Below are 72,089 nucleotides of genomic sequence, written 5' to 3'. Positions count from 1 at the left end.
CACGGAGAAGCTGCAGCACAGCAGCCTGCTGGCAGCAGCACAGGCTGGGCATCTCTCACCTGAGGAGTTCAAACTGCACTGCCAAGGTGTCATTACACTCTAGTCCAGCTGACCTGACGGGCTGGGAGAACACAGCCTGAGTTCCTCTGTGCCAAAGCCCAATGCCCAGCACCCTGCACGTCCATGGGACCTGCTGAGAGCTACTCCTCCACTTCCTGTCCACCAGCCAACAGAGCTCACCTCTGCTACCACTGCCGCGGTGGGAGGCAGCCTCCAGGGACATGACACTCCATCAGGGTAGGAATGACAAAGGCCTCACAAACAATAAAAACAGGGAAGTAGAACAACAACTATCTAATGAAGCAAGGGATTGTTTTAAAAATAAACCACCCCTCCCCCAACAAAACCCCTCCCAAACTGCAGTGTCTGCCTCATCTCCTGCTCACTTTTCCAAAGCTCTTTTTCACCTCAGAGCTCCTGTGTTCTCATTCTGAGGACTGACAGCAGCAGTCTGTGGTGCATCTTGGTGCTACCACCTGGCTTCGCTAGATAATAATTTTCAAACCTATGTGTCTGCTTAGGCTACAATGCCTTGAGGGTTCAATTATTCTCCTAACTCTACCAAAAGTAACATTTTTAAATTAATATAAACTTACCAAAATGCAATTTTATAACTGATTCATGTTGGGTCTGTGCTTCCTCCAAACGTAGTTTGAATAATGTTTTCTAATCTACTAACACATAAAACAAACTGAGGAACTCTGATATTATTTCCATGCGCCTGTGGCCTCAAATGTAGCCATCTGTGCAACTTCAGGCTCTACTTGTGTGCCAAGAATTGTTATTTACTTAGCTTTGTCCTTGGTCCTCCCTGGAGGAACATTATTTGTGCACATGCTTGTAAGCACCTTGCGGTGTCTGTGAGAGTCTCTCCACCTGTGCGCCCGCTTATCGCAGGTATCGGCGGGACGGCTTTGAAGGAGGACCCTTGGGAACACCTGCTTTGTACTTATACCAGCAAGTAAATTTACACCCACGTGGAGTTTTTTCCCCCCTCATTAATACTGCAGAAATCCACAACTGGCTTGAGGTCTCTCTACTTCGTTTCACAGCTTTAACATGAATCTTCCTCTTTCACCTCCTGTGACTGAGCTCTAATTCCAGTAATTCCCCTTTTCCTTGGGGAGTATCTCACACACAGGTCAGCAACAAAACTACTGTTTTTTCGTATCCAGGAAACTAAAGCAATTTCTGATTGCTTCTTCTGATGCATTGTGTTCAGCTTCATCAAATTTAAAAGGTTAATTTTATCAATATGTCAGGATTTCCATGTCTGCCCTAACAAATTACCGTTCACAATTGCTGGACCATCTTGCACATTTCAGTTTCTTGCTTTTGGGCCCTTCAGCTCTTTCTGTGGGGTGAAGTGAGATGTGATGACCTGTTAGGAGCAGCCCATGGGAGACACTGAAAATTAGGGGAGACAGAGATATGTTTTCTGTATTTCACTTTCCATAATACGTTGCAAGGAAGGAGTGACAGCACATACATCTGTATTGTTAAGGAGGGTGAAGGTTTGGGCAGCAAAGCAAGAGGAGATGAAAATTTTTCACACCCCGTGATGCAGGAGGCCACTCAGTACATAGATTGCATCTGTGTTGCAGAGGAAATTAGCCTAAAATGCAGATATTTAAAGTCTTTTGGCATGGATGAGGTGGTTTACACCTGCAGCAGAAATGTTCAGAAAGGAATAGCTCTATCTTGCAAGAAATGGTGTAAATAAAGGTGCACAGCACCTGAGGTGCTGAGGATTGTCTGGAAGCCTTGTACACATTACCTAGCTCTACTTCAAACTCAGTCCAGGTCAGTGCCATGTAACCCTGCTTGTTCCCAAACAGCAGCTCTGCAAAAAATCTTGGGCTCACATCTACGGATTCTATGGCAAGTGTAAACTACTACATCCATAAAGCACAACTCCCCTTTTCTCTGAGTATCCAAGAAGAAATTGTGTATTTGTTTTCAAGTGGTTGTCCACATTAGTCACAAATACATCTGCCCACAATCCTAGTCTGGGCATGTCCACCAGGACTCAGTTCTGAGCCCAAACACCCCTCTGTGGTGAGGGTGGGGCTTGGAAGCCCACAGAAGCTGACAGTCCATTGGACCAGTCAAAGCTCAGGCTTCATTTATTATTTTCCATGTAATTTCAACCAGGCAGAATAGGTTTAGTGCTGTATAATTTACAAGGAAACGTTTCTTTCACTTTTCTAATGAACTTCTAGCTCTGCCTGCAAGCTGAGATTCCTGCATCTCTCCACTCAAAAGCTCAGCTGATTGATTACCAGACTGACTTAGGAGCCTTACCAAGCAGAAACCCAGCACATCACTGGCATATTCCTTATCCCACAATTGCCAGAGCAGGGGTTTTCCAGGCAGCAGCTAAAGTGAGAGTTCTTCAGGAGCTTTCCTACTAAACTACCCAATAGAAAACTTTTTGATGGAGATAAGCCAGAGTTAATTTTTTTTTTTTTTTGGGGGGGGAGGGGGGGAGGCAGGAAGAGAGCTCTTTATCACTCGAGAGAAATTCTGATTTATGGTGAGAATCAGATTTTAGTTCTTTCTCCCTCAGAAAGGGATTTAAACCTCACTTTGCTCCTCCATTCCAGGACTCACTAAATGGTTAAAATGGAAGACAGACTTTACAGCCTCTTTGGTCTGATTCTTTATCAATGCCTATAAACTATTCTTTATTGAAAAACACAAGGAAAACATAAATCTCTAGAGATAGTTCAGTGAGATGCACCCCAACTTTGCATCCAAAGTATCTTGACCAGACTTTTTTCTTTACCCTTTTCCCTTTTTTTAGACATTATTTTTAGACTTGCTCCCTCTGACCCTGGCCAAACACATCAGATTGGTTAAGATTAGGTAAATTCAAGATGATTTCAACTTGGATCGGGCACATGTCTGAGTTTTTTTGGTAGATACCTTGTACATGAGTTGATATTTTATATCTGAGTCCTTGACAGTTTACAAAGGACAATGAATCACAAGAGAATAATAATTTTTAACTTGGTTCTGATACAGTCCAGCAGTACATGAATTGTAATTATCATTTACCTGTTATTTAATTTGTCCCATTTTACATCACCAGGTTTTAGAACAAAATGATTCCTAAGTTCTGGCCATCATGGCTACATCTGGTACTCAACAGAGGGGTTTCATGTGTGGTTTTTTAACAGCCCATCCTCTTGTCTTATATGGCTCACTCTATACATGTCTATACAATTGGAAAGTTTTCAGTCACATATACTGAATCAACTGAAAAACAAGGTAAATATCAACATTGTTAGTGTCCACTCTAATATGACCAACTGCAAAGAATGTTAAAACAAGTAAATGCAAGAAGGTGAGAGAAAGAAGTTAGATTGGAATATAGTATGTATAATGTGCAACTGATTAATAGAGGTTTTTCAGATTCCAGCAGAAGAATGGCAAAATTCTATCTTATTTCATACCTGTATCCCTCAAGGTGGCTGAAAAAAACACGCTGCAGAGATCTTCATATAATTTTTGAAAGCTATGGCTTCATGACATATTTCAATTTTCTCCTTGATGTGAAGACAAAATCATGCAGGTAGCAAGCCTAGTTTACTACTTCACCATCCTAAAATCCAGTGAGAGAAGATGAAATTCTTTGTTTTCTTATTTAACACATTTATCTTGGCAGCCAGTGTCTATTTTCTACAAGTTTACCTGTGAGCTGACAGTAGCAAAAGTTTTGCAAAAATAGAATTTTATAAAAATTTATTATTTCAAGCTCTAGCTTTTGAAGATGTCCAGGATATAAAGACACCCAGATCATAAATTTTCAGATGAAACACACTTGGCTCACGATAACTCAAGAGCCAAGGTATCTGAAGGTAGAAATATAGAACAACAATAAAAATCAGATTAGGGGTTTTTTTTCTTTGCATAAGTAGCACAAATTTATTATTAACCTGAAAAATGAACCACTTGGTCAAAAGCAGAGTTATATTTGAAAGTCTAAACACTCACCAATTGAATTTATCCAACCAAAATAAGGAATTTTCCTTATCAACATTATTTATAGATTAAATGAAGAATAAACCTTTTTTTCAGACCACAGTTTGATTTGCATGTCTATAAAATCTCCAAGGTAAAACTGTTTACCAATAAATTGATTTAGAAGTCCAAAGCTTTCTAAATATGTGAAACTGGGAAGATGATGTAACGTCAGTCTCACGCCTGAGGTTGCCACATCAAGAACAGCCAGCCCAAAAACCAGAGGCTCCTTAAGCCCTGGAATGCTGTAAAAAGCATTATGGAGCAGCAGCAGGACTGTCAAGGCAGATACACAGGCCCAAACAAAGATGAATCCACGTCAGATCCTTCAAGAATAGTTCCATTTTCTTGGATCACTCGTCTGAAATTTGTAGTAACTGGTGAGTGATCACCACAGTACAGCCACAAGATATTTTCATGTGGAACAAAAATAGACCAAACTCCTCCTTTGTTGAGAATGTTGTGTTAGATGTCTATTTGGTCAATACAAGTTTTAAAACCTTTTCTTTTTATGGTTTCATAAGGCATCCTGCTTTGCATTCCTGCAGACTGCCAGCCTGTGCCACCTTAGCAAGAACACCTCACCACAATGCTGGAAATGACCAGGCTGCAGCTCCTGTAAAAGCAGAGCCAGGGTGAAGGAACAATGGGACCACTCACTGCCTCTCCTACGAGCAGCAGGTGCTGTGTTACAAAGTGCACTGACATCAAGATGCAACTCTGCAGCTGCTCTGTCTGTACACGGAAGTGCTTGTTTTCTGAATCTGGCAAACAAGGGACTGCACAGAACTACGCTAAACAGTGCAAGAACTTAAAAATTCTTTCTTTCAAAGGCAAAGCATAGAAACACTTTGCCTTAGGACTAAGATGAGGACAGTAAAAATCAGATATGCTACTTCCTAACCTAATGATTTCTTTCATGTTAAAATCTAAGTCTCTCACATTTTTGGAGAATTTCCAATTACATTTTTAAGGCAGTAAATTCAATCATTGCAAATCCTCCACTGCCTTTCCCAATCTCCACAAAGTAAACCTGTTGGAAGTGAAAGAACTAAAATGGAATTTGAAGCACACCTAACAGAGAACAAACCGCATGTTTATGCACACCATGTAGACTTTAGTTCAGGGCTAACTAGAAATACTTTTTTATCTGCATAAGCATATCTTATGCAGCAGATCGCATACAATTTTATTAGAATTATCAAAATGAAGAAGAAATACTAGAACAAACTCTCATTTAAAAAGAAAAGTCCCCTAAACTCACTTGGAGATTTTAAAAACTAAGTTCATATTTGTCACCAGCTGGCTATTAAAACAGAATTTCAAGACAGAAAACACAGTATGCATAAATCTGGGCTTCTACCTTTTATATAACAAACAGAATTATGAAGGTCTTGGAAGGATTCTGATGGTATGGTGTGCAAGGCTCTGGCTTCTGAATCAAAATCCTTCCTTCTCTAAAGGACGGCCAACAGATGGTAATTTAATTAAATGCTGTAATATACTGATACAGCAGTGAACAGATGACTGCAGTTGCTACTAGATGTAAATGCCAAAGGCTTCAAAGTCAAGTCACTCAGGAGAAGCTAAAGCAGAAAGATGAGATGGAGGTAGGGCACAGAAGCAGCTCCAACAGCACAAGGCCCCATCTTGCCTGTGAACGCACCCACTGGGATTCACAGAGGTGGAAATAAACAACTTTTCCCAGTGAACAAATCAGCAAATAGAACAACAGAGAAGACTGAAAGTTTAAATTAAGATAGATGAGGGGGCAACACGACAGAGCATATAATTAAAAGATAAATAAAACACAGAGTTTCTAAACTCAAAGAATTTAAAACTTTACATGGTTCTAAATTGTGCTCCTCTCAACTAAAAACCTGTAGATCCTTAGGGCCAGGTCTGTAGAACCTTCCACTACATGTATTTACAAGCAGCTTAAAAAACAATAGACTAATATTTCCTTCTCCCCACCCCAGAGTCCAGCAGTAGAAACAGCACCAAGAGATGGTAGCATAAAGTCTCAAAAGTTGGAGTTTAACTTATTTAAAACCAACTCCTCTCCTAAATTATGCAGCAAAATCAACACATTCCGAGAAAAACTGAAATGTAATTAAGGATCTGGAAAAGTACACATGAAAAATAAGGGAACTGAGACTAGAAAACACAGGCAATAGCACGCAGAACAGACAACAGCCAACTTGTAACCATCCCTTTCCATAGTAGAAGGAGATGCAGAACCTGAAAGATGCCAAATTCAAAAGGTTTTACCAGATCTTTCTCAAAGAGTAGTTAACTTGCAAGTTTGCTTCTACAAAGAATCAAGACTTTCTCAACTTCTTTCACTCTAGCACACATCATTAAAGTCTACATTCAATACAAAGTATTTTTAAGTAATATGGGCTATAATAACTCCTCATGCTTTTGATCTAACACCAAGCTTGTGCTAGTGGATATCAGAAATAAAAAGCCTTTACAAAGACACTAACTGAGCACTCAGTTTTTTTCTACTCTGCTCAGGAGCATGCAACTCCAATCTAAACAGGGCATTGTGAAAGGCCAACTACTTGATTGAGTTCAGTAGTTCTGACCATTCTGAAATGGTACCTATTACATGTAAACATGAAATTAGGCCTTTCCTCAACCCAAATTATTTCACACCACTCTCCTTTTAATCTTTTTTGGATTCTACTAGGATTTCTTATTGAGACCACCTATATAGCTATTTTCAAGGCTAAGATGAAGGGTTGGGGTTTTTTATTCATAGCTCTTCATGTAAGACCAGCACGATCCCATGCAGTTTCTTCCAATGGCACCAAGAATAAAGTTGAGCAAGTGACCATTCTCTTTGCAAAAACCTCAGATCTAATTTCTACTCTATTCCACAACAATCAATTTATCATTTCAGAAAATGACTGAAGAGTCTCGGAAAAAATTTTGAGACATAATGTCCATACTGTCCCTGTTTCAAAAAACAGTTTTGCAACTGTTAGTTTCTGACTATTTCCCACACCTTAATGGCAAACACCTTGCAGATGTTTCAATAAAAAATCTGTAATCCTTCTTTAAAGCCAGGGACTTTTTTTGTTGTTGTTTTGCCTCCCCTACTTAAGAACCACTTTTAGCCCCTTCACAGTCTTACAGGTAAACTTGTAGTTCTTCAGTCAGTTTAATTAACATTAATTAGTACTGGCAGGCTTCTGCCATTCTGTATTCTCTCTCTGCCATGTCCACTTCCCATCTCAAAAACTTTCTTGAAGTTATTGTATCACTTGTGCTTGCAAATTGAGAGTGCATCGTTTCTAGCCGTTCCTTACAGCCCTACTATTCCATCAAAACAAGAAATAAGCTCATTTGCTGAATTTCTGGCTCTAGTTATCAACCCATTGAATGCAATGTTACACATTCTGCAACTAAGAATAAGATTAAAAGGAGTCAGATGCACTAGTTGCAAAAATGAAGTTGCTAAAGTTAAACAATTAAACACAGTTCATTTTTTCTTATTTAATAAATTATATAAAAAAGTGAAACTTTTTTTTTTACACATTATTAAAAAACAGTTTCTTATCTAACTTCAGCAATAATACAAGCAAGAATGAAACCGATTTAGATTTCTGGGTGGACATTCCATATCCCATTTAAGTGGAGTCCAGTGCGCACAGCCTCACAAGTACTGATGACTTTTCACTCCCAGGGCTGGTCTTCTTTTGTGTTGTTCTGGTTCCATGGATGACCTCACTGTTCATTTGGGGGGGGAAAAAAAAACACACAGGAAATGAAACAAACAAAAACAAACTCATATTCCTAGGTCAACATGGAAAAAACCAACAAAATGCGGCAAGTTTCAAAACCTATTCAAGAACAACAAGTACTTTTGTATCATCATACAGATGTTCAATTATGTTTGTCACAGCAACAGTAACATGGCATTTTAACTTTAGCCTTGTAGAATAAAAGGAAACCCGATAGTTTATGCACATACACACACAGAGTACACTTGACAAGAACACTTTTATGTGGTTTACATTTCACTTTTATTTAATCCTCAAAACTGCCCATATTGCAGGGATTTTCTTGATGAAATATGGAACTGAGCAATTAATTCTACAAAATTATGGTAAAAACTTGCTCGTTTTTCTACCTTTATTGCTAAGAAACTTTACAGGTGCACAGTTTGTAAAAATAACCCTTTTAAGACTGAATATACACATGCTACAGGATTTTAAAAAATGACATTAGCATAGCACCTCCAGATGGGGCAAATGCAGTGCTGAACACAGACAGAATGGTTACGAAGTTAGAACTGCTCATTTATTTTACAGCTTCTAAAGGGAAGAAATTGTTCAGTCCTAAAAGGGTTAAGTAGAAACCCTAATATACTTCTTCTAACAAAGCTGCCACTCAATCCCACAGTACAGTGCTTGAAAACAAAGTCAAAAGTCTGGCACAGGAAAGTATACACATTTGTTCAGTACTCATAAACACAGCTGCTTTTGAAAGAAAGTAAATAGTATGGTTAATAATTGAAGAGCATCTTAGTTTCAAAATGGACATCTCTATGGAGTAATTTAATTCACAAGTGGGTAGCTTACTTCCAATTGATAATCTGATTCGCTAGGCATTAATATTTTCTATATGGGGAATTCATTAATTTATGTCTTGAGTTAATGTCTTTTCAGGTAACCATTCTGATTTTGTAAGTCTGTGCAATGAAAACAAGTACAGAATACCATTATTAACACAGTTGTGGGATGCCCTCAGGGCAAATAATTAGGAAAAACATCAGCAGCAGATTATTAAAGACTACGCTAGTGTTGACTTCTGAAACGCAGTTCCAAACAACAGAAAATGAGAAAAGGCATAGCTAAATTAGAGCACTCAGTTTGCTTCTTCTTCCTATAGTTGGAACTATAACAACATTCTGAACACAGACTCAATTTCTATGTATACAGAATTAACAGCAGACTTAACAGCTAGACTTGAACAGTTATAAGAGTTTCATACTGAAACATTCTATAAGTAGTTTTATCAAAATCTTGAGATATTGTTAGTATCATGAAAATTGATAACAGCTCACAAGGCCAATATATGTAACAATATCACCCTACAGAAAAAAGTTCAGGAAGATAATATATCTGAACAACTGGACGTATTAACAACAGTAAGGACCTGGAAGACCATTTCTGTACTACAGAGTAACTACTGGCAACAAGAGAACCACAAGCCAAATGAAAAGATGTGGTTTAAAATGGTCTTGTAAGCAGAATAGGCTCTTTTTTCACCCACTTGGCTGTAGTGTGTAGAACAGCAGATATTAGGCTAAATCTTTACAAGTCAAGGGATATTGTATCTATTGGGCAAAATTACCGCACGTAAAGAAACTGAATATAAAAAGTATTGCATTTATATGTAAAAAATTCAAAATAATGAGTATAAAAGCACGTGTCAAGTTCTGAAAAGCTATTTTAAATAGTCTTTGAAGTTTAAAAGGCTTGTTATGGTTTGCCTGCTGTGTGCCTATCATGGTTTCTTGAATACCCTCTAAATCTGATATATGTATCTTACTTATTTTAATTCTCAGTCTAATTAGTGATGAAAATCTGTGGCTCTTGAACTAAGCTGTACTGTAAGATATTTATGTGCTTCTAACAAAAACACTGTGAAATGATTCCTGCCACAACACAATAAACCAAAATGTTACAGCACGTAACAAAGGTAAACAGATTTGCAAGTAAATGCCAGTAAACAGTTTAAAACAGAGATAAGGCCACAATGAATCCTGCCCTTGGTCACTGAAATGGAGATGAGGTGAGGCAGCATTCACTAGTGCTAGGAACCAGCATCGCGACTACGTCACGGGAACACGTTTCGTAATACAGAATAACGAGTATGAAGGCCTGTGGCAGAATACAAGCACAGTTCAGGAGGATAGTGGCACTGATTTTACTATTTGCTAAATATGCTTTATAACCAATTTCTTCCTTTAAACACATTGCTTCCACACATACAACGGAGGAGCACTAAAGCAAACAAGTAGAATGGAGGGTCAAAGTACACAAATATGGTGCAGAGACGATGCCTTAAAATGGTGGTGGGTGTTGAAACTGGAATAAGTGGTCAGAAATAACCCTATGAAAATGGTCAACAGGTAGGCTTGTAAGCAATGCACTGTAGGAAACCACAGGTTCACATTTACACAGCAGTTGTGACTTTTGCTTCAGGGTATAGAAAAGGCTGAACACACCATGAAATTCTGGCTTTTAAAGAGGAAGATCACACTGTCAGAACTTGTCCTACAAGTCTATGCCTAGCTCTGTGACTACAAATGAACTACTGGGGTATACTTTCAAATACAGATGAAGCAGGCAGGTCTACAAGGAGGGACAAAATATGGTAAAGTCAAAATGAAAAACAAATGCAACAACCAACAAAGTCAAAGTGCAAATGAGCCTTGAATTTATGCTGGAGAGAAGACTTGAATGTTGCACAAGCTGTTGGCAGGGAAAGGGAAACCCAGAGGAAACAAGGATGGGAGGAGTTGACATCTTCATAGTGCTTTTATGATTTTCTATTTGCCCATTTCTAAGTAATAAAATTTACTTCTAGTTATTACTGTATGATCACTTCACAATGAAAGCACGTTCTCAATACAAGTGTTACACAAAAGCCTGGCCTAATTTACTGAACAGTATGAAGAAAAACATGCTCGTTGTGATTCTCAAGTGATGAAGGGCATCACCTACCAATCCCATTTGTAGCACATACTTCTCATGGTACTTTAGTTACATGCCAACAAGACAGAAGACATGCTGCCAAATCAAGTTATTGGGAACATTCCACTTTTGAAATAAAACATTTAACTTACACTTAATACAAATTATGTACAAGATTAGAAAAACCTGAACAGATCCTGAAACATTTTCAGATGTAATATGACTGAGCAAGGAAGAGGGGGAGTAACCCAGTAACAACCCTTCAAAAACACCAACATATGCCTGTGACATGAACAATCATTAACATGACTGCTTGAGATGCCACCTTTAGGAAAAAACTCATGTAATGTTAGAACCTCATGAATTATCACTATAAATACATATTTAAAAAAGAAAAACAGAAATAACTATTAACAATGACTGAAAACAGAGCGCTAAAGTTAACATACATTGCATGTATTGCAGGCAAGGCAGAGGCATTTTTTAAAGCTTTTGCACAGACTTCATATAATCTTAAAAAAAATATGCTGGCCTTTACAAGGTTCTACTTGCTGAAATAAAAACAATTTCAGTTCATAAAAAGTCACAAGACTTCAGTTTAAAAAAAGGAACAGTTCCAGCCACAGACCAAAAATATATATATTTTTTTTTAAAACTGGAAGAGTATGGTAATTAGATTATACAAGCATGGTCAGGCTTGGAACCTGAATATACTTCAGAGCAAAGCTCAGAGGAAAAAAAAATATAAACTATTTGGTAACAAAAGTGTACTATATGTTGTGATACAAAAAAGGTATGGTGAAAATGTACCTTTTATACTAAAGCTTATACAAGTTCCTTGGTCCATAAAAACTATGTTGTGTTCATGTTTTTTAGTTTGCTCAACATGTATCCCAGCCACATTTTTGTTTCTTGCCCACTAAAAAAAAACACAGCTGAAAAATAGATTTTCAATAAAGTTCTTATGTTTCGGATGTTGGTTTTTTTCTTTTTTTTTATTGTGGCTTCTGTTTTTAAGATCAGCACTTGCAGATAACAAGGTTCAAATCATATCACCTAAAATGGAAAAGTGTTTTCCCATGAAACCACAAAAATTGTTCAGTTCTCTTGAATGTAGCACGAAAAGTCAATTAAAGTCCAGACAAACAACAGTAGTTAGGAAACTACGGTTGCTGTAGATGATGTGACATTGGTGGGGTTTGTGCTGACGCTTGTGTAACTTCCCTCACTGTTTGTGTTTGTTTCACTGGAAGCCATGAGGCTTGAGTTGGCTCTGAGGATTGCTCCAGCAGCGCTGCAGTGTGGCCGTGGCCCTGGTTCCGGTGTGTATGTAAAGGTAAGGCTGGTGGAATAAATGATGCCATCGTTACGGACCAAAGTTACTGGAACCTGGACTGGCTGTCGGACCCACCTCCAACCCTCTCGAAATGCAGAAATGTCTGGAACAACACAAAGCATGCTCTCTGCACACCTGAAAAACAGGAGAGGCAACTCAGTACAATAGACTTAAGTTGAAAGAATTCAATAGAACAGAACAGTTCTGTTGGAAGGAACCTGCAATATTCAACTAGTGCACACTGACCACTTCAGGGCTGATCAAGAGTTACAATCATATTATTAAGGCCCAATGCCCTTTACTTTCTTAAACACAGAGAGGCCTGGGGCATCAACCACCTTTCTAGGAAGCCTGATCTAGTGTCTGGCCACCTTCCCAGTAAAGAAATGCTGCCCAATGTCCAGTCTAAATCTTCCCTGGTGCAGCTTTGAACCATTGCCGTGTGTCCTGGCACATGATAGCAGGAAGCAGAGCTCAGCACCTCCCTCTCTACTTCCCCTCCCCAGGAAGCTGCAGAGAGCAAGGTCACCTCTCAGTCTCCTTCTCTCTAACCAGACAAGCCCAAAGCTCTCAGCTGCAACTCCTAGGGCTCTCCAGCCCTTCAGCATCTTTGCTGCCTTTCTCTGGACCTGTTCTGGTACCTGAACATCCCTCCTAACCTGGGGCACCCAGAACTGCACGCAGTGCTCGTGGTGAGGCTGCCCCAGTGCTGACTGCAGTGAGACGGACACTTCCTTTGACCAGCTGCCAGGGCACATTGCTAACTCATCCTCTGGCAACCAGCACTCCCAGACCTCCTTCTGCAGTGAACAAAGGTGTACACTTGAATGTGTACACAAGTATACACTCTTCAAAGCACCCAGTAAAACATAAACATCATAAAAGTAATAGAGAATATTGTACCTGTACATGGTTTCAGCTTCCACATCCCCAAACCAGACACGTAAATTTGGAGTGAAGTTCTGTCCTGTAAGTTCCAACATTGCTACATCCCCACCACCATTCAACTGGAAATGGAACAAATAGAAAAAGAAGAAAATCCCCCCCCAAACATGTATTATTAAGAATAAACACTCTCTCCTCAGAAAAAAACAACCAAACAAAAAACCCCAACACACAAACAAAAAAACACACCAACCAAAAAAAGTCACAAACAAAACCTTTACATGCAGATTAAGAACTTTGAACAGTTTGAGGGCTGTTTTTATTAGCTGGACAAAACCAAAACACAAACACATTCTACAGAACTGAAGTAAAATGAAGTAACATCTAAAAGACATTGTCAATTACTTTGATACTATGAAGGAATTTCCAAGTTTTGATAATGGCCACTTAGAGTAGATGTCAACAAGATTTTGAAAACAGAGAACAAAATCTTTCGGAGGTGTAAGGGGAGCTTTAAGTTTTTCCTCTGCCAGATGCTGGGTTTTTTTTTTAGTAAGGCTATCTTTGATCTATAATTGGCAAGAGTCAAAACCAATTTCTCAATAATCAAAGACGTCCTAAGGATATCACTACCATGATACTTTCAGAAATAAAATTCTAATTGTATACAACAATATTAGTTGATGGATAGGCTCATGTATTCTGAAACATAAGAAAAATTATTACAACAAAGTAATTTTATTTTTTATAAAGCTATTAAGATTGTTTTCCTATAGTATTTCACAAAGGTACCATGAAGGTTAAATGAGTATGACAAAAATAATTTCATATAAAAACAAGTTTATTAAAACAAACAACCAACTTACTTGAAGACTTTCTACAACAGGCACAGGTGTCACTGGAGCATGGACCGGACCCATCCCCTCATAAAATGTGTATTCTGCTTTGTCTGTGCTAATGATTGTCCAAGAAGCTCCATCATTAATCATTTCTTTATTTGGTTCTTTTGGGCATGGAGTGGCCTTAGAAAGAAAGGAAAGTTTAAAATCTGATCTGTAAACATATTTGTCAAGTCACAGATCTAAAAACCAACTGAACCAGTAATAATGCCTGTTATTTCAAAAACATTTCCTTATGTTTTCCTCTAAAAAAATGACCTACAGAAACAGTCGACACATTTTAGAAGAACTACTTAGAAAACTAGTACTTGTGAGAACATAACTCTCCCCTAGAACACTGTCACCTCTTCAACCTTATGTCTGAGGTTTATTTTAGCTCAACTTTCAAAGTTTTAATGTTATTCAATAGGCATTAACAAAAAAACTACAGCAACTAGAAGGAGGTGCTTTAAAACAGATCTTTTATTAAGGCAAAATGTCTAAACCAGCTATAAACTGAAGTGGAATACTTTTCATTAGTTATGGTTTTGTCTGCTCAAGATTTTTTTTTCTTATTTTCTTAGATTTTTTAGAGTTCTTCACCCTTCACAAAACGATGGAAAACATAAGCTTACATTTCAGTGTTTGTGCAAGGACATAGGAGAAAAGCTGAAATGACAGCCTTACAAATAAGAATAATGGAATCACAGAATGGCTTGCACTGGAAGGGACCTCAAAGGTCACCCAGTGTCTCCCTCTAAATAAATTAGCATACATATATAGATAGATACATAGAAAATACACAGCCAAAATTTTCTAATGGGAACAGAAGCTTCTGAACAATTTCACCACCTAGCAATGCCTAAGAAAATTTGGTATAGGCTAAACACAGAAAAAAAAAGAAGGGACAAAAAATTCTAATAACTAGATTCTCTTTCCCTCCATTGAGCTTTAAGGATATATTGGTACATAACCATAACCTCCACTCTTCAAAGGCACAGGTAAACTTCAATCAGCATGAACTGTCCATGTCAGATGTTAAAAAACAAAGCTGCATTTTCACATGGTTTCCTCATTCGGGTATGATCATGTAAAAAGCACTGAAAACAGCTGGCTAGGGAAGTGTATGACACGGACAGTAACTACAGATCTTTCCAAACTCAACATGCCCAAATGGAGCTTCCATCAGAAACATATGCAGCTTCTGAATTACTAGCCCAACTTCAAAAGAAGAACTGTTGTATACTATTTTGAAGCATGACACCTTTCCTATAGGCTGAATGCAATTCTTGTTGGCATGGAATGATATACTTTGAGACATGACAAATAAAACCACGGATATGAAAAAAAATTAATTACCCTATAAAAGATCCTTGACTGACTTTTTTCACATTTCCTAAGTCAATGATATAGAAGGCAAATGCCACAGAATTTGCTCTCAAAATCTTGTTACATCAAGAATCATTTCAGTAACACATTACTCCGTCTGTAGGTTTTAATTCCTCTTCTAGAGAAGCATTCTTCTCCTTGTCACTTCCAAATAGAGCTCCAGGGACATTTCTCACCCTTTCTTTCCTTCAACTAAATTTTCTCAACAGGTGGCACTGGAAGATTAAAATGCCTTGAGATCATGCTTAGTACTCAGGTACTGTCTAGCTTCAACTGGAAACAGAAGTTACAACTTGGGGTCCTAGGGTTGCCACTGACAGTTTTCTGAAACCACCACATTGATGTGCAGTGGCAGCTGTGTGTGACAACATAATGTTGGACACCACCAGAAAGAAGTGCTGAGAACAAGCTATCTGGTATTATTTTGCCAGTGTAAATCCCTTGTTCACCTAATTCTGTAATATGGGGTGCAGTGGTGGTCTCCCTATCTAAAAAAAGTTGTGGAGAAAAAAACAAGAGAAGGGACAGAAAGGGCAACTAAAATCACCAAGGAGCGATGAACTTAGGAGAAGAAACTGAGAAGATTGTGCTTTTCCAGTTAAGAGAGAAGAAATTAAGATGTTGATGGCTAAGTGAATGCAGAACTGTGGCTCACTAAATACTGCAAAACTGGAAGCAGGAATCACTCACAGAAATTGTTACATCATTCAAAACAAATACAGGAAACATTTACTACACAGGGAACAGGAAACCTCTTGAACTTTCTGCCACAGCTTATTGAAAAAAAGGAACATCTGAACATTCTAAGGTAACCAAACCAATGTACGCATCTACAAAATGACGTTAAAAGACAAGAATCAGGAATGCAGCCTTTAACAACACTTGGTACAAGAAGTGTGGATGCTGGCAGAGTACAACCACACTGGACTGTAAAACACAACCAGATCCACCTGCTTCCTGTAAGCACCAACCCCTGCTGCTGCTGGTACACTAGACACAGACATGGACTATGCTCTGATCCAGTAAGGCAGAATTTATATCCTCTCTCCATGTTCCACAACACATGCATGTCTTGAAAGAGAGACCTGGCTGGTGCTTCAGCAACTGAATTTCAAGGTTTATGCTCACCTGCAGACTTTTTACAGCCTCTTTGCTTTAAGCCTCTATGGTCTCCATATAAGACTATTTCCACTCACCCAAGAGAGACCTGTCATCCTAAAATTTCAGGATCTTGGGGAGTTGTTGTTGTTGTTATTGTTTTTTTTTGGTTACTTTAGGGGTTTTGGGGTTGGATTTTTTTTTCTCTACAGTGACCACAGTTTGTCTAGATTCCTGCTACAGGAACAGTATACACATGCTGTTTCCCTGGTCTTTGTCTTCTGATCCAAAATAAAAAACCCAGATAAAAGAGGATTTCTCTCCTGACATTTGCAGAAAGATTTTATCTTCCATTGTGATTTCACCTACCAAAGCATGGTAACAGTTTGATGTGCAAGTTACCAGATTTTATTCAACAAGTATAAGCAGCAGGTACCTACTCCACCAAGAGAATTCAGGATAGGGAGTGTCCTTTTATCTAACTCCTACCCATGTAGAAAGCTCAGAGGTCTTACCACACTGGGCTCCATGAGTGCTACTGAAACTGAAGAGTTGGAAGTGGCCCACAAGGGACATACATTCCAACTCAAAGACTGAGCATGTTCAGGGACTGAATCCACCACCTTGCTGTTTTCAGCACCATGCTCTGACCAGCTGAGCCAATCTCAGGGTCCTTGTTGGTCTGGTAGGAATTACCATGTGAAAATGCTACAAGCATGCTAACATATAACAGATTAAAACCCAATGTTTTTCTCCACCTACTGGAGAAAAATATTTCTGAAACAGTTATATTCTTTTCAGACAAATAAATTTGTGGCTTTTCAAGTTAGTGCAGGCAACTTCCACAGCTGTCTATGTCCACCTTCTTAGCCAAGAGCAACACATGGCAGCTCTGCTGAGTTCATCATGAAACAAAACTATTATCAACTGTATCATTTCTTATTTGCTGCAACCTAGAGAGGGACACACAAATAAGTGGTGCAGCTCCACGGGCGAATGTCATCATGTTAAGCCACAGTATCATGATCATATGCACAAGTTTCTAGAGCTTTCCTTTTTCTCCACTGGAGAAACCAGAATTCGTTTTCCAGACAGACATGGAAGAAGATTATGGGGAAAGAAAAACAGATTTTGAAAGGCACAGATAACAATTTGTTGCTTTCCATCTTCTCTTTTCAAAACAAAGTATTAGACTCATATTCAAAACCTACAGCAAAAATGGCATTCATACATATTTTGGAGATATTTGGGAAGGCTTTGCAACTATGCTTCTCATCTATTGAAATAGTCTTAAACAACTTACTTGAAATTGGATTATTCTCTCCTGGGAAAGGCACAAATACATTCTCTCAGTGTCTTTAAGGTAAAATGCACATTTATGGAGCTGTGATACTGGATCATCTGCATCCAGTAATGCCGTTTGTTTATCTACTTTTCGAATTATCTGCAAATGAAAATTGTACATATATATTTAGAATAATTTCTATACTTTATTACATATATACAGTCAGTAAAGGAAGTGAAAAGTAATTTTTATAACATTTCCATGCCTCTCATTTCGATATCAACGTTACATTCATAATTATTAATGCTTTTGAAGCAAGAACACAACACTGAAGTGATACTCAGTATTACTTCAACGTGCTGCATGCATATATATTCCATCTACTTTGCTGAAGGATGGGGAAAAAAATTGAAGCTTCATCACAATCTACTTTTGTTTAATTTGCTGGTGTAAAAGAGCAGTTATGAATTATATTGTTATCCTCAATTACTATTAATTACTATTCTTAGTAATTAATATGCTTCTACAGTAATTAATAAGCTTTCACCACTGATAGGATATCAATAACATTCTGTGGCAAGCTGGTTGCTGAAGGAGAATAATTAAAATAAGGATTAACTAAAGGTATTGAGGTGTCCTTAAGTACAGTTTTGGAAATAACAATCACAACATATCAGTAGTTGGTCATTAAATGTTACTTAAAGACAACTGGAAAGAATAATTGTTCCTAACATTTCATAGTTCAGTGAAGAAATATCTGCTGACGTAATTCAGACCTGGTTTACCTATTTATTTCTGAAAATCAAAAGCTATTCCCTTAGACAGTGAAAATCTGTAGCTCATAATTTTAACTCAACTCCTAGAAAGAAGTTTAATGCTTTATGCAACACTACTAGATGCAATAGCCAAAACGCCTGAATATTTCTAAGCTGACAATCCAAACCCCAACTATGTCCTCTGCAATATCTAATTATTATAAAGAGTATTATTAGCAATATAAATTTAACGGTTAACTTTTTTCTTCTAAATTCTTTGCATTAGTTTATAAAATATCTGCAAGTTATCTTTTAATTGCATCACCTTCCATCACTCCTGTAAGGCAGTATGACAGATGTTCCCCATGGAAAAAAAACCCAGGAACCTTTAGCCTTATTTGTTTATACTTACAAATAAGGTTTCTGGAATAATAAATGATGCCATCTCCTTTCAGCAATAAAAAAGTATTAACATGAAGCCTTTTTAATAAAAAAGTGACATGCTCTTACTGAATTTCCTGTGCTTGAACCGTATCTGTAGTGTAACCGGTGTAACTGATTTTACTGTCAAACAAAATTTTCATTTTGTACCACTTATGCTGAGCAGGCCATTATCTTTTTCTTTTAGCTAGGTTTGGTACTGGGAGAGAATTTCTCATTACAGTCATAGCAAAATTAGTCTGGAAAGGGGAACAAAAGCCTGACTGCAGAAGTCTGTTTTTATATTGGTGCATTCTAAAGATGGCTTCTACCTAAACTGGACTTAGCAGAGCCTTGTATGAAACTCCTAATGGGCTGACAAGCCACAATTTCACAGAAGATCCCATATGAAGCACTACTGATTATTAATCACATACAATTCCACTTAGGCTGGCATTCAGTGCATAAAACAGGAAAAGAAATCTGTAATTATACTTAATGTTATTTACAAAACTCAGTACTGTGTATCCAGAAGTAATTTTTATTTTTTTAGTTCACAAACCTTAACTGGTTATTCCAAAGGCAATTCCCGTGTTTCAGATTTAAAATAGATAGTATTAATAAATATGGAAAAAATACTTTTTGCAAGCTGCTACTGGTATAATGTATCCTCACGAGTACACAGAAGTGCTTTTAGATTCAAATAGGTTTAATATTTTTAAAGCCGTGCTGGAACTCAACACATGGAAGAGTCTTCCTACTGGCTGCAAATATTTTACTTATCTATTCAATACCAGTATTTGAAGCATTTTGGAACAGAGAAGTCTACAATACTGTTTTTAAAATAGACAGATTAACCTATTTTGGCAGGCTTCAATTCAGAAAAATTCCCTATCTTATTTTACACATAGTTCTTTGTTCTTTGTTTACAGAAATAATCTGCAGATAAAAAAAAAAAAGCTTTAATTAAAATAAATGCCATTTTCCATATAAAACACATATTACCTGAAGGCAACACACAAGGTCAAGAACTGTAAACACTGCAAACCCAACTATGGAACTACATTAAGTTGTCATCTATAAATTAATTACAGCATTGGAGAAATGAAACTGTACCAGTCTCGGGAGTGCCATGCCAGTAACTGAGCATACGAGTTTGACAGTCTGCCCATAATGAATGTAGCCATCTCTCACTGTGAATTCTTCTCCTTCTGATTCATCATCATCCACTGCATGAAACAGGAATTTTCAGAATTACTTGTTTTAATCACTGTTTTTCTTGATAGGAGAAACATTTAACATCACACTATCACATCAAATATACACTCAGTAACAAGACAAGTCTGCATATGGGCAATTAATATGGAGGAAAAAATGCAGGATGTTTTTTGTGAGGATGAAGGAAATGAAAGTGGAAAAAAAAAATGCAGATTTGCTTTTACTTACAGAGGTGAATGTAAAACGCTCCCCACTGCTGTGAACTGGCATGGAAATTACCACCTTCTACGTGCAAATATCTGGTGCTAACTGTTTGTGATCGAAGTCTATTAAATAGTGCCACTTTTGTCCCTGATGCAATGCATACTGCAAGGAACACATACAGACTTGAGATTATAAAATTACTTCATTATTACATAAAAGGCATCAAAAAGTCACAAATAACATTAAATAAACTGAAGAACACTTGAAATCAAGACATAATTATCAAATATCAGTTAATTTAGAAAATATTTCTAGTTGTGACAGACCAAAAACAGTCATAAAATGATGAGTGCAATAACATACATAGTGGCTGTTCTCCAAAGGCATGCTAGCTCACAGAATTTTGCCACTTAGCCAAATGGGCCAGTGCTTGCCAGCTGAAAACTTCTTCTGTTCATAGTTCTCCAGCAATTGATTATTTAAGCAGAAGCTTTAGCTTGCCCTTGTGAAGTACTTAAGACAACTTTCAGCAGAAAAATATTTGAAGAATATTTGAAATATAAAGACAAAGTATTCTTACAAATCACAAGCAATTGAAAGGAAGACAGATGTAACTATGTCAAATTTTAACCATGCAACTTGTAATGTTCTCAGATCTGAACTTACTTATCATTCAAAAGAGAGACATGTAAAGTTTGCTGCCCTAAAAAAACCAGCAACTAAAATTTTGCCATCAGAATGGGCATGTTGTTCTACTTGGTTCACATTTATCATTGAAGAATGCCTGGTTCATATTCACTGTCCATCAAAACTATCTGTCTGAATACAAATTCAACAGTGCATACTCTGAGCCCACGGGTGTGAATTGCACAGCAACAGATTGCCTTTAGTCATGTGCCAAGCTAGCGGCCCCGAGATCCACATTCCATAGGTGAATGGGTTCCAGCCCAACACAGATGGAAGAGCCTTTTAAAGCACTAGTGAAGAGAGAGAGAAAAACAAACAAAAAAAAAAGGGTATCTCTTGAGGTGCTCCAGTGGTATGCAGGCAAAAAACGTTGGAGGAAAAGCAAAAACGTCCCCAATTATACATTAGCACCAGAGATATCGTTAGTTGAAAAACACGGTAAGTAAATAAATCTGGGTGAAATATCACCATACAGATTTCTTAAATTACTACTTAAAAGGAACCATGCAAAACAAAAATAAGAACAACATGAAAATGGCATGAGACAGTAAGAAGGTGGCTGTGATGTGACGAAGTGTGGTTTGGATAACATGATGCTTCTCATTTATCACAATCTGAAAGCAATCTCTTTGATACTGATCAAAACATTCTAGGCACCAGATCATGGCAGTTAAAGAGATCCAAAAGCTTAGAACCTGAGGTAGAACTTCCCTTATACACTTGTCTCAGTCCTCAGAAAACACAAGGGTTTGGGTGGACCTTTTATATTTACTAGATAATTAACCATGACTGCATAAAACTCAACAGGGTAACCTATCTATATTGGAATATTTTAAAATACACTGATGTGTACAGTTCTGAAATACAGCAAAAAACCAGAAGTTGAAAATTTCACCGCATTTCCCTTGTAGTCAGACCTTAAAATACATAACAAAAAATTAATATGAAATTAATTGCTAAATAAAGAAAAAACTGTGAAATACTTACAGTCTGCATTTTTCAGTGACTGCTTCTTTTTAGAAGGTTTGGAGATGACTTTGATCCTTTTACTGAGGAACACACCGATGTCATCACTATTGCCATAGAACATTTTTACTGATAACATGAAGTGCTTTCTCTTGTCTGAGTCTGATATGTATAATGTTTTGGCAGTGCAATAATTCTGTAGGTGAAAACATAGTGAGGCTTATTCTTTGAAGTCAATCCAGTTCAAGAAACTATGCATATTTAATTATGAATAAAATAGGAAAACTGATGCAATAGTTTCTAAAATACATGAGAACCTGTTTTTTTCCATCTCTTCTGTATGCATTTCTTTAATGACTACTGTTTAGCTTTGTAAAGTGTTGCACCCAACCTCTTTACTCTATGATCATTCCAAAGACCTTTACCAGGACTAAAAGACATGACTGGAGACCATAACTGTGTCAAAGCCACCTGTGAGAGGTCAAGAGCACTCCTAAAAATGACCCTACACTAGGCATGCACAAGGGACCACCTGTGCAGAAAATGTGCTGAGCTAAACTTGTCTTGAAAGGATGGGAAGTGATTTGGTTTTGAAATAAAAGGAAGTTACTTTTGGCTAAATGTTTATGCTAGGTGACAACAGAATTTAAAGAAAAATCTCATCAAGAACTTCAATTATTGTTTTCCTATTTAGCATATATGAAGCATTTCTGGTAGACTGTGCTGGAAATACTAGGTAGCTATAAAATACTGTAAAATAAAACAATCAGGTAAAATGAACACTTTTGCTGCTAGTTCCATTCCAACTATTTAAGTCATCACAAAAACCTTTAAAAAATCTCATAAGCTATTTACACCACTGTAAAAATAATCTATTAAATTTTTAAGATGCTACTTCAATTGCATTTTTAGGCAAAGGGACTTAAAAACTACTGCTAGCAGCAGATGTTTTGATACTTCCTTGATAACATTACTCACTCATGCAAGCCAAGGAGCAGGACAGAGAGTCTGGGCCAGAAATCATATTTTAGTTAGCCACTGATGCCTACCAAATAACCTAACAGTTTACTAAGTCTGTGTCAACAATCTACAAACTAAAGGTCAGTATCTTGCTATGAGCCAAAACCAACCATTCAGCTGTCCTAAATATTTGAAGGGATTTTTTTTTTTCAACCATTATTATGTAATACCTAGAGTTAAGAAAGCGATCCAAATACAAGAAATGTATACAAGGCATTCCTTGAAAGATGTACCATGTAGCTATAATATCCTTTGCAGTTAGTTACTTCGTGGTTCATTACAGTTTTTCTACCTTTCCTTCCAAGTTAAGCTGCTGCATTTCTTGGTCACTGTTTCCTATCCCAATAAAGGCGCAAGGTTGTGACTCCTGCTCAGTGCAACCATCCCGCTCCATTTGCTCTTTTTTTTTCTTCCATCCACTGCCCATGAGATACACACACGGAGGAGGACAAAAGAACCTGAGAATGAAGAACATATTATGGAATTACACTCAGTTTTCCAGATAAAACAAACTGATATGTACCCAATGCTTTCACATTCACACTTTGCACTTGAGTTTATATAGGCATGCCCTTCATTTGTCTTGAAGATTTTCTAAAATGCAAATTAAAAAAAAAAAAAAAAAAAAAAAGGAAAAAGCAAGGAAAATCAGCAGTAGATGCACTGCCACTGAGAAGCATTCCAGTTCACTATATGTCAGGTAACAATCTGGATCTCTACAAAACACCTTACAAAGAGATTCTGAAAGAAAGGAAAAAAGTCCTCACAAGTTATTATAGTCTTTTGCGGGTGATTAATATGATGGAGCAATTAATACACACAGAACAGTTTCACAAACTAATTTAAAGGACAACTGCTGACTACAATTCCTAAACATTTATAGAGTTTTGTCATAAGCAAGGAGGGAGCTGGCTGCATCCACACATAAATCTCTTCCCAGTTTTTAAATAGATTAGATAATTTTATATCTTCATCAGTATGTGTAAAAACTAAGGCCTAGTTTTCAGCAGCACTGACTGAAGTCTAGTCTATTGCTACTTACACCAATACATTCAAAATTAAATTCAGCATTATAATACAATGCATTGGTCTTGAAGTTTCTGCAAATTGTTAAAGCCCAAATCCTGGAAAGGTTTGGTTTTAGTTAGCAAACAAGCTGCTGTGTTTTTATCATCATTTTACTATGATCAAAGATAAAGTAGAGTGAGTACATCCCGCTGTGAGGTAGCTAAGGAGGCATGTAAGGGAGGGGAACATGAAAAAGTTTCTAATTATTTTATTTACTTCAATTTGGAGAGTAGTGTTATGACTTGGCACTTCTGCAACCCTTACAGGTGAGGATTTTCTGGCTTTGCTCCCCCCCCCCACCTTTAATTTTTGGGTTTTTTAATTGGGCTTGGGACAACTGAACTCCGGGCAGGGGGAGCAGGCTCTAGGCTGAGCCAAGAGCCAGTTGTGCTGCCGCAGTGGTGGGCAGGAGCTGTCAGGGCAGAGGGGTGAACTGAGCTGTGGGCTCCGAGTCATGGAAAATGATCAGAGAACAAAATTATTCTGCTTCTGAAGTGTCTGTGGGAGTCCTGGGCAGGAGAGGTCAGTGCCAGGTAACCAGCTGGACTTGATGATTTTAATCCTAAATGATTCTTATTTCTATTAAACACCATTAATGGTAGCTTTAGTATGAAAACACAGTCTAAAACTCCTATTTATCTCACCTATTCAACATTATTATTTCAGCATGATCACATTTATTTAACAGATATAAATATTTTTTCTAAGTTATTACAGAATTATTATTATTAATTATATTCTGTAATTATTATTAGAGAATTCTTAACAGGTGAAACAAAAGTGCTGTTAATAATACCATAATTAAATACACATATATTAAGAATACATATAAATAAATGCAACCATTTGTAGTATTTTTGGTTAATGGACACAAATAATGTATATTCTCTGTCAGAGAAACAAATCACCACATTTTAAGTCTTCGTGCTATTTAAGATGTCTTAATGGTTATGAAAATGAAAAAAAATTTACTGTCTTCAGGCAAAAAACTCCTAAAACTTTCTGTCTTGATTATAAATCTGCAGTCAAAAATTTTCACTTACATTTGTTATATTTACAACACAGCAAAGCAGGTATTATACCAATATGTATACAGCTGAAATATTTATGAACCTCTTTCAGAAGTATCATGGTCATCAGCTATAAGATATTCCTGATGAAGAAGTTATACGTAGATTGAAAATAAGTGTCAACCTTTATTAACAGAGCAATACTTTGCTAAAAGAAAACCATGACCAAACAAAACCAAGACTAAAATCCAACAAATCGCTTGTATTTCAAATAATATTACACCATAATGCACATGACACATTTACCTTCTTTCCTCATGTACTCTTTTGTATTTATCTTACTGGTTAGAACACAAGAAAAAAAAAAATCCCTACTTTTTTTCATATCCTTTCTCATTTCAGCTTTCTTCTAAATGAAGTCCTTTGAATAACTACGGCCACTAGATGGCAATGAAGACCTGTAAGAAACAAGGTGTAACCCACTGATGAAGACAAAACAAACTACAACAATTAAAGCACTCTTAAAATTAGAATGCGGAGAAAAACCCCTTGAAAACTTACTGAACAAAGAAAGAAACTTTTAAACCTGATTAAATTTTAAGTTTGGTTAAAACTACAGACATGAAGAACAAGTCTAGACACTCAATTTGAATGGGTTTTCGTTCGTGTGTTATCTACCTCTTTCTCAGCCTTCAGTCCTGGGTCTTTCTAACTTCGTATTTACAGTTTGCAAAGGCATGTACAGAAGAAATTAGCTATGAATATTCTATCCAATACAGAAAAATGAACCAGGTTTGAACTTTGGAAACACTGTATTAAATCAGATAATCATCAACGGAGAGAAAAACATTCCTTCAGTTAGTTCAAGCCAATCTATACAGAGAAAATGTGGTACTTCAGTAGAGAAGCTACTTTAACTGAACTTGCTAGGAAGCAAGGGCTAAAAGGGAAATAAGATCTACTCGTGTAATTTCTACCTAGTTCTGATGCACTCAACTCAGTGTTCTCAAACCCCAGGTTTCTGTCACAAAGGTTTGTTTCTTCAAATCATCCAAGTCATCCCTGTGTTCATCTTACAGAAGTCTTTGCCTTCAGAAGAATTCAGGTGCTTCTAATAGCTCGTTATTTTATATCCACAGTGACTTTAGAAGGGAAGTTTCTCCTTTGTATATGTTGGTCAAGTCCAAGTGTTTGTCAATTACCCACATCATTCTGAGAATGAAATTACTCAGCAATCTTTCTTCGTAGGAGATCAAAGAACTAACAACATCCACTAAAGAACTCAATGTGACAACAAGCAAATGAAAAATCATTAGGTACTACAGTGTTAAGGACAAAGCACTGGAGCCACAGGGTAAGCCCTGGAAAAAGCTATGCTCTCAATAACAATTTATCCAGAGGACAGGCAGACTCAGTTCAGTGAAAGAACTATTTGATCAGCAGTCATAGGAGCTCTTTCAGTAACAGCTGTAAAACAAGATGCAGCTACAGCATCCTCATGCTAATGAGCAGTGATCATGTTTAACTTTGGACAGCACAATCAAAATACCAATCTGGCTCGAAGTCTTTAGGTGAACTAAGCCTCCGAATCCAAAATACTTCAGTCCTTTAAACTACTGAATGTTCACACTGTTCAGAAGAGAGAAAAACCAGTGAATAGTAAATATGGAAAACAAGACAAAGAGTGTAAATCAAATACCCACACTCATCAGGATTAAACAGTACCTGAGTCTCTATCAAACATTAGGCAAAGTCTTAAATTCAACTAAAGCCCAACCTGAGCTTCTTACCTCCTGGCTTCTTTACTAAGCTAAAACCCATTAACTCTGAAGTGCAAGCCTCGTATGAAGGGTCAACTCAAAAAACTCAGTTCATTCCTGTTACTTAAAAGGATGGAAAACTCAAATTAACCTAGAAAGTCTGCATCCATGCACCTGGAATAATGTTACTGTGATGCCTATTTGAAGCAGGCCACACTACATGAGATCTGCACCAATCTACACCATCTACAGTGTACTTCACCATCTAGCAGCCCTCATCAAAAGTCTGAAAGGTAGTTACTGTGCTAACCTTTTAATTATGATGTGCAAAATTTGCTAATGGCAAGTATTTTCCATGATCTCATAACAAGTAAGACTTAAATAAAGACAAGAACAAGTGGTGGAATTTTGTCTAGGTTTAAGTTCCATAATTACTTGAAAGAGATGTCAAACCTAAGAAATAATTCCTTTTGTAACTTGAATTCCTCATTACAAAAGTAATGCAAATTAAGTTATTCTTTAAGGTCCAAAAATTAACCAGATGATATCTATGCCACAATGAAATCCCATGGAAAACAAGAAATTTGTCTATAAAAATGGGTGTGAAATATGCCTCTTTCTATAAAGACATATGCAAGCCAACTCACTTCAGAAATGGTAGTGAATGTAAAAATGATGAAAACTTGACTGTCCAGTTGCATAAATCAGCATTAAAACTTTAATAATTTTGCTTACTCCAGAAATATGAAGAAACAAAGGCCATAGACTGCTATAAATAAAGCAGAAACAATTTAAAAACTCAAGAATAAAAGGAAAAAGAAAAAGGAATATAATAATTCATCATTCAATTTTACTAAGTACCTTAGGGCACACATGGATCCAACAACTTAATAACTGGCACTTTCCTTTATGTTGATAATAACAGAACATCATTACTGATGCTGATAGTCTGGGAACTAGCAGAAAAATATTAGAGACAGTCTACACGGTGTGTTAAAGCTTAAGAAAAAATAAAATATTTAAACTGAAAAAATGAAACCTTAGTATGTATAGGACAAGGGGGAACAGGCAGAAACTGATGCACAGAAGTTCCACTTGAACATGAGGAAGAATTTTTTTACTGTGGAGATGACCGCACATGGAACAGGTTGACCAGAGTTTGTGGAGTCTCCACACTGCAGATGTTCAAGAACCATCTGGATGCAAACCTGTGCCTTGTGCTCTAGGCTGGACCAGATGTTCCCCCCACCCCCTGTGGTCCCTTCCAACCTGATTGATTTGGTGAATTGACTCCACACTTTCATTTCATACCCATACCATAACAGCAATCATTTCAGCACCAACTATTTGACGACCAACAAACAACTATTTTCATTCCTGATCACCTCTTATAAAGCTCTGAAGTTTTCTACACTCATTTGACATGCTTCCATTCTTAGGTAGATGAACCTCAGATAACCTGCATGAACAAATGCAGCTGTGCTAAGACACTGAACTGCACCTCAAGCAGTGTGGTAAAAGAATGCCAGTTTGCAATTGTTTCAAGCAGTTTATCCAACACCACCACTGCTTAGGTAAGGTATGTGCCACGGTAAAGCTCCAGGGAAGTATACACACTTTATTGTGAGGGGGGTTGATCCCCGCCACCCCAGTCCCGGTTTGGTTGGGTTGCACGTGGCTAATAAACGAGACGGGTATGATGGACAGCCCAGAGATAGAATTTAACACATCAGACCGCAAGCAGTGTCCAAAGAGCCGGGGCGTGGTTAGCCTGGCGTTTCGAAGGGTTTTACCTGGGAGAGGTGTCCAATCGCAGCTACATGGCAGGGGCTTGACTTTTCAAGTCTAAGGTCTTGAACCAACAGGGCTTATTTTGGGTGACTCAATGAGCATCCTCCTAACATCCCACCTCCCAAGGTCTCAGGTTTATTCCCTCCGTGTAGGGAACCTGGGCTAAGCTTTGATCTGTCCCAGGTAATTCGGCTCCCACATACACATCAAGTCAACAGGATTTTACGGCAATACTATGAAACACACACAGGAGCTTTCAGAGACCATTACCAAATAACAATTTCAAGCTTTGCCCTGGACTCCTGAGAACACTTCTGTAAATCTTCCAAACAGTAATGGAACTTTTAATAATCAAAATTACATACTTTATCTTTTTATATTCTCCTTTGTTTTGATGCTATTTGTCCTCCAGAATTAATGATACACTGGACAGCTTTGCAAAATGTTCCTTATGAACTGCTCTGGTCTCAGGAGGACGAAGTTACAGATACACTGAGAAAGTCACTTTGTTATCTGCAGGCACACCCCTCATTTTTGGGGTGTAATATATACTTTACTCATCTGCAGTGATGAGTTAACTGTGCAACTCTTGAATGACATTACAATCTGACAAGTTAACAGTTAGCGGTTTCTATAGTGTCATGATAAATCTTTTTGGCTTTTGAGTTAGTTGCAAAGTGTTACAATTATCCTTTACTGCTAGAACAGCCCGGCATTGCAAACCTTTTGCATTTAAACGTTGTAAAAACCAAGAGGGCTGCACAATTATCAGCAAATACACTTGTCTGCTTTTCTGCCCTTCCTCCTTCACTAACTTCCCACTTGATTCATATCAAGAATTTCAGAAACACCTAAAAAGCACTTTGATTAAACAATTCCATGGAAGTGCAGAACCTGGACACTGCCCAAAAGAAAGGACCAGAGAAAGACAAATATTTAGGCACAGAACATTGAAAAACAGTTCAAAATATAGTCTGTATCTCTGATTCACATACATCAGAAAGTGTGACTGAGACAGGTAACAACAAACTGAGAAATCTTTGGGTTTAATTACAGCATGTTTTCTAACAGTCTTATACATAAATCAAATCTCTAATCTCAAAGCTATAAAAACATAATGATGCAAAGGACTTATATAACAGTGGTAAAAGGTTAAAATTTCAAAGCCATTAATGTGCTGAATATGTGGTCTTCTTGTGGTGAACAAACATTAATAACACAAAAAGTAACCAAATATTGCACTATTCTAGTGAAATGTTAGGTAGAAGAGCATTGCTTAAAATTGAATAACACTGTGTTACATCATAAGAGGTCTAGGAACCCACATATGAAGGAGCATCCTGCTTACTTCTACTAGTCACACACACAGAGAAGTCTGCTAGAGAAGACTGCAGAAAAAGCACCTTTGCCTAAAAAGCATTTATTCCCATGTACTCCTGCAGATTCAGGCCCTTAGAAAAGTACCTATAATTGTAACATGTACTGTATTGGTTTTTGCAAAGGAATGTTTATCAAAAATACAGTCATGATCGACCTATCATTTTTTTTAACTTATTACAGATGTGATTCAGAAACTTGTCTTACTGAGGCTAGCCATTTCCCTTTCACATTAATGTGAAATTATTCACGAAAAAACTCCTCTATAAGCATTCACTGTCGATCATCTCATTTACTCCAACATTAAAATGGAAGGTATAAAATGAAAACAATTTTAGGCAATGGAAAAAAAGCTTTGCCCACAGACAGGGAACCTCTTGGTAGAAACCGGCATCACTCCATTGAATGCCACGGGTTTAAAACACTTGTTACATAATTAAATGGTTTAGGAGGAAGTATTTTATGTTTCTTCAGACTACAGTGCAATCTGAGGAATACTGCAAAGTGCTGTGCACCCGACTACACATGATAGTTTCCTTAGCTCCCAGCTGCAGAGAGACTTCAGTACAGCATAAGAAGTTACCTTTTTTCATTTCCGTATGATTTCTGCGCAACTTTCGCATGGAGTATTAGCACCGTTTGGTCACCTCGCTCCTTCAGGTAATTCCGCATTGCTTCCCTAAAAATCAAAACACAAAATAAGCTTCAAAAGTTCTTTTGGTTTTGTTCACAACAAAATGAAGACAGCTTTAGGGAAAAAAACCCAGGACCTGAAATTTGAAAAATGTCATAATTAACAGGGTCAAGATGTGTTGGCTTACTGTTCAAGACAATTACACAGCAGAAAGAATTAACTATCCTGCACAAAACTAGCCATATGGGGTCTGTGATCATTTACAATTACTACATTTTCTAGAAAAACAAATTCTTGTGATGTAAAATCATATCAATGCCAATAATTACACCATGTTTAAAGTCCTATTTCATTAAGCACCATGCCACAAATCAGAACACATTTTAATTAGTTAAATATTTTCTTCATGACCAATTTAGTATCTCATGATGACAAACTGTCTAAGCTTTCAACCAAATCAGTGCAATATTTATATACAAGTTTTCTTTTGGTTTTGAAGATATTAAGAAAAAATTAAATTCTTCAGCATACTGGTTCGCCTAGTTTTCTAGAGAAACTATCTACTTCCTGCATACAATCAGGTAAAAAAAAAAATTTTAAAAAGTGTTTTATTGTTCATCATCACTGTAATTACAGATGTTATATAAATGCTGTAATTACCTCAAACACACCAACAACAATTCCTTGAGAGAAGTGAGAGAACAATAACAGGCAGTCACTCTTCTGTATATTAATCTAACTGTCCATTAAGCAGCATGCCAAATTCAACACCCTAGGGATCAGCTGTGCCCGAGTGCTGGCAGGAACACCAGTTCCTGAAGGAGCTTTTTGAATGCCCACCAATGCACACATCTTCAAAGTCATCTACCAGAGAAATAAATTATGAATTTATCAGGAATTTATATGAAAAGATAAAACCCTACTTAAGAAGGGTTTTTCATTTAGTTGTTTGGATTTTTGTTTTTCTTCTGTGAACTGCGCCAACTATTGAATTCCCTTAGGAGAGATCTAGAAAAGCAAACATTTCTAGTGAAAAACGATGCAAGATGGAAAGCAGTATTTTATTAACTAGACCTTGTCCAAAAGAAATCCCCATACAGTTTCATAGAGAAAAGCAAGTAGATTGAGCCAGGGTTGGGTTGGACAACGACAACTCAGCTTTGCTAATGATGTTTTGCAAATTCTTGTGTTTGTCATGCCTGCATAAGACATGATTAATGTCTAGCGATTAGTGAGCCGATTTTCTTTGTAAATAGCAGGATATAAGAACAGAGAACAGACTTGAATTGCTGTTTTAAATTTGGACTAACTTGGTCTATTTACATTTGACACTGGTAAAACTGATGTTTATCCATGAAAGTACAGCTGGAAGAACTGTTTCAAAGCCCACGGAATTACTAATTTACAGTCATTTTTTAAGAATATATTTTAAACCCCAAAACAGAGTTCACTGCAAAATTATTATTATACATTTCATTATGATATAAATTAGCTGCATTTAAATTGTTTAAAAACTTTTAATCTGACAACTGGAAATATTCTATTAAGAGTACTATCACACTAAATTAAGAACATCTGTCATATTTAAAACTTTTAACTTGACAACTATTAAAAAACTACTCTAACCCAGTAACCCACACAGAAAACTGCTAGATGCTATCTAATCTTTACTTATAATTTTTTGAGGAAGAAAATTTGTGTTTTCTACTGGTCTGTTTCTACAGTGGATTTGTAGAATCCAAGCTCCTGTGAGAACAAGTGATGACTCCACTCAAATCCCTCCCATTGATATCTTTAAGTGGCATTTTTCATTATTCAATCCTGAAACTCTTCATGAAGGTAGTATTATTCTAGTTTACATCTAAAACCAACTAGCATAGTATGAACTCAGTAGTGTTGTTTTGCTGGAGCTTGCATGATCATGAACAGATTATTAGTCAAATGAGGCAGCCTGTAAACAAAAAATCCACAGCGATTTTCCAATAACTGAACTAAATGCTTTTAAGGATTTGCAGATACATTTTCAGCATTACATAAACAAATCAATCATAAAAGTCTGGGTGACAATTGTTCTGTTTCAGCAGTTTACTCTTCAGAGGAAAGTTAAACTGTTTCCAACCTCTATCATCACAGGAAAGGTTTTCAAATTGCTGCTTTGAAGAATGGCTGCCACTTCTCAGATACCCACTCTGTACTCAGGAAAGAGCAACAAGTACACCTGGTAGCTAAAATCCTGCACATGAAATTTAGAATAACTACAGTAAATAGAAAACTTAGTTAAAAGCGCTCACTGCATAGTCACTTCTTTTTTTGTTGCTCTTTTTCAAACATAGAAGATACATTCTATTTTTGTTCACTTTTTTTAAAATGAAGGAAGATAAATTCTGTAAGTAACTTTGGGGTTACAACATAGGTTTTACTACTCAACATGGAGAGCAGCTCATTACTCAAAACACAGCATCTTAGAAGACTGGCAGGCCAACAAGAAACTGCCATGTTTGTTCAAATACTTGTAAGTCAATGGATCAATTTTGCATTGAAGTCAAGTTCAATGATGACAAGCTAACTTCAAATCTATCCAGAAATGCAGTGAGACAGATAATCACAACACAAGATGTAAATGTTCCCCCCCACATCACGTGCTAACATAAGGTATCATTTCATTCACAACAGAGGCTGTCAGGGTGACAAGGGGCTTCCTCTATCACCACACAAAACTATAAAACAAATGGCACATCCTTTTTTGCTTTCAAGGAAACAGTGGATTTTAAAGCCAGGAGCTAATTATAATTGGTACAGTTGGTGGCACAGAATAATAAATATTTGTATAGACTGTGTTAAAGCAGTTCGAAAAAAGAAGGCGACTACTTAACAGTTTCTGGTGTAAATACATCCCAGGCAGGTCATGAGCAAATCAAGCACTGTACTGCAGTCACTCTAAACCTCCCAGAACGGATTGACTTGATAGTTCTATTTGATACTCTCTCTGATTGGTTGGGGTTCACCAAAAATTGGTTAAGATCATTCCTTTACATCACCGTGTTCAATTCTGGCAGCAAAAAGTGTTACATAACCTCCTTCTACTCAAACAAATCAGCTCATTCCTTAAAAATAAGCATAAAATTTTTTTATTTTTATAAAAATAAAAATAATTGAATAATCTACAATAACTGATACATGAAGTCAACACCATTTCCAAAAATACATTTTGAGTTTCACATTAAAAATAAGCCACTCTGTTAAAAATTATACTCTGGCTGCTGATTGCATATGTAATTGAAAAGCTTTGACATTTAAAATTCTGGGGTTAGCAACCCACATATTTTTAACTTAATTTTTTTTGAGAATGAAAATGGTAACTTCAGAAAATTTTTAAATACTGAGGTTTTTTTAATGCTTACCTTGTGAGCCGTTTTGGTTGAGGTCGCTCTCCAAATTTCCTGAAAAAGAAGTAGTTGCTAATTTAAAACAAAAGTGTTTAGTCATAATTTTACAGTAAGATACTATCTCAACTTCACAATTTTTGAAATTGTATGAGAATTTGATGTCTTTTCTTTGTAATTTCCTAGACAAGATCACTATTAAAATATTAACTGCCTCTTTGCAACAGCTTTTCCCACCACAGCAGAGGTTTTTTTTATTATTATTTGAACACTAGGTAACTTTCTTTGTTGAAGTCACATTTGCTCTAAGAATCACTTCTGAAAAGTTCAGACATCACAAAAATGTAAAGAAGCAGATGATCTTTGCTACACAAATGACCAGCAATGACATTAATGTAAACATATAGAAATTAACAGACATATCTGTGTTGACAAATCAGTGAATGCTTTCCACCAGGACAATTTCTCAAAAATCTGTTTTTCCTTCATGACTTCTTACAAAAAGGATGACAACATTTTCATACATGCCAGTACAGAATTACAGGAAAAATCTCTCCTATGGAATGCAGCCAAGCCTGATCCATAAATAGCCTGCAATACACTCAACGTTTTTTCGCCATAAAGTGTTTTGAGACAGCTGTACTTCTTTCAGTGCTTCAAGATGGTTCTTGAAAGAAAGAATATTCTTTACACTAGGCTAAGACTTTCCACGAAAGTCCTTATTTACATAAGACACCAAATTAACACATGGCAGATATATTTTCATTACCAAAAACATCCTCAGATTAAGCCAAAATGGTGAGGTAAAGATGTGAAAAAAGGAAGGCTGCACCCTACAACATACATCTGCTAATCCTGGTGAGGAAGTGTGACCACAAACTAAAATGATGACAACGACAGGGGAAAAAAACCCCAAGAAACCCACAACGCAAAAACAAAACATAACAAAAGGACAGGCTTAGCTTAACACCTTTTTGCCTAAAAATAAATAGAGACATGAGAGACTGTGCTTTTGTTGCCAGTGTTCATAAATATCTCTATGAGTTGCCTAGTACATTTTATAGGTGGGCATAGCTGTCCCTTTATGCTTCCTGCATAGGGAAAAGAACCCTTTCCTACTATTGTCCTATGAGAGTGTTGGAGGCTCCCTAGGACAAGAATTTGATCAGTAAGTGAGGTGACAAGAAATTCCCCTCTTCGTGCAATGGATCTGTCCTGGACTCTACAGCAACTGGTGGAGGAATCATTTCATACATTCCAATTTAACTTCTGTAATCCTAGAAATGTACAAATATGTAATTATTATCATTTATATAGTTGAGCAAACTAGCACTCTCCTGACAGGGCAGTGACAACATTCAGCCAATTGCAAAGTTATTTTTCCAGATTTGAGAAATATGCTTTCTAAAATACTGGCAGTCCACATAGATGAACTGAATTAATGACATGAAGCCAAATTTTCTTTTCAGCTTAAACAATGAAATAAAAATTTATTTTTCCAACCAGACATAAATTCCCTTCATGTTTTACTTTGTTGTTGTTAGAATACAGTTCACTTCTCTGGCTTTATTTTAATTTTAAATGAAAGAATGAAACCAGAATTCTTACTGCGAGATTTGTTTTTATATATTTTAAATTTTGAGGTCTACTGGACACAAACTTAATTTATATTTTTCTCTGTGGTACGCATCATGCATTGACATATCTGTAATGCAGAAAAGGTAACCAGAAAACCCAAACAGCTTTGCAGTTGGCAGCAGGAAAATGACATCCAAAGTTTTTCTGCTTCTAACCCTTATCTTTTCAGGATCTGCGTAGCTACCCCCTGAGCACACCCTGTGCCTCTGCTTTTCCCTGGATAACTGGGTGTGTATTCCAACTCCCCGTACTATCTATGCAGTTGCTGTTCTCCCCTGAAGACCCAGGATCATCCTATTTGACAGAGGGTCTGTGACTGACTAGACAACAGATTACCTTTAAGCAATACTCTACAAACAACACCCCTATAGATTAGATCCCTGCTTTTGAGCAGAACAACTCTCTTTGTTTCAATCCCTCTGCACATTTCAATTCAACACACACAAAAAAAAAATTAAGAGGCGCTTATCTTGGAGCAAAGAAGAAGGAATTACAGACACAACACTTACTACGCGTACTATGGTCAATGGCTCCAATCCAAGATGAGGACACTAATACACCAGAAACTGCATTAACACAAAAAAACCCCTTATAGACAAAACTTTACACTGCCCCTAAGGTAACACACACCCTTGCAGAACTCTTGAATGCAGCAGATACATCCCCCTTGCACATACACTTAATTACTAAAAAGATTTCTACTAACAAGAGATCTACACAACACAGTTGCCATTACTGAAAAAAACAATTCCATCTTTCCCTTTAGTCAAATCCTGAACATACAAAACAGGAGAAAAGTACCAAAATCCCCATTCTTTAGAATCAGAGCTAAAGCACGAGTCACTCTGGAGATGTACAGGGCAAACTCTGATCTGACGCTCAGTGCAATACCTCTCTAAATCATACCAGCCCTCCCCAGCCTCCTCGGCACAAAATGAAGTTATTTATGTTACTGTAATCATTTGTGAACACATATAAATGGTACTCTTAGCAACACGAACCTTTCAAAGAGATGATGTAAACGGCATAAACCTTTTATTATTTTTTAATATACATTAGCGGGAGGTAGAATAGGAGGAAATTGCATCTTGACATTTACTTTAAGTCCCGTTTTAACTGTTTCTAAACTACATTCAGCTACTTTTCTTCAATAATGTTGTCTTGACAGATGACTGATGGTTATGTACTACAGCCATGGTGTCAATGAACAGCCTTTTCCTGTATCATTACACAATCATTTCAATTATCCCACAAATATTCACCTTCCTAGCTCAAAGCAAAAGTTAAAGAAGTTAGAATTCAAGAATGATTAAGAATTAAATACGAAACAGAAACATCACCATATCATGGCATTATTCTGCCACACCCTCACAATTCTGAAAACTTGCAGCAGTGGAAAAAAGTCATCTCAGAACTCTAAAAGCACGAAAGTCAGTATAAATAATCAATAGTTTTTGTATGTGATTGGCTAAAACTCCAGCCTTCAGTGAGAGTACAAGAGAAAAGTGACAAACAGATGCAAAGACCTAAGAGACTGATAAAAGATATGCAAAATGTAGAAATGAGATAGTTATTCTCTCCTGACTCACAAACATAAGAGTTGGGAAATATATCCAATACCAAACATTTAATTTTGGAATATTTTTTCCTTGCTCCACAAACATAAAACTTAGTTGTGAAACATATTGCTAGAGAATATTGTGGAGGCTGAAAGCAGAAGCGGGCTCAAAAGATTTAACAGATGTCTGATACAGAACTTAATTAGATTCTATTAATTTATCTTTTTCAGTGATTCCAACGGTGTTGTGTAGATCTCTTGTTAGTAGAACTCTTTTTAGCAATTAAGTGTATGTGCAAGGAGAATGCATCTGCTGCACTCAACCTTGTTCTCAGGAAAACCTAAACTATGTTCCACCAGCAGCAAAGAAAATACCATGAGTTATAAAAACCCAAACCAGCCTACATTTACCCTGTCTTTTATATTCTTTCCTTACTCATGCCTTACTGATGACTAGCAGGCATGGATCAGTATGTATACTCCTATGAACTAGATATATTCCAAAGCAGCAACTGCATCCAGGACTTCCAGTCACACTACAAAACTCACACATACAAACAAGGCACAGTTTCAAAAAAAAAAAATCACATGTATTTCATTTAATGGTTCATCTGGTTTGCTTTTTCCACACATTAGCAAACTGATGTAGAGATATGTATTGACAATATAACCTAAAGGACAGAAATTATCAGCAACTACTACACAGATTAAAAGACTAAGATTCTTTTAAAGTTTTCTGATGTTAGGACAGGTGAAAATGCAAGAAACATATATCTATGGTTTTGTACTAAATGACATCCACTGTAAAGCTGTGATGGTTATTTCAAACTTTCATATTTGACTGGCATGTTGAAAAATGAGCCAGTTCAGATATTAGAAGGTTACCTGTCAGATATGACAGAGACTGCAACACTTTTCTCGTGTAGGTTTTCACTGGATTTCACTGTTCTGGAATTTCTTTAAATATTCAGTATTTTTATTTCTCCTTTCTTTCATCTTGAAAATATGCAGATCAATAAATAACAACAATGTACAGGAGAGGAAACAAAAAATGTATCATAGTTCTATTCTTGCAGTGGTTATTAGACAAGATAAATATATGTAACTTGAAGTCCTAATTACAGGTTATGTATCATTATACTGAATCATCACCAAGTTCCTTTAATTCCCTGGTTTTTTTTAAATTTTACTATCCAAGACTAAGTGCTCTTTCAGGTGTCCTGTACTGGGATTCTAGACATACAGTTAAGTTGCTGTTTCATTCCCATCAGTTCAAGCTGTATTCTATTAGTATATACTAGTATATCCTAATATATTAGTATATCCTAATACACACTGTACTGGAATCATGAGTGAGAGCATTAGTCACACCATAATCACCTGCTATTGGAGCTAGTTATACTTGTCCTAATAATTCTTTCCCAGTCCTGTTCTCTTTTTCCAACTACCAGTTAGCATTTTGTTATTTCCTGTGTTTTGTCTCCTGATGCTTTGCATAAACTAATTTCACTTCCACACTTTGCACTGTAGGCAAAAGTCTTTCTTCAGCATCATGTCCCAAATCATTCAAGTCCATACTTTTCATTAAGGCCCAGTTTGCCATTTAAAATTCTTCTCCCCATTCACAGAAATGTAAGGAAACATCTTCTTTGTCCTTTTATCTCTTTACTGCCCTTCAAGTAAGTATGGAAGTTAACAAGTGAACTAACACTAATCTTATTAGTACGGTAGACAGTTTTACTCAAACTTGTAATATTCTCAGGTTAGGTAAACACGTGGTACAATATACAGGGTAAGTTTCAAATGTTTTCAGACAATACAGAATGTGAAATCCTATTTGGAATTCCTAGCTCAGACAATATGTACTCTAATTTTCTGTGGCTGCAGGAATATGAATTTTCACTGTTTTCAGCATCTATCAGTAGTTGCATGCCTTTACTAAACATGCAAATTTTCCTTTTTTGTTATACATTCTTATTTTCTGGTTATAAATGATTCGGCTCAATTTTTTTATTCAATGGTTTTCCATGTGTCAAGTCAACTTCAGATGGAAAAATAAATAAATGAAAACTAACCAAAACATTCTGCCATTTGCAAGAAAAAGAATTATGAAAAAAAAATCTCTACAAAAATCACATGCTATCCAATCTTCAACTGTGACGGAAGATCTATGGCCACTGAACAGCTCTAGAATCCTCCTGCCTGGAAAATGAACTTCACTTTTTTCCGGTACTGGTCTTCAGCCAAGAACATCATTTTAACAGTCCCTGTGAAAGACCATTCACCTTCATGTACTAAGCACAGAAGCCTTAAAAAAATATTTCTGTAACGTACAAATAGAGACAGACTTCAGCAGTTCGGTATTGTATCTTCACTTGGCCTATGGACTGACACGATTTCTGGCATCTAGTCAGAACAGCGCGGCTCTTTCTGTAAATGGTCTCCAGAGAAGCAAAATGCAAAAGGGAGTTGTCAAATTTGACTATAGCAGAAACAACAGCTGAGCAGAAAGCAAGTGTGTTGGAGAGGCCAACATGGGGGAGCAGCAGAAACAGTGAGGACTAGGAATGGGAAGACATGAGCTGCAAATTAAGAGTTGCTAAATGAAAAACATGGACCTGAGACCACTATGGGAAATGGGGCATCAATAAATCTGTGGCAAGGCAAAACATTCAAATTTAACTCCAGAATATACAAAACATAAAAATACACTACGATTACTGTTTTCCATGCCAACTTTTTTTGTGACAGAAGTTCCCCTGGTGTCTTAAAAATCTCAACACTTCAATCTTGTTGCCCATAGGTAACTAAACCAACCACGTGCGTATTTCCCCCTCACCACCACATGGGTGAAGAGCAAAACATGAATAAAGAGCAAGAAAACTTTTATGCTGAGATAATGTAATTGTTTAATATACAAAGCAGAAGTGGAAGTGGAGAAAAACAAAGTGAAATGGGTAATTCACCACCACCCATGATCAATACCAAGTCACTTCCTAAGAAAAGCTGGGTAACCTCTCTAAATCCCACTCCCCTCCAGTTTATTGCTGACCATGACATTGCATAGCATGGAATACCTCTTTAGTTTGTTTGGGTCACCTAGCTGGTTGTATCCCTCCCAGTATCTTGAACCCCCCTCAGTCATTGTGGTAGGACAGACACCAGGCAGAGTGAGAAAGAGAGAAGGCCTTGATGCTGTGCAAACACTGTCCAGAAAGAGCTAAAATACCAGTTATCAACTCTGCTCTGGTCACAGTGTTATCAGCACTGCTCTGGCCACAAAGTACATGGCACCGTAACAGCTGCTATGAAGAAAATTAACTCTGTCCCAGCAGGACTCAGTACAATGAGAAAAGAAAAATGGACACTCTCTGCATGGGAAACAAATGCCAGATTTTAAAAAGGCACAGAGTGCCTATTCATTTGAAAAGTTTCACACCCAAACACCCGACTGCCAACTGGACTCACTTGCCGGTGCTTTTGACTGATGTAGCAAAGGCCTAACATCATTCCTGAAGAGCAAATTCAATTCTTTATTTGTCCTGTTATACCACAATATATATCACAGTATTTGCTGCAGAACATATTAGAAGAACTCTTTAATAGGCTACAAGAGATTACTATAATACCTCAGTATGTATTTTGGAAAAAATCCCCAACCAAGTGTCACCAAGAAACTGGCTGGGAAGGAACTTACCTCACACTGTTCAGTTCAGTGGTTTCAGTTCCATCTCCCACAGCACAAATGTCTCAACATTGTGATAAACAAGATATGGCAATCACTAATTTAAGGCAGTGTAAGACCCAGAGTATTTAACACAGAAATTAAATACAGAATAGAGTGATTAAGGATTTTACTTCTTCAGAGGACAACCAAGGGAAATAATGCTTGAAACAGGAGGAATCTAAAAAAACCTCCAGATTTTTATATAGTCTTTGGCAACCTCTCAAACTACATTATGCAATTCAGAAAGAAAGAACACAAGAAAATCTAACTTCTGCTCTCCAATGATATGAAGTGACAATGAAGTTTGGTGAGAGGCTCAAGTTAAGTCCCAACATTTCTAATACCTATCAAATAGCTGGTATCCCACAAACCATTACATATGCTAGGATTGGGAAAGAAGAATACTGCCACTTCAACCACTCCTAAGTGTATTTCAGCCAGGAGTGCAGCAAAAGAAACTCCTGTGCTTCACTGAAGTCCAGTTCTAAAAGCAGTGTTAATTGTCAGGTGCAACCTTTTCCTAGACCTCTTACAATGCCATGTAACTTGTGAATGAACAAGAAGAGTTCATGACTCAACACTCAGACAAAAATCTTTTAAAGTAAAAAAAAAAAAAAAAAAAAAAAAAAAAAAAAAAAAAAAAAAAAAAAAAAGTCATTTACAGATTTTTTTTTTATCATTCTTCCTCAGCTTTTAATAACTGCTATATATCTGGAAAGCTAGAAAGTCTATCAAGTGTGTTCAGCTCCTAGCACCAGATAACTAGACCCTCGCTGTAACAGGGTCTATTACTTTCTACCACAAAAAACAAAAATACTTCTCAAAGAATTCATTTCAAGTTACTTTGTAATCCTTTACCACAAACTCACTATACTACAAGCTCATCAGTATGGGATCTTAAGGGTTTACTTGGCCTACTGAGGTTATCTAAGATCCAGGGAAGTTAAATATTCAGATTTCCATGCAAAGTTTAAGGATCAATATAAAAGTATTCCTTCTCAGCCACTAAAAGAGACATCATCTGAGAAAAGCTGAAAGAGATGGATTTATGTAGTGTGCCGGGACTTCTTTTTCTCTTTTTCTTTTAATTGTCTATCCTCTGCCCATTTTCAGTTTCAGTTTGCTTACCATGGACAAATTAGTGAAGAACTGAAGAAGCACTGAGGGAAGTTCATATTTATGGACTTTTAACATGTTTGAAATTATCAAAGCCAACATATGCAACAGCGCCCATGTACAGGGCATGCTAATTAATTCTCAGGAACGATCCCTTAATTTGGCATTTGCTAGAAACACTTCCTTCAGCTTGAACAGCATACCACTACATACTACTACATCCTACATGGTAAGACTCAGCCACTCCACAGACTTGTTTTGGTTTTGCAGATTTCTACACTTAGGATAACATGTTACACCAACTGCAAAAGCAGGCATACATTTTAAAACACAGGACATTCTGTTCATGTAGGTATACTTTTCTGTGCAGATTTTGGTGAAGACAAGATGTAAATACTGAAAATATTTCTGTGCATTCATCAACAAAACCATAGTCTATTAAAAACATTTTAGAACACAACTCCCAGGGGAAATGACCATCTGTAAATAGAAAACTTTTTCTCATCTGTTTGTTTCACAGACCCAAAGAGAATCCCTACATATTAAAAAAATGGGCCATTTATGATCCAGCATGAGCTGGCATGTAAAGACTATTCCATTTAATACAGTGGTTGGAGCCACATCACTTTAAACATGTCCCCTGGAGGAGATAACTGCTGAATTTGATTTCTGCAAGTGCATCTTATTCCACACTGATATCCTTTATTTTTAAACAAATTTGAAAATAGCCCATATGATATGTCAATGCTAAAAATGCAGAGCTCAAAAAAGTCATGATCTACAGGTTTTACACATGATTAAATAGTCAAAATACCTCAAGGACACAATTTCTAAGAGATTAATGCAAAAGACATATAATTGTATATAAGAATTCAGTTAACATGGAAGTAAACACAAGCTATGCTCAAACAGAGCATTTCACTCTGATCTTCTCCATGGATGAAGATATTAAATAAAGGAACCATACCAATGGCTAAAACAAAGGAAAATTTTATCTTCTCCAAAACAAAAATGGGTTCAATACATGCAAGTCTGATTATGGGAAACAGAAACAGTTGTATTACCAGTAACATCCAGCACTAAACAATCTCCACAATGGAAACACAAACTAAAGAACAAAAATAAACAAGCTAATATTGTCAAAAGAAAGGACAGATGATGAAGTAATTCTTATCCACTCTATACTCCACAGCCTACAATTGCACACACCCTTCATTCTTCCCGAAGCTCTGAGCAGATCAACATTTCTCAGGCAACTCCCCCTCCACGTCCCACAGGTTTTTTGGGGATTTGCCCTCCACTGATATTTGCAGGTTGTTGTAACAATGCCATACAGTCTAATGTGACCCAGCATACCCTATGTTCCTAACTATCTGCACAGCATCATAGAGTAAGGAGTCTTTAAATCCTTAGACTACTCACACCCACTCTCTTGTCTTGTTCTATCACATCACGCAGTGAGGCACAGAAACTGCTGAAGAAATGACACCAATTTCCCCCTGTTGCTCCCTCCAGGTGCAACTACATCCCTAAATGTGATCCTCCTGAGACTGGTGAAGTCAACAATTGACTGACAGCTTCCAGCTCACCCATCACAGGCTGGTTCATCCTTCAGGATGAACACACGCACATGCAGTCATCAACTCACTCTCACTTTTGCCTGCCAGCAGCACTTAGGCCCTGATTCTCACTAGGGTGTATACTGTAACAAATATACTGTAACCTTTGTCCTGAAGGTTAGAGCTGAATTAAAAATAACCCATTTTAAAAAATAAGTACAGTTTTCATATTCACACACAAAGCACCAGTCTCAGCCAACCTGCTTTGAAACACTGACACAAGGTATCCTCTTTCTTATCCATCCTACAAAAGGAGAAAAAAATAATTAAAACCACAGCAATCAAGAATGTCAAACAGACATAAACAATGGATTTCTACTACTCCTAAAGTCTCTGTCTCTTCTGTAAAGAGTGAACGATGGGTGGTCCAACTGCACTGTGACTCTTTGGAAGCAGGGGGCACAGCAGCCCCTGAAATCACAAAACCAGAAAGGTTTTGATCAATATACAAAACATTCCCCCTCTTCAACAACAACAACAAAAAAGACCCACCTGCTCCAGGGTGAGTGCCACCAACCATGCACTATCACACCTTTGTACTGCATGATTCTGTACTGCCCCCAGCTATACTTAAAGAATTTAAGTCCTGCAACACAGGGAGCATGTTACGTGTTTGAAACAAGTCTTCCACTGCACAGCACTGTACACACTTTCGGCACTGCATCAAAAATACAACAGAAAAAGCTCTGCTTCACTTAGTCACGCCCTCTCACTGCAAGTCACTGGTTCAATTAGAAACTCCCTCTCCCTTTTCTGACCTGCTTTCATCCTCCCACACTGCTTTCATTATTGTACTCTCTTTTCCAATCCCCACAAAATCACAGAACCACAGCCACAATTTAAATAAAGCTTGCACTGTATCAGTAAGCGAGCTCACTTTTAAACAACTTACAGAAAGTGAACAAATTCACTTCTTTATAGCAGTCTATCTAGATTTGGAAAAAACTCCACTCAGTAATCACTATACTAGTATATGACTCTAGAAGTCAAAGATCTTGTCCAAACAGGACATAATTTCAATCAAGACAGCATTCACACAACTCTACCACACTAAGTGAGGCAAGGAAGTCAGTAATGATAGCTTGTTTAATGAGGAAGTGCCTAAACATACACCTGGAGATGTGTTTTCCCTGCTTCTGCTTTTAGCTGTAGGAACCTGAAGCAAGGAGCTAGTAATCCAAAGAGCTCAGGTATACTAAAGAACTTAGATACTATCAACTTAAAGGATAAAGCCAAAGTTGGAGTGGTGTAGAATGTAAGAAACATAGTAAAACATTACTCAATTTATTTTTATTCCTTTATATTCACGTTATTATTTCCCTTTTATTAACTGCCTAATAACATTGACTCAAATGTTTAACGGAAACTGCAGACTTGGACACACATACTCTAGCAACTGAATGAGTTATTAGCTTGAAAAATCAGCATGCCAACAGAACCCCAGCCCCTGAAACACAATATAATTTGGCTCAGCTATTGAAACTGCATAGGGAATGCGCTCATTAGTTTTATCATCATCCATTCAAACCAAAAGATACTTGGAATAAGGAAAACACCTGCACACAGTTCACAGAATTGACTATTAAAGTAAAATGATACATAAAAAATCAGTCTGGAGCATGATTCTACACAAAGCATCCCACAGTCACAGCTTTCATTGACAGTGACTTTGCTCAGCTTATGATTATTAGAACTCTTCTTGTCCACCTAACACACCAAATTTTCCTCAGAATCTCACCTTGCACATTTCATTTGAATACACACTTCACAAGCAAACTTGACTTCTATTTCCCAAGAAAGTGATTATATATCCCCTACTAAACCATAATTCAAGTATCACCAAGTCCTTAAAATAAAGCAGTTACCCTTTAAAAAATTAAATTTCTAAATATGGCAAGAACAGAACTATTGAGTACCAAACCAGTGCTTTTTAGAGTCACTACTGGCCCATAACTGCAAATAAGATTTAGTCTGAAGAAAATTTTTTAGAAGCATGAGGGAAAAACTACGAAGTGTTCTGATTATTATCTCTGTTGCCTGATCACTTGAAAAAAAGTCACGAATCAGATACAGAAGGAGACTTTTTCAACCTCTTTACTACCAATACAGGAACTCAGCACTTCAGTATAGTACCTAAGGATTTGTTCAACCTTTATTTCAGCGACCGAATGTCTGCAGTGTTCAAAGAACAGTTTCTCCTCTGTAAATATAACTTCCACCTTTAACTGGAAGGTAACTTTTAAAAAAGTGAATAAAAAGGACAAAAAGCTAAGGTTCATGGTTTTCTTTGAACCACCCCCATTCACTGTAATACCAAAAATATATAACAGGAAGAGAAATTGTGATTGATTTTATAAGGAAGTGGTAAAGAACCATATTCTATTTGCAAAGGCGAAAGACTCTCAAAAAGCCAGAGTAACCTCACTAACCATAAAGTGGAATATGTATTTCTTTGGAACTGACCTCTTTCAGAGATAACAGGTTCTTGATGGGGACATTCATCAGTCAGCTTCAAAATCTCTAACCACCGCTCTAATAAAGTAATAGGATAATCACTCTTGCCTATCCTTTTCCTTACCTTACACCCTCATAAACAATGGAGCTTTATTGCTGCAGCAACTGCTTCCTATGAGCAGAAAAACAAGGAGAATGGCCTAATCTGTCTCTAAGGGGCTTACTGTCTCTGCTCCAAGCTCCTCAACTCGCTTCCCCTGCACCACCTGCAGTGCTCAGACCTTCAGAAGGAGCTAATTCAGTCCGTCAGTCTGGCACACCACTAATACACAGTGAAGCAGGAGACAGGGGAACCAGTCATGTTGGTTGCAGAAAGCTGTTTGGTCACCTCAGCAAACTCAACCTCAACAGAAGCCAAAAAAGATTACAGGAGCAGCTAAGCCTGCAACTCTCATGGGAAAGAACTATAATGCAAGAAAACACACAGGAATTCAGCATGGACAATGACTTGCAAATCAGAAGTCTTAAACAAAATTAAAAGATCTTACCAAGAGACTAACATCCTAAGTCAAAGTTTAGCTTAGGATACCTGTAAGACTCTCACCCCAAGTGCAGTCAGAACTTAATGAAAAACGACAGCTAAGTAAACTGACATCTCTAAGGTTTAAGCAAACCAACTCTGACAAGTCTTGCTGTGACAGTTTAAGTCACCACTGCCTCAAATGCCTTTCCCACCTCTCTGCCAGGTCAGGGCAAGCAAACCTGCCTGTATCCCAGCTGCTCCAGTTCACAGTTGGACCGTGGCTGCAGAGGCAGCTGAGCTGATTTGTCACTGCCAACCAGGCCTTGCCTGCCAGCTTCCCCCAGCTGCGCTGACCTAACCTCAAACACTAGATTCCAGCATTGTCAGACCGCTGCACAGATAAATTCAATTCAGAAACCCAGGAAAAAAGCTACCTTTTGGGGAGGCCAGGGGGAAAGGGGAAAAGGGACAGGGGACTTATTAATTCAATCACAGTCCCAGTGAATGCCAGCACCACCTCAGTGCAACCAACAGGCACACTCAGGAGAATGTGACCACCTACTTCTGTAGCAGGGCACTGTTAGAAACGCGGTGCACCCTACTTTCAATTTTGACCCACTTAATATTATTGTAAAAAACATAAATAATGATAATAATAATAACAATAATAGCAAAAAGCTAACAAAAACCAGTTCATACACTTCCTTAACTGCTCTTCTTTTAGGAACTGTAAGCTCTGACAGCGGTGCCTAGCCCTCCAAAGCAAGTTGAAGAGCCATTTTCAAATCTCTTTACAGCATTTTCACACTTCTAAAAAACACTTCTAAGAAATGTGGACAATTCCCTACCATCTTCCTCCTCCAGCAATCCAGTCACTTTCAGTCAATTTTTTTATACAATTTTTTTTTCTTTTTTTCTAACACAGTATTATGACAGCATGTACTCTCTCATTCCCTTTCTTCCTCCAACTTCTATACTGTGAGCCTTCAAAATGCAATATGGAAGCAGTTCCTTAAATTCAGTAAACTCCTAGAGTTCTATAAGCTTATCTCTCTGAACTATGTCGCACCCACTGATCTTAACTTGCAAAACAATTCAAAAATTGTATCAGTATGCAAGAGGAGAATAGGTTATCAGCACCTAAGCAGGTTGCCATGCAAACAGTAATTTGCAAATTGGTAAATAAAACTTATCTCCTCAGTCGATTAAAACGATGACACAAAACCTGTGCATATGTATACCTTTTAACAAAGCTGTATTTGGCACCAACCTGTGTTACAAAATTATAGGGTTTCCTAGATATCAGATGTTTTCTTGCATCACCCAGGAATTACGTGGTTACACTAACATTAACTGGGCGCAGTTGCAAAATGAGCTGTCAGTATCCTAGAATTAATCAATCTCAAGTGCATTGTTTCATAATTAAGCTTATGAATACATGATCCATGAATATAAAAACAGCAGCAATAAACACATCCCAGAAAAGAATGAGAATTAGAAGGCTCTTTTTCAACTTCCTAGGACAACTGAATCAGTTGGAGACCATTCTCCACTGTTAGGCTTTTTCCCTCTGATTGTGCTGAAGATCTCTAACTGGGAAGCATTTAATAAAAGCAAATTATTCTTAAACCTTTAAAGTCACATAACTTGCAGAGACAGCAAAATTAGGTAACATTTCATCTACATTTCACAATGCTGTGTTTTAAGAAAAAACAGTTGTTTCAAAAGATTTGAAAGGTTTGGACTTTTTGTCACTGTTGTTGAATTAATTTACAGTTAAATTCTAAGTTTCTAAGATACTAAATTATACTGCAGCTACAGTCCCTGCAATAATTCATAGAGCATTCCAACATAGGAAACACAGAAATTCATATTCACTTTTAAAAAATACTTGGCTTGAAGGAGAAAGATGAAAATAGGATAAGTACAACAAAAACTATACTTCTGTTTAAATTTTATATGCTAGAAGCTCCTTCTAGTTATTGCTCGTTATAATTGTAAAATATTTAAAAACAAATTGCTAGAGAAATATAATCTCCACAATGCCTACCATCAAGTATGATAATACTTTTGACAACTGTTATGGTAACTGGGTCAATGATCCCTGTACAAGATAGTTAAACAGACACCGCAATAATAAACTTTTACTCCTCCTTATCACGGTATATTTACAATAACCATATGAAAAGATTAGATTACATAGCTAGAATGTCAGCAAGCTAACACCTTATCATCCTTTTTTCTGGTATTATAGTATTACAGTTTCTTATGTAGTCACACATGCTCCTATTGTGCCCTACCAGCTTTTATGTGGCATTTTTCATAAGAAAAAAAATCTGAAGGGCAGAAATGCAAAGCAGTTATTATTGACCATTTTTTAAAATGGAAATTGTGTGAATCATATATAATTCAAGGAGGCTTGCTTTTCAGGTTTGTCAAGTTTAAACTCCACACAGATGCAAATTACTGGTAAAACTTCTCCCTGCATCTTAATGAGGAACACTATAAACCATGAAGCCAAGTTGAACACAAGAATGTTTTTTTGTAACAAACTTTACTTAATGTAGGTATTTTAAGTATTTACGGAACCAATATTTTTTTTAAAAAAATTACCCAACAGCACTTAACTTCTGCACGATCTTGAACCTGTGACTGGTACAACATGAGTTCCCCAGAATAATGCCTGGCTGGCACAATTTTTTTGCAAGGATTTTACAGCATGAAAAGCGTGCCTAAGCAGTGTTGCAAAGGCTCCCAACTGCTGAGCTCTGAACCCAACCTCTTTTCAAAACATTCTCTCATCCTTCCAAGTATATTAAGGCCAGAAGGAAATGTAAATTGTCAAGTGTCTTGAAGCACTAAACAACCAAATTTGTCATTTCAGTTAGCAGCTACCAACCTTGTCAAGTGTACCTTGATCAGCTAAAAATTATTACTAACACAGGACTACCAAGTATGTTTTATGTGGAACATGCCAGTCTATAGAGAGATCTCCTTCCTGAAATTTCTGCCCACTGCTGCCTCAAACAGGGCAGACTGAACTTGCCAAAACAGAAGAAAAAAATGACAAATGCAATCACTAAAGTTCAACAATTGGATAACCTGAACTATGGAATGAAAATATGCAGATTGCCATGCAGCCAAGATAAATGGAGAAAAAAGTCTCATTGGAAAGAAAAATCAAGGGATAACCTATATTAGAAGCTGCCACTTAGAATTCACCATTTTAGAAAAACGGCATCTTTTCTTCAAGGCATTAATGTATTCTGGAAAATACAGCATACCCTGTCCACAGGACAAGCTTAGCACTGCATTAGTACAATTACTAAATTGATTAGCCATCCTCGCAATAACTTAGGAACCCATAAATCAGTTTTAACTAAGTTTAAAAAGAAGAAAGGAGCTGTTAAAGAAAATTAAGTTGCTCTGTGTTTTATGAAAACTGGAAGCTGCATAGCCATTTCCAATGTCATTGAAGAAGACAAAGCAGAATTTGGAAATCACTGTTTCACAGCTGATCACTTTGCATATGCTATTTGGCTAGGCAGTAAACTTATGCCTTAGATCTATCACCACTACACTTTGCCCATTAGGGATGGAGGAGTTCATGGAGTCCCATACACTTTGCTCACCATACAAGGCACAAGTGTACACAATACACAAGTTCTTTAGTCCTACCATTAATAGAACAGCTTAAGAGGCTAAAAACCCACAAACCTGTTACATGACAGGAGAACATACACAAAATGCAGTCTAAACAAATGAAGGAAATTCAGAATACAAGTTTTAAACTGCATAAATTATCTTATATGGTTGTGGGAAAGATTAAATGCTGCAAAGACAGCATTCATATTGAATACAGTATGTTATCTACATACTGCTCACCTAGGTATAGGAAATAGAGAAACCATTTGGTCTCTAGTCAGATTGTAAACAGAGGGTCTCCAGAATGTCTAGTGACAGTAACAAATTATGAAATGCAATTTAACTGGTGAGTTACACACAATTTTAGGGCCTCTGCCTTAAGTGGACTTTTAAACAAAAAAAGCCCACGAGTTGCATACTGAATTTATTTGTAACTATAAACCTCTTGGAACAGGTAATAAACTTATGTTATATTTACTAGCCTGAAAAAAGCCTAGTAAAACATTCTGGCAAGTGAAAGATAAACACCAGGAAAGTGTAGCACTGTGTAAATTTTCTTTATTTCCCTAGTGGTTCACAGGTTGTTGTAATAATTTGGTGTGCCAAGTTAGCTGCCATATTTGCTATGACAGTGTCTAGCTTTTTAGATAGACGGCATTGCTAAGGGGCAGGGGAAGGACTGCTGGACTACCTGTATGACAAGAAAGGTAGTGGGAGAAGTGAAACATGAGCGACAGGTTTGGAAGCCTGAGGTATTTTTCACTTCTGTTTTTTATTTTTCCATACACACAGGAAACTCACTTGAGGGGGGAAAGAACAACTTCCCCACAGCTAAATAAAAGAACAAAACAGAGAAGCCACTCAATGTTTCCGCAACCCAATAAATAAAAACATAAAGAATCAGATAAAAACTTTAACACTGAGATAACAAAATCTACTTCTCCCACCTCCAAAATTTCTTCACTGTCTTTGCAGCAGTAGAAAATTCAAGAGAGAATTGCCTCCACACACATATACATACACCATTATCTACCTTCAGAGCCCCAGCCCAGCATCCATCCACTCCTCTCCATTCCCTTTTGCTATTACAAAGTGAGGCAAAGATGAGGAAGAAGGACAGAGCTAAGACAATCCACTGAGGTGTGCAGGGCCTTCGGCTCCCACTGCTAGTGTATGCACAGGTTATTCTAATCCATCTCTCCATTTCCAGCAACAGCATCAATGGACACCTGAAGAAGAGCAAGAACCATAAAAGCCTAAATGGCACCTCCCCTGAACAGTCTCCTACCTGTGACTATTTTCAGTTCAGTGCAAGGAAATCCCAAGGCAACTTCACATCATTAATATGATCAGCCTCCAAGAGTTATTCCACCCCAGAATTAAAATTTATTGTTAATAGATCAGTAAATACTGGAGTGACACTGGAAAAGCCTGCAAAATCACCCAGCTCACCGTGGACCAAAGTGCTGGGATAGAATGCCACTGCTGCCTGAAGGTACACAAGTTGTCAAGTGTGGCATGATAATACAAATGCTCATTAATATAATTAACCACAAACTCTAAAGAAAAGAATAATAAAACTCTACTGGTAATTTTTTGGGGGCAGGGGAGGCTGGCAAAGGAGTGATCCTGTGGAGTTTTCTGGATCAAGTTAGTTTTTTAGGTTTTTTTAAAAAAGAAAAGGATTTACCAGTTTTCCCCAAGAGACTGGCAACTACAAAGCACAATGCCCTTTAGGAAATAAATCTTCATTAACTACACAAACAATGCCATGAAAGGCACCCAACAGCTTTTCAACTATGATCCTTTCACATGTTATAAGATTTGGTTGGCCATGTCAGCACACCTTTGGACAAACCTGAAGTATACTCAGCATTCAGCACACCGTTCTTCCCAAAACACAAGGAGAATAGAGAGCCCCAGTTATCCCGGCTGGTTTTATAATGAAAACCAGAGTCCACCCTCTAAAGTATATTAGAGCCCTGTTAAAAGAGCTCCCAGGACCAGCATGCCATCCAACAGCTTGCAAGCAGCTTGAGTGACAGGTGAACACAGGTTACTTACAGGAAGGACACTGTGCCAAGACCTAGGGCACTTTGAACTTAGAGTCCTCAAGATGTTTCTAACAGCTACAATTAACTACAACACTGCAGAAAAGAGACAGAATAAGCAATCAAAAGGACTGAGACAGAAAGTCAAAAGCAAGTGGACAATGCAATAAACAGCCTCAGACAGAAAAATGTAGTGGATTCCATTACAGATTATTTGGCAAAGGAGAAGCTGATAAATGCTGATAAATGACTCAACTCTTAGGAAAACTGCATGAAGCTACTTTTGGCTTCCAAGAAAGAAATTAAAAAAGCAGCTGAAAAAGGGAAGATGCCACAGACTGAAAGAGCAATGGTGATCTGGAACAATGTTCAAGCATTTGCTTCCTGTTTCTCAAACTATGGACCAATGTTGCAAGACTGATAGTTGGAAGATTCTTTTCACCAAAGGAAAAAAACCTTAAACCAAAAGAGCAAGATTGCACACATGAGCCTTGCTGGCTGGAACAATTATTCAACTGATACCCAAAGGATACGCCTGTTTGACTATCTAAATTTTGCTCCAAAATGAAGTGGGAAAAATGCTTTAGATGAAGGCCTACATGAGCTGTTTAATCAGCAAAAATAAACTGAGGCTCACTGTTGGAAGAAAAAGTGCACCATTGTTACCCATCTACTTCCAGAATACCTGTATCGTAAGCTTTCAAATACTTTTTAAGCAAGAACAGACAAGATCAGGACACGTATCGCTAATAAAAATGCCTTCTATAATGAGAACAAAAAGTGTAAGACAACTATCTTGATCAAACAGGTAATTTTTAACCCATATTAAGACACTCTGGTACGATACCATTTCTCTAGGGTTCTGAAAAGGTATTAAGAAAAGCAAATCAAATGCCTGCATTCAAGCACTGAACCAGGCAAAAAGAAAAGTTACAATTTTATGCAGAATGTCACACACACTCAATCCACCTTATGATAGAAGAAACTGTCTGCACAGTAAACACAAATCCAAGTCATATATTAAAGCTGTATAAGACTTTTAAGTGTATCTATATACACAGACACACACCCACCACTTTTTGGGCAATGCTTATTTACAGAATTTAACCTGGTCTCAGCTTTACTTTGTTTGCTTTCATCACTTCAAAAATAATCCTTTCTCCTTGTTCTGTTGCTTTAGAAATACACCATGTTAGTAAGAACAAAGTGTCCTGCTTCTTCACAGCCTTCAATACACACCTTACAAAGCCACTAGCAACAGACTGCAGTCCGTATTCATTCAAAGTTCTATTTTATCCATTGTCTTTGGAGTAGCCAGAAGATGAAAAATAGTAGAAGCTTCCCATACATGAAGAGGATTGAAACATTTCAAAAGAAGAAGGGTGGTAAAAGCTAAAACCAAAACTCCAAAATCAAGTGATCCTTCACTATGTCTTCATCTCCCTCCCAAAATAAATTTCCTGCCTTCACAATAGTAACACTGGATCTTTCTCTGGCTTTACCAATATAACTGAAGTTTTACGTTTCTCTGTATCAATGTTTTGTCTTTTGTTACATGAGATATCTCAGGTTCTTGCATTCTTTAGATTTTACTGTCTCTCCAATCCTCATCAGTTCTTAAGGGGGGAAGTAAGTTGCATACAACTGCTTATTACACACCCCCTCTCATGATCGAAGACACTGCCAAGTTTCAAGTTCCCAAAAGTAAGGAATAGGGTTTGGAGTTGATTTAAAACACACGGTTCTTAGACTATCACTAGCTGAGTAGCAACAGAGACTCCCCTGCTCTGTAGATAATGGGCGTGGTGATGCTCTAAGTACCACACAAGCCTTAGGGCTAGTAACAGCAAAACTTAGGGGAAAAAAGGAACGAGTAACTGTTGAGAAGTATTCTGAAAGTACTGTTCCAGACATACATAATTGAACATGGATTGACCAGGAACAAAGGAAATGGGGCCTACACAGAAACTTCACAGAAAAAAAACCAGGAAAGTTTTCTGGTGTGCTCCTCTATTAAAATAATTAAAGAGAGGGAAATAAATAAAGAGATCCAGAAGCAAAACTAATTGAGAGCTGCTCACAAAATTCAGGACACAATCGAAAATGAGTAAGCAAAATACAATACCCTATGTTATTTCAGTATGCTTTATATGTAACAAGAGAAAGCAGAACTGACCAGATATAAACTGGAATCAGGGACAAGGAATGTCAAACAGTGGCTATACATGTTTTTCAACTAATGTCAAAACAGAGAAAATATTAGTAGTGCAGTTTGTACAACAGCAGAACAGAATTTTTTGTCTTAAAAAATCTAATATTACCGAAAAAACTCTTCTAAGATCAGGGCCATTAGGTAGGAGAATACAGAACACAACAAAGAAAGTATCAGAAGTGCCACCAGTAAAATCTGCTGAGTACTTTCAACAATAATATCCACGATTCGAACCCTAAGGACTCAGGAAAACTTTCAGTAAGTGAAGAAGCCTTTTATTGCTATAGATGTAATATTCATCACTGCCTGATACCTTCTGGCAAACATAGGTCTGTTGCTTTTGGGTTTTTTTTAGAGAACTAGTCAAACTGAAAATGATAAACTTTTAAATTTAACCTGATGCAATACTATTTTTGTGACTGTGAAAAGTGACAAGTCTAACCAGTCTACTGCTAACTCTAAGTGCCATCCAGCAATATGGTGAGACATTAAGGCACTAAGGTCAGTTCCTTTTTTCTGATTATTTACTAAGTTTTTAACAATCAAAAAAAGGTTAAGATTTTTCCAGAAAAACCACAGAACCCAGAAACACTGGAAAAACAAGGAATATGCCCAGAGCTTTTCTTCTTCTTCTATATTTTATTTCCAGATGGAAATTCAGGTTACTTTCAAGGAATGCTCACGTAAGGACTGGCTTCAAACTCTTTCTACAGAGATACCTTCAGCACATCTTCTGAGGTCACCTTTTGTTTACTGCAGTCTCTAAAGCCACACACAGATGCAGCCAGTCAAAAAGAATGACCACCACTCTTACAGCACAAGGAATCCAGTAACAAGAGTTGCCCTGTACTTTCTAGCAGTCTTTAACAATCACAAATGACTGTAAAGGCCAGGTCTACTTTTCTTTTGCTACCATCTGAAGTGTGATTTATCACTTCAACAAGCTGATTGAGAGTAAAACTCAGTAAAACCCCTTTTAAACATCATTTCATAATGACTCCTTTGTTTTGCCTGCTAACTGTTGTGAAATACAGGTATTTTGTCCCTTGGGAAAAAAAAAAAAAAAAAAAAAAGGCAGAAAATTCTGATGTTTGTTTTGGCAGAGTTCTCACATTTGTTTTAACACAGTTCTTGGTATTTTGAGAGTGCTGCTATCTAAACGTAAGCACTGCGAACACTAATCTTATTTACTGTATTATCTAACCTGAACATGAGCCTAGCCGACATCTATATATTAATTAAAATAGATTATCAGAATAGGTTTTCATGCCTTTCTTGCTTCAGGTGACTCTGAGCAAAAAGTTTGCTTTAGCTCTAGAGAACTGCCTGTTTTTTTCTCTCTACTTAACACATTCTTCTCTCACTCTTACAGACAAACTAAGAGACACGTTAGCTCCATAGTCAACAGCAAAACAAGTAACAGAGGAGGGCACTCTTGTAAATTTAGTACTTACACAAAGCTCCCTTGAACTTTTATATTGTGATCAGAATTCCATCTCAGTATCATCTGTGCTGACTAAAAGTTTGTCACAATACATCTAGCATGCTACAAGCCTCTTTCGAAGAGGAAGCCTAATCCCGAATACTTACTTTGATTAACTGCTCTCCGTGACTTATTAGTAAGAAATTTGTAATGCACACATACGGAAAACAAGCCAAAAGTAACATCAACCATGCAATAGTAAATGAAAAAAAAAAAACCTGAAATGCAAAAGGAAAATTAAAAAAAAAAACCAAAAACCTCACACACAAACAAAGAAACAAACCCCAATCAACATCCAAACCAACCCCCAACAAACTACACCAAACCAACAACACCCCAGGACTCAATGTTGACAAAGAAGTACTGAATAGCAGGAAAAAGGAATTTGGCCAGAAAAATACTTGGACAAAAAGACATGTCCAAAATAGTTTTGATATATCCCCATAACTTCTGGAAGATATTACATTATTGAGGATTTTACAAGTTGTCACTGTGTATCTACTACAAAACTAAGCATGAAAAGAAACACACACACGCAGAATAACAGCAGTTTCACCAAAGCCTTTTCTTTTCTGAATTCTGACACTCACCACTGAAAGCAGAGCTGGGTGGTAGATTTCGAAAGTAGTGAAATATTTTCAATTTTGAAAATAAGTACCTATACAGAATAATTTCTCCCATAGTATAAAGACATGGCAACAGCACACTGCAGCACCACTTCATTTTATTACACAGCACATTTATCTACTGGTCATGCCCCAACCATCGCATCTGTCAATTCTGTAAGGGCAGCATCTCTCTGGTGTCCACTCCAATACTGCTCACTACAACTAGAGCACATTAATGATGAATACAGTCACTCAAGTCTTCTTCACCATACCTTTCTGTTATGCAGATGAAAAACCTAAGGAAGTCTGACTCCTGACCAGCTTTCACGGCCGCAGTTGGGAGAGACAACATGATGTCACCTGTCAAAACTCAGCCAACAACCCGTAACTACACCAAATACAAGAACAGAGGCAGGAGACAGTCAGTGTATCTCCACCTCTCCACAGACTCTGGTTGACCTTGGCAAGTCACTGGGGTTTTGTGCTTGTTTTTTCACGTTCAGGACATGAAGAGCTTTTACGAAGACGGCTGGAACAACAATAACTGAGTAAGACTAATTATTATTTATTCTGCCTGGCCTTAGAACTCTTCCACAATGGCATAAACTCAATGTGTGTACAAGCACCCCCAAGACTCTAGACCCTAATTTTGAAGCTCCCTTTATGTAAGAAAACAACTGAAAGCAGTAAGAACCCCTTACCAAGACAACCTCCCCTGTAATCAATAACTGATAAAAGCTTAGTTTCACAAATTCTTCTGCTAAGCAAACAACATTAACCTTATTTTCTACACAGGCAGCTCCTAATCCACAGCTTGCAACTTGCAAACACTGCCTGCAATATCCTTTGCCACTGCTCCCAGACAAAATTAAATTACAGAGTAAAAGTAAGAGCTGCCAGGAAAAGGAAAGCAGGATATTTTCTGAAGAGTATCTTTTATTTCATGCAATTTCTCTGGTTCGGCAAAAATTAGGGACCAGTATTTTGCACAACTGAATTCCCTCGTTTAGGCCTGGAAAATTCTGAATTTCACTGCAGCCTGATCAAGTTTCATTTCAGTACCAACTTTTCCTGGTAATCTCCCAAAACACCACACACTAAAAATATGCCACAAGTATGGCTTTGAAAAAAAAAAAGTGTAGATGAAATGTCCTACAGGCCAAGCAATGTTACCAAGAATAAAAGTAGAAAGACATTTTTTTCTGGCACATTCATAAAAATGTCTCTATTTTTGTCTGTACTCCTAAAGGAAAAAATTTTGGTATTCATTCCTCTACTCAAATAACTGTAAGAAATTAAAATAATAACCAAAACACTAACTAGGATCCATTGTAGTATATATCCTTTAATCTAACCTACAAGAAGTAGAAAAATTAAATGAATAATCAGACGTGATCTCACACAAAGCAGTTAAAAATTATTAGTTGCCAATACAGCTTGTTGCCTATTCGAGAAAGCGTCTGGATTTTCAGAGCACTGATGAAATACCACTGCATACAAGCTAGTTAAGCAGTATAACAAGATGAAGATAAACTCTTGCTCCTGAATAAGAAGCAAATGAAGAAAAGTTATACCATAACCACAACCTCTGTAAAGTCTTCATGTTTTCCAAGTGAAGCATGTAAACAACTTTAGAATCATACAATCATAGACTCATAGAACATCCTGCGTTGGGAGGGATCCACCAGGATCATCAAGCCCAATTCCTGGCCCTGTGCAGGACGCCCCAGATTCACATCGTGTGCCTTGAAAGCATTGCCCACATGGTTCTTGAACTCTGTCCGGCTTGGTGCTGTGACCGCTTCCCAGGGGAACCTTTTCATAATATCCAACCTAAACCCCTCCTGACACAAATTCAGGCCATTCCCTTGCATCCTGTCCCTGGTCACCAGAGATCAGTGCCTGTTCCTCTGCTTCTCCCTGTGAGAAAGCTCTAGGCTATAAGGTCTCCTCTTGGTCTCCTCCAGACCGAATAAAACAGCTGATCTCAATCTTTCCTCATATGACTTCCTCTCTAGATTCTTCACTATTTTCATGGTGCTCCTTTGGATGCTCTCTAAGAGCTTTACATCTTTCTTACACTGTGGTTCCCCAAACTGCCCCCAGCGCTCGAGGTGAGGCTGTCCCAGCTCAGAGCAGAGCAGGACAATCCCCTCCCTGGCCTGGCTGGTGATGCTGTGCCTGATGCACCCCAGGACACGCCTGGCCCCTGTGGCTGCCAGGGCACTGCTGGCTCATATCCAACCTTCCATTAACCAGGACCCCCAGGTCCCCCTCTGCAGCCCCCCACTCCCCAGCCTACGCACATCCCTGGCACTCGCTCTTGTTAAATTTCACAGCTGGTGGCTGCCCAGACCTCTAACTAGCCCAGATCACTCTGCAGGGCCTCCCTTAGTTTAAATAACTACAGAAATACGTATTTATTTCAATTTAACATGAATGTTTCAAGACTTATCTACATAAAAAGACAAGTTCAAAAAAGAGCCTCACAAGCTTCCTGAAGACACGTGCTGTTGACTGAAGTGTTCAGGCTGCTTTAGAAAGAACAAATCATGTCCCAGCAGCATGTCATTCATTAAACAATCCTATTATTCAAATGGTAAAACATGATACTTATATCTCATAGTAGAATCTTATAGATCATTCAACTTTTAAAAAATAAAAATACTAAAAAAAGTGTTTACCTTCATCTGTCTTTATATATAATTTTAATACATATATAATATTAGAATATATCATATATAATAGTAGTCTCTGTCTGGTGTAAGGATCCAAATCTGCAAGCTTCATCAAGAGACTTCTCACACTGTACATGCTGAAACCCTTCCATTCTCTTCTTTCTTCATAAAAAATTTACCACCACAAATATGGAGTTTATGCATTTACAAGCATAAAAGCAAGAAGATACATGGCCATATGTCACTATCTGGATACCTAAAATGCAGTTGAAGAGAATGAAGTATTTTTCAGGAAATGAAATTATTTTAAACAGTATAAACAGGTTCTGAAAATCGACTGATGTGATGTGAAAAAGCCAAGGTGACAAAAGAGTTTCTTCACGTTGTAAAGGTTACTTAACTTTTTTTTGTAAAAAGTAGCAACCACAAAATACATACACAAATTAGGAGTAAAGAACACCACATAAGTAGAACCCCAGGAAATGAGAAGTTTAGCCCTTACTTTTCCAAGACTCAGTACGAATATAGGGATATGGAAACTGCTTCTATTAATAATTTCCTCTTCAATAAGTATATTAGCTGTTTCCTTTTCTGAAATTTTACATTACAAAATATAACCATAATTCTATATTATTTCCTTACCTTATTATCATTTAATTATTAATTAATGCAATTACATTCAAGGTAAGGATGAAGTGTGTAACATTACAATGCTATAAGCACTTCCACATAAAAATAATGGAAGTTCACTGAGATCAAGAAAATAATTTATAATTATAAAACTGCCTTGAAATACTATAGACTTAAAAGGCATATCCACTTTTGTCAACAGAACAAAGATTTCATCCGACAATACAGCTAGTGACAGTCACCTTTTTTTCTTTCCCACCTAAATACAAAAGAAGAAAATAAGTAATTCTAGAAACATCAGCATACACAATTGCTCATTTTTTAGAAACATTGAAATAAGAAATATTTAAAAAAAAAACCCAAAACCACTTAAAATACACCTTCCCTGTGAAATGCTCTGGGAAGGCAATATTTCAGCACATTAGTGCCATATAGTTCAGTTAACAATGTGCTTGCAATTAACATCCAAAGAATTTAGAATTGCAAATATTAGGAACACAGAAAATTATGTCCTGAAACTTCAGAATTCTGCCAACATGATCTGCTCTCCAAATTAAATTGTCAAACTAATACTGTGCATAAACCACATTCTTCATCCCAAGAGAAATTCTAACAAATTAACAAATAAGACAGAGTACCTGTTCGTATTAAATATGTATTTTACAAATTCAAATAACAACCTATCTCTTCAAGTTTATCTAAAACCAAACATAGCACAGAGCAAGTATGCATTGCACCTTAACTGTAATCTTCACCAACAATGAATTAGTAACTATCAAGCCTTTCTTTAAAATCTTTACTTGTAAAGGAACCACAAGTCTTTTAGGAAGACTTTATACACACCTACAGGATACTTCTTTTCACAGGATTTTTAAACATAGAAATTGGAGTTCAAAATAGTGAAAAACAGTCCTAAAATAAATTATTACTGCAAAATAGAAACTAACAAGTCAGAGGAAAGAAACTCACTCTCATTCACAAACCCATGATCATTATGCAATTCACAGTACAGAACAATACTTAAAAGAGAACTATTTTTGCAAGGAGATATCAGCAAAGGATATTGCCTTTTAATTGGCTGTAACAAGCACACACATACTATGCCAAATACAATAGTTACAGATTATTTCTGGAGAAATCAAGCTATAAAAAGATTATTTTCAAACTTTCTTTGTGCTCTGTATCAACCAGAATAACTCAAACAACAAAGAGCTGCTTAATACAATGAATAAACAGCAAAAGCAAATAAAATCCAAACTAAGAACTTAACTCTATAAAATTGCTTCTACTGAAAGTACAAAAGGTTAAAAGACTATTTGCCAGCATTTCAGAAGACTCCTTCAATAATATAGTGCTCACAAGAATTTCCCAACAGTCTGACTTAAAACAGCTCACACTCCTTGATAACTATTTAAAAGTTAGTCACACAAAACCATCTACTCATTTGATTGTAAACGAGTTTTCCCCAATCTTTAACACTCATCAGGTGCATATACACAATACAAGAGGTGTAGTTATGCTATTACTCAAATCTTAATAAGCACTGTTTAAACCTTCAGTGACAGTAAAAACTGTAGCCTGAAGAACCTATCCATGAAATTCTAGTCTTATAGTCTACATCATCCTGTTTCCACTTCTGAAGCCTCACTGAAACCATTCTAACATCTCTTGCAGCCTAACTCTATGATGAAGCTCAGGATCAATATGTAATTGTTATCTTCCTAGACCTGTCAATCACCCAAGACTACCACCAATGTTCCTTTTCCAGAAGTAACTCTCCCTTGTTCCCTTGGCGTTGTTTCTCTCATGACTCATCCCTTACCACTCTGTTCTTTAAGAGTATCCTTCTGAAGGAGCCTCCTCATTCACCTATATTATTTTATGAATCACTTCATAGGCTTTTGTCTTGCATCCCTTTCCATTTGTCCTCATTCTGTCTAGGGCCAAAATTCAAATTCAACTATGAACTCCCCACCATCAATCAGAAATATTCTTTCCATTCCTAGCTCTTGTGCTTGTCCCCAGTCAGCACCCCAGCTTGAGTGTCTCTTTCCCCACACTGATACCTCACTATCAGCTCAGCCTCAGCAGAGACAACACACAGGTCTAATTCATTCCACCATTGCTTCAGTCTCCTTTCCACTACTGCAAGTCTGAACTTAACCAAGCCCTCAAATCTAGGTTCTCGATAGGTCCTAGAAATAACCTGCTGTTGAGATCCTAGCAACAACCACCACATCACTAAGATATCCCTCTAGCAGCTGTAGTTTTATCACTTGACCACAGAAGTTCACACCTAAAATATGAAGCAATCTTCTTCATCCTTCAAGATCCAGAATTGATCCTTATGAACATTCCTCTCTCAATAGCTTTTTTTAGCCTATGGCCAGATCACAAAAGTCCTTCCCCATCTCACTTCTTGAGCAGCATCCACTTCACTCTCTACTTCAAGACCCTCACTGGACAAGGCCCTCTTTCTAAAATTACTAATCAGGATGTAGATGACGCTAAAGTTCTGATAAACTGTGATATTCTCACCCTGAACTTCTTTTCCCTTGCCCTTGTGGCTGGGAGAGTTCCCTGAAGCAGCACCCTCCTTCAAAAACCTCCTACATGTTTTTTTCCTATTTCTCATTAAAACCAAAGAAACAAAATGCTCAGATGGCTGTCACATCTACACTACTACACTAAAATTCACGTCTCACTGATGCCAAACATTCTCCTGTGCCACCACAGATCCCTTACACTTCAATCATTAAACATTCTGGGTCAGGAAACCCCTCATAACCACTGAACTCCAGGATGACTAATTCAGACATGGAACTTGAATGGCCTGTTACTTAGAAATGTGACTAAATCTATTTTCTACTGTACAGTGCCTATGGAAAACCAGTATCATACCAGCAATAAGCCTACTCAAAGTATTTTTGTCTTTTTCAAGGCTTCTCAACCTGTTTAAAAAATAATCCAAACGCTCTATTGTATACTGCTATTACAGAAGTTTTAACTAGTAATCGAGTACTCAAGACAATGCCTACTATTTCAATCATTTCAATCTGTTATTTCTAAGTTTGCTTCTAGTATTTTAAAGATCAGGTTGTCCTAGGCTACTAAGAAGAAACCATTCCCTACCTTATGTAACCATAAAATTACAAAACTAAGTTCATGACACTAGATTTTCTCTGTCATATGGCTTTATTAGACTTAGCAGAGCAATTTTCAAGCTAATGGATGCCTTCAGATATTTTTGCAGTACCAGCAATTATTTAAAAACAAGTGATTTACACTCAAAATATAATTAAAGAAGCTTTTTCATTAATTTTGTCATCTTAAAATGATATTTCCCTAAACCGTTCACAACCAAAACCAAAAATACTCCACAAAACCCCCAAAATACTATCCTATAATCCCAGCCATAAATTATCCACTTCTTTTAAATGATAGTTATGAACAGTAATTCCTTTGAAGTTACATGTGTCATGTTTCTGTTTACTTTCTCCCTGTATCTGGTTCTGACACTGTGCAGTTTGGCTTGTCACACTGTACATATGAGCAAGTTTAATCAAAACAAGTGTGCCACATGCTGCAAACAACAAAGCAGCAACGCACTCTGACTGCCCCTCAAACTGCTGCACCAAACTCCTACTATTCCATTCCAGCACTGCATAAACCTATGTACTATAACACAAGCTTAGGCATATAGTTTTCACGGGAAAAAAACCAACTTTTTCATTCAGGTAACACTGCCTGGAAAAGAGCCTTAAGCTTAACTCAAAGTTTGAGTGCCCTCGTGATGCCCATTCAGATGTAATGCAGGATTTGCACATTACATTCTTCGGTTATTGCTTTTCACTTTCAAACACCTTTTCCCCCCATCCAAGTAAGTTTTTACAGAACCAGAAAGAAAAGACCAGAAAGAAAACTCCTTATACTATTTTGAAAAAAAAAATCAGCTACTGGAGAATCATCAGTTTTTAATCCTAATACACACAGGCAACTCAGCATCAGAGCCACACTCCAAAAACAGGTAATTTAATTTAAAAAAAAAAAAAAAACAAAAAAACAAACAAAAAAAATCAGGCTCTTTCATGCAATATAACTACAACATTACAACATTACAGAGTCAGCATATTTCATTTTATCTACACTGGAAGTATTTACAATAAGAAAACAGAAGTATTTTTCCAGAGAATTATTTGACTTATAGGTTTATACAACACTATACAAATATTATACAAATACAACAACAAATGTAGCATTAAAATCATGACCTACAGACAATTTTTTCACCCTCGTTAAAATGGTACTTTTTCTACTCTTCTGATCACTGTTTTTAAAATAATCCACAGTTGTTTTGTCAACATTTTAACAAACATCTGAAAAGGATAAAACTAATGTCACAAACATGACAACATTTCTGACAATCCTGTAATAATCAATAAACTAAAAGAAATGGAGCCCAAATATTCAGATGAGTAAACTAACAGAAACGTGGAAAAAATTAATTGCTAACTAGAGCACAGGCTAATAGTTATAGCAAACTGTAAAAGCATTTATTCCCTTCTTTTAAGTCCAACCTCAACAAAATAGTATGCTCCAGGAATCATAACAAACAAGATTAGCTTCCCTAAAGAACATTTAATTGGGAAATTCTGTATCAGCCACAAGATGCCTTCATCAGGTGAGAAATCAAGCAAAAGCTTCGATTTATTTTTTGACAAACAAGAGTGAGGAATTGGAAACACTACTGCAGCCAAACAAAACAACAAAATACCATAATGCTACCTTCTCCACAAGAACAAAAGCACCAACCACCAACTCCACCCCACCCCCAAGCAGGCTGTTGCTCTCTAACCACTGAGCCAATGCTGTAGACAATGTAATCCCACAGGGAAGACAGAAGGTCACGGGCATACTGTGAAATCTTAAAATAAGCTCCACGTTTTAAAGAGACCTAGAAGTACTTCAACGAGACAAAATTTCATTTGAAACAAACAGGTGGAGTATAGAAACAGCCTGTTCTTCTCCTGTCTCTTCTCTCAACACACAGAGGGTGGTCACACGTGCTCAGCATAGTCCGAAATTAAGGATACGGCACTTCAAATAAGCAACAGCAATCAAGATGTGGCGAGGACGGCAGTGTGCAATGTAACACTGCAGGTGTGATTGCATACTGTACACCAGCAGTGGATCTGTTATTATTCACCAGCTGTAGGTGGCTAAGAGGGTGTCACTTATTACAGTGACACATGCTGCAGCCGGCTAGCCATGATTAAGTATTACCCAGTGTGGCTGAAAGGGATGGAGACTACCATTCATTATCATCCAGCGTGGCTTAGTGGTGTAGGGAGGCTGCTACCCTTCCCAGCACCACAGCGTTTGAAGGAAAGCAACTAAAACTCAACAAAGCCCTGGGAATGGTGCGCAGAGAGGAGAGAAAGGGAACCTCTGTGGCCCAGCCTGACGGAACGGGTGTCCTGCTAGCAGGGGCGGAGAGCTCGCCCGCGCTCGGCGCGACTGGGAGCGCTCCGCCGCCAAGTGACAGCGCCGGGCCGGGCCCCGGCCGGCTCCGCCGTGCGAGAGGCGCTGGGGCACCGGGCACCGCGCTCAACTTCCAACCACAGCAGCAGAAGCCTTTGTCCGAGCGCTCCCGGTCCGTGGCCGGGGGAGCCTGGAGGACCCTCGCCTGTGGCGGCACGAGCCGAGGCAACCGCGAAGGGAGAACAGTCCGTGCCAGCCCCAGGTCCCCTCCCAGCTGGGCTCCGCCACTCCCTTGGGAGCCCTCAGAGCGGGACCCGCTCCGAAGCAGCCGAGATGAGCACTGACCCTGCACGGAGTCCCGACCGGCGTGTCCGTGCCGGAGAGAAGGAAAGCAAAGTGAGTGCCCAGACCCGTCGGGACCCCCGTGCCGCCGGGCGGCCGGAGAGCGCGGCCGCTGCCGGGCCGGCACCCGGGGCGCCTCCTCCGTGCGCCCACCGGCGGGACCCCTGATCCGCGAGGTTTGCGCCGCGGGGCCCGCCCGCGGGCCGTCCGGAGGGCAGCCCCCCGTGCCCCCGAGCGGCGGCCGAGGAGCGGGCGGGCGGGCGCGGCGCGGCCTCGCCCAGGCAGCCCCGGGCGGCGGCGGCTCCGACGGGCGCCGCGAACGCCCCGCACTCACCCTGTCACAACAGGCGCCATCTTCCACAAACTCTCGCCAAAACTCCTACTCTCGCGAGAGCGCCCCCCTCCCCGCGGCCCAGAGCGCGCTTGCGCGGGTCCGCGAGACACGCGCGGGGCGGGAGGGGGGGGCGGTGCGCACCGCCCACTCAGCGCCCGGGCTTCTCCCCTCAGACACAACAGCCCGGGCGTGGGAACCGCTCCGCTCTCGCGAGAGCCTGGCGCCAGCCGGCATGCGGAGAGCCGCGCAAGTCTCGCGAGAGCGGAGCGCGCTCAGGGGAAACCGAGGGATTCCCTCTGCCCGCTCGCGCGTCTCGCCCCCGCCGGCGCGAGGAGGGGCGGGCGGGGAGGAACCATTTGGGGCGTGGAGGGAGGGGCGGGGCCGGGCGGCCGCTAGCGCGCGAGATCGGCCCACGGCCGCTACCGCCTCCTCCGCCCACCCCCGCGGGAAGTGCGCGTGGGGCGGCGCGCCTCGTGCTCCCCGCGGGCACGGCACGTGCGCGGCCCGGAGACACCGCGGCTGTGCCAGGGCTGAGGGGCCGTGGGCGCGGAGCTGGGAACCGGGACGGGGCGGAAAGAGCTCTTTGTCCAACGGTGAATAAAAAGAGCAGGAGGCTGGTATTTGGGGGCACAGCCCTTAGGGAGACCTCTTGGGTTCCTTACATGGAATTGTTAACATCATTTTTTTAAGAAGTCGGTTTTACGTTGAAAGCCCGGTTTCATAATTTTGTTTTTATCTGCAGCTGAAGTGCGTAAGATGCGTTTGTTTAGCAAACAGAAACAGTGGAGTCTGGCAGAGCCCCAGGCAGCTGAGCCAAGCCTGTGGCGACAGACGGCTGAGTGTGGGCACGGGGACAGGAGGTATCTGCAACACGGAGCTGCCGCCGTGTGCTCCGGAGTTTTGGTACGACAAAAAAAAGAAGACCCCAATTCTGGATTCACTTAGCAATATTAGCCCTTCAGGAATTTGAAAACTAATGCTTTTACATCAAGACTTCTGTCTGTCAGTTTCCTTTATGTGTTTAGTATAACGTGTCAGTATAACTTCGGGAGAAATACTACATTGATTTAAAGACTGCTGATATTCCAAAGACTACATCTTTTTTGTTACTGTAGCTCTGTACCTCTGCTATCCTCCAAATTACGGGAAAAGATAACATTTCAGTAATCCCATGAATGAGATTTCAGATTTCTCGCCCACATATGCACTTCACTGCTAATGCTAATTCAATGAATAATGTCTCATATAAGTAAGATCAGGTTTTAGGAGATTCCTTGGTGACAAAGTTTTCTGTACGTCTCACTGTACAAACAGCTATTGTCTCCTGTCATTAAGGGACTTTCCCCATCACGATTTCCCCCTCCTCATTAGATACAAGAGGACTTTGATTGGCTCCCTTGTAGGCACAGTTCTCGGCAAAAGCACAATGCATACTGGAAATCCTCTGTATTGTTTGCAAAGAGCAACTCATAATCCCTTTGGAAATCTCTTCCTAAAAACATCTTTTTTTTTTTTCTCCCAAGGCTAAAGAATGATCTCAGCTCATGCTAACTCCATTCCATTAAGAATAGTTTCTGGATGTTTGCCATGGACTGTCTCTAGATGGTTATTTTATGGGGCCCCTCTTTTACTGTGTTTTGAATCAAACTGGAAAATCTAAAAATACAACACACAATCTGCAGTGTCTAGCCACTTTTAACAGTTTACAATGAAGGCACTTTGATTAATAACCAGATTAATTGGATACTGAAGCAGGTTATATTATTTCAAAAAATTAGTTATCATAGAAACCATTGTAGTCCTTTCCATCACTGACAGCAGTACATTACAAAACAAATAACCATTGATTTTATTTTTTAAATTATAAATGATCTGCAGTTCAAAAGGCCAGAAATACTATTCAAATCAAAAACAATAGCTTGAACTTCATGTGAGTAGCTGGTGGAAGAAAAGATAATAAGCCACTATGGGTTTTTTAATATTGTTTATACATTGAATGTTCTTGTTGGTGCTAAATGTTTGTATTTCACATGGAGTGTGAAGAATTCCTACTGACTTTATTGGAAACTGAAAGCATCCACTACCTCAGGGAATAAGACCTCACTTTCTGACCTGTAATGAATGTAAGCACTTTCAGAGCTGAGGTAGAAAAATTTAAATACCAGGTTTGCACCATTTAAATTTTTGTGTTTGCTATGCAAATCAGTAGTTTGACTTTTCTATTTAAGCTCAGGTGAGGTTGGCAAAAGGGTTCTGAATCAGGCCTGTCACTTCAGAGACAGTGTGGAGAAGCACAGCTTGGAGGCCTTTGAAGGATGTGATTTCCACAAGTGTTGGGCCTCACCCGTGTTCCAAGCAGATGTTCTGCCTGGTGACTCCAGCTGGGTGCTCAGAATCATTAGTCACCTTTGAAAATGGAAGGCTGTTAAAGGAGGAAATCCAGTTTACTGTCACTGTCAGCTGCAGGACAGGACCACATCCAGCTTGGATTCACCAACACGTGTGTATGTGGACAGAGCCACTTGGCTAGTGCGTAGTGGATCTCAGCAGCTTCATCCTGGGAATCCACACAGCTCCCCTGTCCTCTCAGTCTTGCTTTGTTTGGAAAGAGGAGGAAAGACAAGGAGCCTAGGGTGAGCCCATGGAATGGTTAGGGATCAGGCCCTCTCTGTGAGCAGGGAGGAGTCTTTGGCCTGGAGTGTTGTCCAACATTGGTACAGCAGGAGCTGCTGGCCAGCAGGGCTCAAGCAGCCCAGCCTTGGAGGAGAAGGGCAGGCAGGAGCAGGGAGCATGGGATGCAAGCTGTGATAACCAGGCCAAAGATTTCAACAGCTTGTTTGACCAGTCCAGACTAAACTTTCTCCAGCTCAGCCTTGACTCTGGGTTTCCCCTAAGCTCATTCCTTTGGGCACAGCACTACATAATTAATGTTTCTCATTTGGCAGCTGCTTCCCACCTCGCTGGTCTGGAGAAAGATGAGAAAACAAAAGACCTGCACAGTTTTGTATAGAAGTAAGCCCAAGTTTCTTATGTGCTTAGCACAAACATGTGAGAGATGGGCGAGGGGACAAGAGACTCAGCCTCAGATCAGCCTGTTTTGCAAAAAACATCTCACAGTGTGTCCTGTAAAATCCCAGCTATTTTAAAACCCAGTGACCTTAAAAAGCATTGTAGGTAGTGAGAACCACAGTTATCTGGATCTTCATTATAAGGAGCAGGTTTATCTTGAGATGTTGCAGTTTGTAGGTGGTGTAAATCACACATTCTAGTGGTAGGTACTGTGATACAACCCTGCTGGAATTTCATAAGCACAGGATGTACAATGTGGTTCAACCACGTGTCTAGGAAAGCAAATAAACAGGCAGTTGCCCACAGAACATCTCTCAGATCTGAACTGCGGTGCGTGTGCCAACAAAAGTTATCGCTTAAGCTGTTAGCCAGCCACCTCAGTGCCAGAAGTGTCTGCTCTTTGAAATGGATGCTGATGTTCAACACAGCTCAGAGAACTTCCAACATTGTCTGAAGGATGAAAGAAAAAAGATAGGCTAGTTAGAGTCTGCAGAAGGAGCATTGTTAAATAGTTTTTGCTTGTGTGTCGTAGTCTCAAAGAGGATGGTAGAGCAAAGAAAATACCTGATTCTGTGTCTTAATGCGGGCTCAGGTGTAAGTATACCTTGGTGTGGGAGTCCCCAGAGACTACAGTCACGCTTGGGGCTTGCTATGGTGTTGCCTTGAAAGCAAGTACAGTGTCTTCTCTGAGTGTTCTTTTAGTGTAAAGACAAGAAGCAAGGAGTATAGGAAACATTAGGAAGGAATAGGGGGAGGGAAGATGAGGTTGACAGTAATAACATCGTGTGGTTATGTAGGTTAGCAGTCTGAACAGCTTGATGGTTGACTTCTATAACCTCTTATTTTTAAATACTTTTCTAGAACAGCCTGTTAAGACACTTGGCATTGTATTAAATTTTGCTCCTCACCTTACCCCAGAATAGTGTCTTCATTTATTTTCCATTGGGTGAAATTTTTCGTCAGTTTGCATGTAAGCTACTTTGTATCCCTCCTCAGTTTTACTGGGCTCTTCAAAGAGCCCACCTCTGAACCTCTTACACAGCGTTCCTCCACTCGTGCATGTGATGCCTGTGGCACCAAGTTATTCCCTTAGCCCTGCTCTCCATACAAGCCCTCTGCAGTGATGGCTGATGCCATCAGCCCTCGCATCCTCAGCGTGCCCCTGCAGATACCACCAGACTTCAGTGACTTATCCAGAGGCTAAAATGCCAGGGGGCTGGCAGAGCCTGCCCACCACACACCAGGTAGTGCCAGCCCCCTGCACCCCAGCACTCAGGGGCAGCAGCAGAGTGGGGATTCCCCAGGCCCTGCCTTGGTCCTGCCAGCAGTGTGGCTGCTGTGCTGCCGTGACCTTCTGCCATGGCTAATGTGTGCACGCACCAAACCAGTTCTAAGATCAAACCACAGCATGCAGGATTACAAAGTCATTCATTACAAGGAGTACACCAGACAAATTGCAAGAATGTCCATGTTACATTCCCCTGGGGAAATGGTTTCTTCCCCCTCAGGGACCCCTGGAACTCCTGTCATGTAGTCTGACCCTTCCTTCCCCTTCTGACCCCATTGGCTGTGTGCCAGCTTGCCCCTCCCTCCGAGACCTTGAGAAAAAGACCCCCGTCCCCCGTCCTCTCTCTCTCTCTCCTGGAACATCAACCTGGAATAAAGCAGCAGTAAGGGTGAGAGCCTCTTTTGAATCCTTATCCTGTCTTTCTTGATATAATCCTCCAAGGCCTGAGAAGGGCTGAGCTAGCTGAGACCCTTTGAGGGGAATAGAGGTTTTATATCAATTGACGCCCAAGTGGGTATTAATATAGAAACCCATGCGGAGCTGGAGACCTTTCATGGTCTTAAAAGCTTTTTGGGAAGTTCAATTACCCTAGGCACTTTGGCCACATGTTGTAGCTATAGGTGAGTAGGGATAAGCTCGTAGCTTGTGGTTGCCCACCCACGAGTGAGCTAGAGACAGGACCTTCAGTTGCTTCTGACTCAGCAGATGATACCACGGACCAGGTAAAGTCCTCCGTTTGATCGGTACCGCAAACTGGGAGGGCGTCATTTTACCTTGCTAGTAGCAGCGGGTGGTTTTTAGGACCCTGCGGCGGGGATTTTTTTTTCTTTTTTTTTTTTCTTTCGTTTCTGATTGCCGCAGCCCGCGGACCCGTGGGGCGGCTCCGCACAAGGAGCCCTGCTTTTCGGGGAAACCCCGGCCCGGGCACGTATCCCATCGGCCAAGCAAGGCTGCGGGGACCCCCCCGGTGCCACCGGGGCTGGAGAAACGGCGCGAATAAGCGACCGCAGCCCCCGAGTTTCCCCCGCCTGTTCTCTCTGGTTATAGGAGACACAGGAGTCACATACAGCTGACTGTAGCAGCTGAAGGCTGGATTTTGAGCTAATAGCTTTCAATAATATCGAATCATGGGCTTACAGCTATCAGCTCCTCAAAAGAGTATATTAAAACAACTCCAGGACCTTTTAATTAATGTTAAAATTTCCAAAAGGCTGCAAAAACGTTTTGTTCGCTGGTTAGAACATGAATTTACTGAAGCTGAATTGCTACAGATAGATACTGTTTCTTTTTGGGATTACGTGGGTACGGTGATCACGGATAAAGTCCAAAATAATGATCACGCCGCTTCTGTATTTATCCCAATATTTTTGCAAGCTCGTAGACATCTTTTAGAGTTGAACAAACCCAGCCAGGAGCAAAAACTTACCCCATGTAATCCTCCCTCTAATCCACCTTTATACCCGGGTTTACCTTTGTCCCGGGATCCTTTTAACAATGCCAGTTTCTCTCCCCATGATCACAACGGGGGGGCAGGGGCGGCCCGGGACTTCTGCGACGCGGCAGAGTCCCTACGAGACCCCCTCCTCGTGGCAGAGAACAATGGCGGCTGCCATGTGCCCCGACCCTCCCCCCACGACCCCTTCCCTCCCCAACCCCCTCCCTCTGCCCCC

At 38.6% G+C, this 72,089-nt stretch overlaps 1 protein-coding gene across 2 annotated transcripts; it reads right to left on the bottom strand.

The window, feature by feature from the left end:
• Nucleotides 1–11,420: 11,420 nt before the first annotated feature.
• Nucleotides 11,421–66,133, bottom strand: RBPJ (recombination signal binding protein for immunoglobulin kappa J region). Of its 2 annotated transcripts, none has more exons than XM_063401738.1 (11): nt 66,063–66,133; nt 33,982–34,020; nt 30,530–30,625; nt 23,233–23,398; nt 21,942–22,116; nt 20,292–20,429; nt 19,962–20,074; nt 17,689–17,829; nt 13,887–14,042; nt 13,039–13,142; nt 11,421–12,270 (listed from the first exon to the last, which is right to left on the bottom strand). In XM_063401738.1, the coding sequence occupies exons 1-11, from the start codon at nt 66,080–66,082 to the stop codon at nt 11,955–11,957; spliced, it is 1,464 nt and encodes a 487-aa protein (XP_063257808.1). In that variant the 5' UTR covers nt 66,083–66,133; the 3' UTR covers nt 11,421–11,954. The 2 variants fall into 2 exon arrangements, with proteins under 2 accessions (XP_063257808.1, XP_063257809.1); XM_063401739.1 differs by lacking the exon at nt 66,063–66,133 and adding an exon at nt 65,732–66,033.
• Between the last annotated feature and the right edge of the window lie 5,956 nt (nt 66,134–72,089).

The sequence above is a fragment of the Prinia subflava genome, chromosome 7, assembly GCF_021018805.1.
Source record: "Prinia subflava isolate CZ2003 ecotype Zambia chromosome 7, Cam_Psub_1.2, whole genome shotgun sequence".
NCBI lineage: Eukaryota > Metazoa > Chordata > Aves > Passeriformes > Cisticolidae > Prinia > Prinia subflava.
This window is presented reverse-complemented; position numbering and strand designations above follow the sequence as displayed.

Bases quoted from the DNA above. Each gene is read 5' to 3' on its own strand.
- RBPJ (XM_063401738.1), bottom strand. From the start codon at position 66,082: ATGGCGCCTGTTGTGACAGG. The intron at 34,021-66,062 runs GTGAGTGCGGGG...CTTCTTTTTCAG, and splicing joins ATGGCGCCTGTTGTGACAGG to GAAATTTGGAGAGCGACCTC. The intron at 13,143-13,886 runs GTAAGTTGGTTG...TTCCATTTCCAG, and splicing joins CTGTTGTAGAAAGTCTTCAA to TTGAATGGTGGTGGGGATGT.